The sequence below is a fragment of the Harpia harpyja genome, chromosome 2 (assembly GCF_026419915.1).
Source record: "Harpia harpyja isolate bHarHar1 chromosome 2, bHarHar1 primary haplotype, whole genome shotgun sequence".
NCBI lineage: Eukaryota > Metazoa > Chordata > Aves > Accipitriformes > Accipitridae > Harpia > Harpia harpyja.
This window is the reverse complement of record NC_068941.1, coordinates 80,842,685-80,910,102: the sequence shown is the minus strand read 5'-3', so window position 1 is coordinate 80,910,102 and position 67,418 is coordinate 80,842,685. Positions and strand designations below refer to the sequence as shown.

At 43.9% G+C, this 67,418-nt stretch overlaps 1 protein-coding gene across 7 annotated transcripts; it reads right to left on the bottom strand.

The window, feature by feature from the left end:
* Positions 1-7,700: 7,700 nt before the first annotated feature.
* On the bottom strand, positions 7,701-47,503 carry MXD4 (MAX dimerization protein 4). 7 transcript variants are annotated; one of them, XM_052780664.1, is made up of 7 exons: positions 47,314-47,497; positions 46,598-46,766; positions 37,058-37,087; positions 17,864-17,920; positions 14,694-14,808; positions 11,474-11,633; positions 7,701-10,496 (listed from the first exon to the last, which is right to left on the bottom strand). In XM_052780664.1, the coding sequence occupies exons 1-7, from the start codon at positions 47,375-47,377 to the stop codon at positions 10,348-10,350; spliced, it is 744 nt and encodes a 247-aa protein (XP_052636624.1). In that variant the 5' UTR covers positions 47,378-47,497; the 3' UTR covers positions 7,701-10,347. The 7 variants fall into 7 exon arrangements, with proteins under 7 accessions (XP_052636624.1, XP_052636627.1, XP_052636626.1 ...); XM_052780667.1 differs by having other exon boundaries at positions 46,598-46,694; XM_052780666.1 differs by having other exon boundaries at positions 46,598-46,697; positions 47,314-47,495.
* Positions 47,504-67,418: the final 19,915 nt, after the last annotated feature.

Below are 67,418 nucleotides of genomic sequence, written 5' to 3'. Positions count from 1 at the left end.
TTCCCTCAACGATTTCAGTTGCCCTCCTCTGTACCATCACCACGCCTTGCTTGAGGTGCCGAGACGAGACTGCACGCAGACCTCAAGGTTTTCTACAAAACCCTTCTTTCTAACACCTTTCCTTACAATGCTCCCCGTTTTCTTGGCTCTTCGGCTGCTGGTGCCCACGGAGCCACCAGAAAGCTCTCGGCAATGATTGCGGGACCTCTTCCGCATTGCGAGGACTGGTTCTGGGTCAAGCATCATGTAAACTTTTCACTAAGGCTTTGAGCATCCTTTATCAGCCGCTCCTCAAGTTTAGCCGTCTTCGTTTCCTGTTTACGCTTTGTGTGCCACGTTTTTCTGGGCTTCCTTACTTGCCTCCTGATAGCCTCCTTAACTTTCTCATTGAGTTGTGCAGGGGGGAGGTTTGGGCCACCATTTTCTATTTGTGCTATTTTTTTTTTTTTCTATTTTACCTGGGCTTCTAGTATGCTGTTTTTTAAGCCTTCTGGGTGTTGGTAGGCTTCTTGCTTTTGAACTGCTCATTTTAAGTTTTCGGGCATTTTTCCCCATTTTTGCATAGGTCATTTTCTTTAAACTGAGTATCCGTTTGCTTTATTTGTCTTGCTCTCTTCTTACAGTGTTAAGCTTAATTATATTGCGGTTGCCACTATGGAGCAGCTCACCCACTAATAGCTCTTGAATTAGATCCTCTGCACTGCTGAAGACTAAATTCAGAATGCCGTTTTTTTCTTGTGGTTTCTAAGGCCAGTTATTCTAGAAAGAAATCATTTATTGCATCCAGAAATGTTATCTGCACATTTCACCCTGATAAGACATTGACCCAGTCTGTATGTGGGTGGCTGAGCCCTCCTACTACATGTCCTAAATGTGCAGCTTCTCTAATCTCACTTAATGCAATTGTTGAAATGAATCAACACGGGGAAATGAGCAACCTTGCAGCTCAGCACAGCTAAGACTAACTCACATGAGGTTTTCTAGATCAAAATCAGCACATGTATGGCCTGCAAAGTGCATTATGTTGATTTCTGGTATAATGTGGTCTGTGCAAGACACTTTTAAATTAAGCCCTGACCTGGCAGTGGGTTCTCATGGGTAAAAAGAGCTGTAGTGTTGAATTCCTCCCCATCAGATTACAGCCTGATATGCAGCTGCAATTTTGGCTAGCTGAAGTTTTCAAATCGTCTTGCAGATAAAATTCATTGCGTCTTTCCGATGAGGAAGGAACAAAAGCATTCACTAGCTTATTTCATAGGACTATGCTGTTTCAGTTCAGTCAGTAACTAAAATCAACTTGTTCTACAGTAGTATTTTGGAGGCTTGTGCTTCACAGTATTGTTTTTTTCAAATTTCATAAATATCAGTGTTACTCATGTAAAAAATACCTGAGTAAAAGCAAATTTTAAACACCTAGAAAACTTCCTAAACCTCTCCCGTCCTGAGACCAATTCATCCTAGGCGAAAGAAGACACATCTGATAAAAGATTGTCTGTCTTTTGGCTATCAAATTGTCTATATCTGGATTGCTGCAACTAATGCCTTCAGTTCCCTGTGTGACCAGTTCCTCTCCCTCTTTGCAGACTCACACGCATACTATGTCCCACCTCCCTCGTGGCCTTTCACAAAACCTACATCCCCATCTGTTTAGCTGGGCAAGGAGGACTATATGCTTATCCTGTAGCTGGTTTGGAGCTACATGCGTGCTGGCCAGTAGCCACTGCTCAAAAACAGTGAAGAGCTCAACTGGACCAGCCTATGGGCATGGGCAGTGCAGGAAATAATTTATTTCTCTTTCTACTCAGACATGGAATTTTCCTGGAAGTTTTCACCACAGATTATCGTTGCAGCCTCCATCCTATCTCTGCTTTGTCAAATTTGGTGAAAATTAGCCTGAAGGTTCAAAAGTTATCAAGGAAAGGAGGAGGGGAACAGATGGACGAAAGAGGAGTTGACAGACAGTATGATCTCATAATCCCTGCTGGCATAGGAATTCAGGCTAGAATTGAAATGTTTTAGGGCAGAACATTGTGCACTTAAAACTCTCATTTTGAAAGAACAAGCCTCTAATGTGAAACAAATTTTCATTTGTTAGACCATCGATCGGCTTTTAGGGCAGAGATTAAACAACAGCCTTCCCCTACAAATGAGCTGCAAACATATCTTTGAAATTTCTTACAGCCCCTTTCCCCACCCAACTGCAGCCCCATGTGCTTCAGTGTTTGCTTTTGCAGCTCCTTATGGATCAAGATTGTTTTTCTCCGATTCATTTTTTCTTGGTTGTGTTTAGTCAAAACATAATTAAAGGCTTACCTTACCCTTTTTTTCCATTCTAGGAGCAGTTGTTTTGCATCTGTGTCTGAGAACCGGAGAGGTTGCTTAGATAGCATGTTGCCTTTACAAACCGTTTTATGGTGGATTCCAGCAGATTAAGACATGGATGTTTCTGGAAAGATGTCTGCAAGCTCTGCACTATTCCATCAATGCCATGTTGCGTTTGTTCCACTGCAAAATATGATGTTGTTGTGACTGATACCTCAGAGAGAAGCTGTCGGTTACCCATTGGCCAAGGCTGTAAAAAACAGCCAAGGCGTGCAGTTGCCACCATATAGGCATTGCAGCTGGCCAGTATAAACCCTCCCACTGGGATACATCTGCAGGTAAAAAACTCTTACAAAAATGGTTTGCTTATTACTGCTTTAGGGTTTGGTTTGGTTTTGTTTTGCTGTGTGGAAAAAAAACCCCACACAAGAAGACACAGAAATAAGTTTTTAGCTGGTGAACTGTAACTGTATAGAAGGTTTTTCATTTTGCATCATACTGCACATCTGCTAGCAGCAGCAGGATGTTAGTGGTCCCTGCTGCAGATTGCTGGAGTAGCAACCACTCTTTGGAAACACCTTGTCCTAAAAGGTAATTCATTGCTTTAAGCAAATTTATATTCTGAATTAAGCACAGCTTTTAAAGTGCCATGTGAACTTTTATTATAACTAAGTTAGAAGACAGGAATTTGGCACCAGCTTGCTTTCTCTCACAAGCACATGTATCTTCTCTCTAGAGGAACAGTAGATTTCATTCTGAGACCTTGTATTCCCAGAAAAGCAGGTCAAAGCGATTAGTTTTCTTCAGCTTTGTTGGATTCAATGCCATAAATATAAAAGAAGCGCCTACGTGTTTGGGCTAACTACTAACGTATTAAGTCACAATGATGCACAAGGTTATTTTTTTCCTAGAAAATTGTATGTCTACTCCTATGACCCTATTCTGGATTAAAACCCCGAGCGGGGCTGATCAGCCTGGCTGTCGGCAAATGGGTTTTGTTCGTAAGAAATTGAACCTTAGTGTGGGAATGTATGCTAGGACTCAGCAGGGGCCTCGGCAGGGACTGTGAAGGACCAGCCTGATCCCTCCCGCTTCCTTGCTCTGCTCCCCCTCTCCCATCAATCTCCCACCGGCTCCTCCCCAGCGGGGCAGTGGTTCCTTTGCACAGCAGTGACACAGGAGACCAACCATTCGGGGGGCTTTTACAGAGCTGCCTCCTCAGCCTGGGGAGCGTAAAATCATAGCGGGCAAAAGGAAATCGGCCTCCTACCAGCAGCAATCTCCGCTCTTCCAAACCCAGCTCTTCTGACAGCAGTAATGCCAGCCCTCCATTGCTCCGCTGTCCGCCACACCATAATCATACCTTTCTTGCCATGCCATGGTCCTTAAAAACACTGGGTAATTCATGGTTTCTAGAATAATAATAACTGAGAACTTTGCCATTGAAACCACTTTAAACTACCTCTTCTAGAGGAAGCTGATGGTTATATCATCTTGAATTTAGTTATAATTCAAGGCTCTTTTCCATTTAAATAGGCTTTGACAAAACATTTTCATCCTGATAGGCAAGGCAAGCTTCTGGAGTTCTAATATTAAATTTGAAACATCTATCATTAGCAAAATGAGGAAACTTACTTTTCTTATAAACAAATCACGACATTAAAAATGTCATAAAAGAAGCTGTACAGGTCATAAACTGTACAGGTTTTACAAAAATAGTGCTGCTGCATTTGTCATAATTCTATTACCCCATGCAATTCTTTCTTGGGCTCAGAAAAGTGGTGCTGTCCCAAAATATAGCACTGCTAAAAGTTTATTACAGCTTTTTTCCTGTTGGAGATTAATTTCTAATAAGTTAGTAATGTGCTGGATTGTATTTTATGCTTATTCTGTGATAGTAGTAATTTCAAAGAAAGCTGTGATAAAAAAAATAGTTTGTTTTGTGCATGAATATTTTTACTGATTAAGCAGCTCAGCTTATCTGAATCAAACATAAACAAATCGACAAGCTACTTGCCATGATTTCAGCTTAAAACTACTATTTCTATGTTTTTAAGGCATCGCTGTATTTAAGTGCAACACGCATGACAAACAAACAAAAAACAGTGGATGTCACACATTACAGTTGAGAGTATAACGATGCAATTTGCAAAAGCACTTCAGTTCTGTCCTTCCTCTCATCTCTCCTAGTAACAAACTAAAATGCTCATTTTTGTCTGGCTGTACATCACTTGTGATGTGACTTTCATATTCAACAAAATACACATGCAGAACTTGTAGGCTGCCTTTTAACGCTTTTTTTTTCTGTCTTGTACAGAGCTGGAATGATTTCAAGTATAATTACTTAGAACAGACACTAATGCATTTCAATTTGCACTTAGTTTTACAGGTTGGTTTGATTTGAGAAATGTAATAGTGGAAATTTATACAGCACCCATGGTTAGAGACAAATAATGTTAATGACTATTGGGGTTGCATTGGGCCAACATATATAAAAGAACTTTAGTTTAAACAGCACTCCAGCCTTCCTACCATACTATTAATTTGAATTGCTAAAATGCAGTGAGTGCCTCAAGAAATAGTCATTAAGCCTATATGTAAAGATTTGCAAAGAGAAGAAACGCTATACACACAAAACAAATGGTGAAAAGTTAAAAAAAACCTGAAAACCACAAGAAGGCATAAAAACTTGTATTTATATTATGATGAGATAATGATACAACACAATATCGTGTGCTACAGAATGTAGCGAGCACCACGTATGCGCGTACAAATGAATTGGTTCAGTAGAATACATCTCACCGACTACAAACCTTTGGCTCTGGGACCCAGTGGCTCTGGCATGGAACCCGCTCACTGACACCTTTAGGTAACAATTTGACCGGTAAGCAGCAGAAGGCTCTCTGTCAGTGCTTCACATGCACAAAAATGCCATCACTTAAAAATCCGTATTGCACAGACCCTTTCAATGACATAATTCGTGCGTAACCACATTTTACGCCTCTTGTGCAAAATGGAAGGAAGAAATTCTGAAATTGGAGCACCTTCACTCTGCTTTGCCAGCGGGCAAGTCTCTGGCTGGATATGCCTCCCCAGGAATCCTTTGCGGGGATTAATTTACTTCAGGTAGAAAGAACTGCCAAGGTGACCAAATGGTTTCTGGTCTTTTCCGTTTCATATATAGCCTTCATTTTCATTCTAGGTAGTTACGCAACACACTTGGATGTTTCTTTTGCAGCTACAGATTAATAACAGTGCGTTTAGTCAGTCACTTAAGCAAATTGGCTCATTTTCACCACTGGTGAAATTAATTTCTGATGTGTTTGCCCCATTAGTATTTGCATGGAGTACAGCTCTTCCTTAAAGAGCATCTAGAGGGATTCAATTCTCCTTCCACCGATTTTGGCAAGTGCAAGTTAGTGGATTAAATATCAACACTGTTACTGGCTCTTACCACACATGACCAATGGCCTCTAATAGTTAAAAAAAAATTAATGGCTTTCTGAAAGAGTAATCTGTTTTGCAGACATTCCTTTATCAACACCATCATAAAATGAAGTGGATAAAATTAATATTACTTGATTAAAAGCTGTGATGATGTGGTTCTTTTAAAAAATGTGTTTCTTTTCCACCGGGCTGATCTGCAAGGATGAAAAATTTCACCGCTAATTACCAGTCTGCTATAAAGTTGGTAAAATGGTGAAATAATCACTTGTCACGGTAGCAGAGACTGCTGTAAATACCTCCAAGAAAAGCAGAAGTACATCCTGTGGCTAAACAAGCCCCGGGGCTCGGAACAGGAGCAGGTCTGCAGGCAGAGCTTACACACACGCAACTTCACCTCTTTCTGTTTCCCAGCTCTCTTCTTTGGGCATTTAAGTTCACCCACTGAAATGGGTTATGCAGAGTGTACAGCCAGATGCTCAGAATACTGGTATTTGTCACAGTAATTTGTTTGTAGGTCAACAGAAGTAACTTTTGTCTTTAATACAAAATGATGTTAGGCTGTGTGTGCTACAGCTGAACCCAAGCTCATCCATGTCATGAAAAATAACACCATTTAAGGTCAGAAAAAGTCTTAATATCTTTAAGTTAGGTGCAACTTGTATTAGATTTTAATTCTTTTTTTTCCACCCCAAATCTTACACTAAGAAATTAGGATAGAAACTGATCTATGAACACCAGATGAAAAACTGACCTTCTCATGGATTTGGGGGGAGCCTTTTTATTTCTGCTTTAATCTGATAAAACTCACTCTGAACCAAGTTTGGGTTTTGCACAAGACAATACAAGATCCGGTCTCTGGGTAGCAATGTGTTGTAGAGTTTCTACTGGCCAAACCCTGCTCTTTTCAGAAGATAAATAAGTCGGCTGCAATGGGCCTGGGGGGGAGGGTACAAGTTGGGCAGAGAGAGGACAGGCATGAAGGAGGATTCATCCTCCCAGTGGAGAAACTGCAGAAAAAGCTAACAATTTTAGGCTGGTTTTTTATGCCTCACTCCTGTGATGACAGAGTACACTGACGGAGCCAGAGGAAGAGCTAACCCAGGAGCAACGAAGGGGCGTGTATCCTCCCGACACTTGTGTGCTGCAAGGGAAAGCCCTTCCTTTCTTCTCCCACCAGGAAACAGGCCAAACCTCTACGTCTCCATAAAAAGTACTTCTCGATGACTTCATCTCTCCAGAGACTTTTCCACAGAGGAAAAGACCTAGCAGCCCTGTAATCTTGCCCCTACTCCTTCTTCTCCTATATGGTAACTGCAGAGAAAGCAGATAAACTGAGCACTAGTATCTCCTCACCCGACAGAAGCACGGTCATGACACAAAACGGCAGAGCTGCCAAGGCGGCGGCAGTATTTAATCTCGCAGCAAGCAGTATGCTTTTTGCAGTCACGTTGTGCTTACAGATACAGTTCTGCGCGCGCATGGATGCATGCATGCATGCACGCTCACGAAGCACACGCAGAAATACCCAGCTTAAAAAAATTAATAAAAGTAGAACACTGCATCCCAACGTGCTATGGGCACAGGTAGCGCCGCGCTGGCTGCTCGGTAGCGGGTGAATCACATCCCTACAGGAATGCCAGAGCCCCCACCGTCACCGCGGGTCGGCGGGACAGGGCTGGACCGCAGCACTGCTCGGGGGCAGGCGGCCGCCCAAACCAGCCGCCAAACCCGACACTTGACGCCGTCGTGCCATTGCCTTCAACTGGGCTGCTCCTGTCCGAGCTGCGGGAAAGGGGGCTGTGCCTGAAAACAGCACCTTAAAATTGGGCTGCACTTGAGGGAGAATGACACAGGCAGTGTGGTGTCATTTTTCTTTACCAGCATAATAGCCCCCAGCTGTAATAACTGAAAAAGTAAAAACAAATAAACCCTTTTAATTTCCACTCAAGATTATTCGAGTAATTTTTATTGAAAATATAAGATCTACAAAGCCATGGATACCCAGCGTGGAAGAACTCATTAAGTTAGCACATTCATCTTTAAAAGGAAAATTTCAGGTCGACCTAAGGTACAATAAGGTTCAATTTAAAATCTCGTTTTTCCTTCTTTAAGTTTCAAATCTCTTTTCATTAGGAGGTTCTGTGCAAGAGCTGCTTGTCATGAAAGGAAACACTTTACAATTCATGAATGTGTTCATTATATAATAAATGAACAGCAACAATATACTAGCCTTTTTTTTTTTCCTGTTAACAGTCGTGTGTTAAAGTAAACTCTTTTTTTTTTTTTTCCATGATTTGGAAATTAGTTACATATGCACCAAAGGAGCTAGTAATTTCTGCTGCTTGTCAGCTACACACAATGAGTATATTGCTGTGTGCTTTCCCCAACAATGAGGATTTTAGTAATATGCAAGGTGTATAGAACGTAATACCAAAACCTGCATCACAGAAAAGGTTAATTGTTTTCTTATTCAGCTGCCAGAGTTTATAACCTTAGCCCCCCCCCCAGAGCCAAAGTAGGGGTGGCCGTCCATTAGGTTATGTAAATTAAACATATATGTTTTCCTTGTTGGCAAGTTCCAAGCAGTAAGCGAGAGTGCAAACAAGGATCTGTAAGCTGCCACAAAATGTATTCGTATTTCTACTCCGTGTTGTAAAAGCCAAAGGGAGGACACGTATGTCAGATGTTGAAAGAACAACTGAATCTTTGTTTTTGATCATTATGGTCAGTCTGTCATGAGGTCTTGTATCTGAATGCTAAAAATGGCACCACACTTGGACATCCCATAGCCTTACACAGTACGTTTGTGTTTCCCTAGCCACTGAGCACTGGTCTCACAGAGACCCTGACTTTATAAGCTAACAAAATATAGATTCGGGTGCTGAAGAATCCAAGGGAGGGCTTATACAAAGACAATTAACCCTCGCACCAAAACCTAATTTTATGATTTTACTTAAAGCCACACTGAATCAGTTGTGAGAGGGTGAAGATATAAATACACCTCTCTGCTTCATCCGTAAGAAGGTGGACAACTGACCATTCGAACAGAGGGTCTTGAAACAAAGCTTAGTTGTCCTTTAAACAATGAAAAGGAGAGGCATACATAAATGGTCACCAAGGCACAATATGACAAAGGTGAAGAGTCCCTGAGACTCTGGTCTGGGTCTGTACCATTCCCCTCCCTATACAAGTAAATGAGAACATTTAGGAAAATATAATACAAAATCTCTTACAGGAAATATAGACTACACTTGCTAAAATCACTTCCCTAAAAGTGTTTATAGCTTTTTTCTTTTTTTTTCTTTTTTTCTTTTTTTTTTCTTCTTTTTTTTTAAAAGACCTTCTTTAAACAGATAATGCAAAGACTGGTCCATTTTTTTCTTACCCGGCAAGCCAAGCTCTAATGACTTCACTAAGCAGAAGTTGTATTAAAATACACCTTCATAGTATTGCTACAATTTGGGTAAATATGTTCTGAACAGCTTGATGAGTACTAAATAAACTTTGCTGTTTTACAGCATACATTTTAATTTTTTTGCACTTTTTTAAGAATAGAAAATGCAATTATAGTGTGCAAAAGAAAAAAAAATTAATTATCTTCTAGCTGAATACTGTAATTTTAAGCCATGCCTTCCATAAAAAAATGTATTGACATGTGTAAATAGAAGAAAAGAAAAAAAATACAAGCAAACAGAGATTTCATTTCCTTGCAAGGAAAGATTAACTATCACAAACTGGATCACTTGTGTTCTGTATTCTTCAGACAAAGAAATGAAAAAAACAACCCAAAAAACCACTGAAATGCTTCAAATGTCATCCATTCCACGATAACAGGTTAAAATTGCAGTGTTGCTTTCTACTACTCCCATTAACATGGATAGAATGATTTGCTGCTGGTTGGATATTGAATACAAAAAAGCAAAAGAAAGTTGAGATCATCCCACATGAAGTCATTATTAGAGCTGGCTTTTCCCCCGTTTTGAAGTACAGTAGTGACTTTTAAATACGACCTTTTCTAAAGATCATCTGAGATTTGAAGATTTATCTGCCTGCTTCACCCAAACAAAGACTGCTGAAAGAATTTACTCTATAGAGCCCGCTACACAGCATTCAAAATGTTTTGGGTTTTTTTTTCATGAAAAAATACCACAAAAAGTAGTTTTAGGCTTTTGTATCTCTGAATCACTAACACATTGTAGATTCCATTTATTCCTCCATGTTTGAAAATGGTTTCTGCAAAATCAAAATAACTGTCAAACTCCCTTACGCCATGCTTCCAACAGTTTGAATTTAATACTTCTTGAATGGAATGACATAATTTATTTTCTTTAATTTGCAGTATGGCTACATCAAGCTAGCTTTAAGTCACAACTGTACCTAACCACAGTTCTCTGCAGCAAACCCATGATTTACAATATCTAATATTGTGGTTACAGTGCAGGGAACCGTGGGTAAGAAACCTCCATGTCAGAGTACTGTGGTTGGGGTTTCCCGGAAGAGTGGCAGTTGACACCTCTGGAATATTCATATATAAGTGCTTCAGTCAGATGGTCCTGAGTTGAACGGGTAACTCAGGCACTATGAGAGCCTGGCATTCAGTCTGCGGGAATGTGTGTAACCTCCGTCACTCGAACCGCTTTGCAAACTGTAGTGGTCTTCAGCATCACTGGCACTTCCAATACTGTCCATTTCACCTGGAGTAAACTCCATTCCTTCAATGTCTACTTCTAAAGAAAACATAAGAAGGCACATTTTCAGAAAGGCAGCGGTTGTAGCAAGTAATCATGGGCCAGTGTCAACCAACGTTCAGGTGAAACCTGAATCAGACTTCATTTTCTGTAATTAAAAAAAAAGAACTGGAACAGTAATTCCTGAGGAAAGGATCATCTTGTCCACCTGAGAATTAAAAGCCCTTCTGTCCTCATCCACATAAATATACTGCATGACATCAATACCAAATGGTGTCCCAGAACTGTTCCAACCTGTGCATAGACACTGATTTTAAAAAAACCCCAACCCTCAAAGGCCATAATACTGCAGCACCGTTCATGGTAATTCCAACCTATACAGGTGTCGGCTAGTAGCGACTGTGGTGTAGCCATCTGTCCACCGGTAACTGCACCGTGACCGACAACTCATCTCCCATACGCCCTGAAAAAGTCAGCCTGTGCAAGTGTTCAGGCACAGAAAAACTTCAAATGAGAAAATAAGAAATGGTGACAGGCAGCTTGAAGAGCTCTGTCTTAAATGAGAACCAAATGTAGAGAACACTTGGTGATCGTTACACAGAAAATATTTTAAAATTTCACAATAAACGATGTGGAATTAATTTATTCACACAAATGAATTAAGACCAATAAGATCTTTTTTTCCAAGAAGAAAATATTATGCCAGCCTTACCAATAATTACACTAAAAATTCAGAACATTAGATGGTAATTGTTTAAAAAACTGGCAAAAACACATGCAGTATAAATAGCTTTAAAAATACACACAGTATTAATAGCTTCAAAACTGATTAGAAAAAAAAGAATGTTTTTCAAATAATGTAAAAAAGATGCAGTAGTTTTTTCTTCTGCAAATCGCATAATGGAACAGTTTTGTCGAAAGCTTGATTTTAGTTCTAAATAATGTTTTCTTGCTTCCCTACTTCCCTTTTCCTTCCTGTTCCTCCAACTCCCTTTGGGAAGCCCTCGTTCAATTACCTTGTTCAGAGTCAGTGGATATTGTTGATCCCATACTGTCAGTGCGAATACGCTCCATGCCCTGCACGGATAGCTGCTCCAATCTGCGTTTGAGGTAGCGGTGTTCCCGCTGTAATTGTTCTTTAATATTTAGAGCTTTTCGGTCCTGTTCTTCCAATTTCTTAAACGGAGAGAAAGATAGTAAGCTGACAGTTTTTACTCATGTTAAAATATAAGTAACGTTAGATCTCCTAAACAGTAATTTTAAAGCAATTTAAATATTATAATCAATTTAAAATTAAAGTTAAATTTAAAATTTTAATTTTTTGTTACCATTCTACAGAGGTCAGTACAATTTAAGCAGGCTAGGCCAGAGCTGAATTTGTTTCACAATAAGATACATGGATATGGAGTTGGAAATCCCTCAGAGACTCTTGCCACTAGCAGACGTTCCTCAGCTAAGACCGAATTATTGTTGCCTTGGTTGTGGGGAATATTTAAATCATTTTGTCAGGCAAAACTGGCATCATCTTTGATAACTAGAGCGCAGCTCAGGTTTCAGTCAGAACGTAATGCCTCTTTAGGTGAAATAAGAGACTTATCACCATAAAGGAACCACTGCGAGCCTCCTGAATGCTACCGCAGGCCATGGAAATTTTGAGCATTTAAAAAACTTCATTAACAATAAGCAGTATTAATTATATATAGTAGGAGGAATTTACTAACAATTTTCTTTATTCTTGCATTTTTTTTCCTTGAACTTCTGCAGAGCAAATAGGATAACTCTGTGATAACCTCCTACAAAATCAGTGGTATTAATCCAAAACTTCTCAGCAAACAGCCTGTGAAAGGATCCTTCCACGCATCTACCTAAAATCTCCCCTCTGCTTGAATAAAAGAAGGTATTAGTTTGGGGAATAAAAATAATACTTCACACCTGGTAAAATGTGCAGCACTGTTGGTCCAAATGCAGTAACAGAAATAATATGTTTTAAGATTTCAACTGAACCCTTTTCCAAATCACTGATAGCCATTTAAAAGAATTGACTGTATAATTAGGGAAGAAAGCGTAACAAGTATGATGGGATCAAAAGCAGGAAGGACACACAAATCAAAACATCTTATATTATTTAAAAAAATGATCTAACTGATGAAGTAAATTACAGGTTGTAGCAGTAAAAGCACTGATAAGAAAGGCCAAATTTCTCTGTGAGCTGTGTTTACATGACCACTGAGATTTAGGAGATGTGCAGGGAGTGAATACAGCTGCTGACAACTCCTCCCTACCATCTGAATGAACCTATGCTTGGTTTGCTGAGGAGAGTGGGGTGGGACAGTGCACAGCAAACCACAAGCAAAATGATTTCAGAGCTTTTGCTGTTCCAATGCAAGCCTGAAAGCAAAAGTATTTATCTCTCAAAAAATAATTCACACTATTGAATTGGGCGGTTTCCTGGCTGAATGAAATCTAACTTCTACAGCCTCGTGTTAAGCTCCCTCCCAGGCAATACTCTACGTAGATATGCATCATACGTGGATACACAATGTTATAATAAGAAAAGGGATTGGTACATCCATGTACACAACAAACCAAATGTGCCCAAATTGATCAGATTTCCTTTTCCTGTATTTTCCTGGCTGCAATCCCAAACTCTTAACAACTATTTTAGGCATGAACTCAGTGATTCATATCCAGGAGACTCAAAACCATCCAATCTTTCAGGGCAAGTTTCAATATATTGGGGGGGGGGTGGTGTGTGAAAAGTTCAAAACTAATGACTGTATTAGAAATGGCAGACAGGCTTTGGCATGCTCTGGCAGTGCAGCGGGGAGGTAGCTGACCTGACAAAGGGGAGCAATTAAGTGGCAACCCAGTTAGGGTAGGTTCAGTTAAAATCTTAAAAAGGCAGTTAAACTTCAGTTTCAGTTTTCAGAAAATGAGTACTTGGTACCATGCATGATGGACTTGGAAAGAATCTGTTCCTCGCTTTTTTTATCAGCAGCTGAAATGGTAACTACATGGCTAATCTCTCACACTTGCCACTTGTAGAAACAGTTTTTCAATTTGTATGCATAAGCCCATGATAAGGGGGCAACCCAACACAAAAACCACATGCAGTGCCTTTCACGCATGTTAGCCTGAATTACAAACAAGAGGCCAAAATCTCAAATGGTAAAAACAGGGGTTGCCCAGCTGGAGTAAATGTGCTTGTAAGAGCTGAGGAAGTAGCTCAGTAAACTTGTTCACAAGAATGGTTTTGCTTAAATTAATCTTTAATTCTTCATATGAATTACACTGATTTCTGCAACTGCAGTGAATCTTAATGTTGTAAAACAGCAGGCTGTTCTCCAAAATATTCCAAGATTGCTGGCAGTGTTCAACCTCTCCCGACACTTTTCTTGACCTGTTTCCCTATAACACTGAAAAAATGCCAGATGAGTAATTACAGTCCTGGACACAGCAGCAGAAGCCTGTTCTTTAACTTTTACAATTGAATACCTGTTTGTCATATTTCTGCATATAACCCCATTTCCCTGAAACCTACAACAGTGAAAATGGGAGTGAAAGTGTCTTTGGAGGGAGGAAGCCTGAAGAATAATTCCCTTTGAATTACCTGTGCAAATGTATAACCTGCACTGCTGCTGGATCACAGGTGAGATTTTGTGTTGTTTTTTGTTTTAAACTTGTTACACCCATGAAACATGCAAGAAGAGCGGCAACTCACAGGAGATTGCATTTCATTTTTGGTTTCTTTTAAATGATTGTCAAATGCTCCAGGATCTGGTCATGAAGATGTGGGATGGGGATAAGGCTTACTAGTAGCTGGAAGCCCTTTGACTCCATTAGTTTTTTTGATCATGAATGCATCTGGCTTTTTACATCAAAATCAATGCAGTACAATGCTACTTTGCTCAGTCCTTAAAAATATATATATTAATCAAAGAACAGCTTTGATACATACATTTATGTTTGGGGTTTTTTTAAATACAATGTAAACCATTAGTAACTAAGCAGAAATCACAAAATCACCGTTTCATATATCTGAGACTGCAGGGTAAATTGCAAAACACAAAACCTTGATACTGTGACTGAAATCCTTGCAACTAATAAAGGCCAATACATCCAGAAGATCAGACATATGGATATGGATTTTGTGTGAAAATTAGTTTCCTCTCTATGGATACACATTCTGGAAGATTCTGCTTTAAAAGAAATAAAAATATGGATGATTTTTTTTACCTTGATATGCATCTTAGCTCTTTTCAACAGACTTAGAGTGGTGTGTCTGGTGCTGTCCGGCCCAAGAGGCACAAGCTGTTTTAGCTGTTCCAAATATAGCCGGAGTTTAGCCCGCCTGAAATTATTAAAAGTGAAGAGCTTTGTAGTAAAGTTGCACCCGAACAGCATATCCTATATGCAAACACCATCTGTTTGCAGGATCTCTGTGCAGAACTTGATTCAACGGTGGCTTCCTTTCCCCTCCCTTTGGCAAAGTTTCAGACTGAAAGGTCACTTGAAATGCAGTAACACTGCTTGGCACATTCAGATAGTAGTTTCATACCTATATTTCAAAGCAGTTTGCTCAGTCTGGGTAGTCCCATCTTAATGAAGGGGGGGTACACTCAGAGATCTGAGAAATCCAGGCATGGCTGCACACTGAAACTATGGCTGGGTAAGGAAGAAAAAACTGGGACTTCACTCCAACCCAGTGATCTTTGCAGGCAGAGGTGGAGCTGTGGGAGGGAGCAGATTCCCCTCTCCCCCATTAGCCCTGCCTGATACGATAGGACACGCTCCTGCTACACAAGGCAAGAGCACCCATGCAGCTCTGCACAGCTCAGAGCTGCTTCCAGCCATGGTTTATCAATATATTGTAACCAGGAGGTCCTGATGCCGCTTCTCCTGCCATCTACTGACCCACAGTCCCTCCGAGAAGGAGACATTCCTCCTTTCACTGTACAGCCAGGACAACCTTTACTATAAACACACAAGAGAAAATACTTCCAGCCATATTGGGTCCTGCCTTCTCTACTACTCCTTTGCAAGTATCACTACTGCTGCTCTCAACAATCTCTCCTGTACTAATGACATTAAATCTATCAGTAAAAAGAGCATAAACAAAGTGGTATTTCTACAGATACTTGGTTTCCAAACTTTGTCTGTCTTTGAGAAAGAAGCTGGCAATACAATAGTCCATGAAACAGTTACTTCAACTATCCAAAACAAGGCAGTGGCAAACCAAAGAACAGTGTGTGTGTGTTTCTACAGTTAAATCCAAAAGAAAATCTCTCCTGCTTTTAATGCACAATTCTTGAACAGGAATCCATACAGTTTTGCAGTGAGACACAAATGGATGCAGAAGCACTTACATGAGCAACATCTCTAATATTTTCCTTTCTGCCAGCCTGTTACAGATAGAACAAAGCGATGACCTGGAGCATGCCGACATCCCGCACAAAGCAGTAATAATAAGTGAAGCGGATCAGAAGTGTGAGATGAATAATCATCTTTTTCAAATCTGTTCGATGCTGCATGAAGGAAACAAACTTTGCAGGAAATTTAATGCTTCTGGTCAAGAATGAACTTTCTTTTGAATGATCAGTTCAGAACCAGAATTCAGCATCAGTGTTTGAAAAGCAGCTGAAGAGGATTTAACATCCACCAAATGACAAATTACGCAAGTGTAATTGGAATGATTAGTGTAATGTGAAAACAACCTGAGAATTAATGGGGAAAAAACCCAAAGCAAAATAAAATCTAATTAAAATACAGTACAGTAATGACTACACACTCACACATTTAGTTCTGGCTGCCTCTAAATCAGCAATGTATTAGGTAGGAAATCAAAGAGCATTTCTATAAAATTGTTAATCCTTTCTTCAAGGCACTTAGGGAAAAGGAATATTGGTGAAAATGTGATTCTCAAGAGAAAACTGATGACAGATTTTTTGGTTTGGCCTGGGGTTTGTTTTTAAATACAAGGCTCTAAACTTAACCATCTAAATGCTTTTATTTAAACAACAGCAACAAAGACTAGGGTAAGTATTCACAAAAGTAGCCCCATCAGATCGCAGAGTGCCCCTGTGGCTGCTAACTTCAACTGGGACATTGATCTTTAAAATAGTGAAATACCAGAATTAGGGACTACTGGTATTTATACAGAAAACCCTAATCGAGTAAATTTTTATTTCTGTGTCTGTAACCTCTAACAACTACCTGGCTGGTTTTGTGTTTTAAATAAAAAAACTTTCTTCAAGGACTAAACTAAAATAATCTTTTGGGTTTTTAAATGGCCTCTAAACACACATGCAATCATCTGCGTCACTCAGCACAACTTGGATGCAACTGTATTTAGACAGCTGACAAGAAAGTGGGGACTGAAGATAAAGGAGGATATAGCAAGAAAGAGGACAAAGAATAGTATCCAAGTAGTAAATAAAGAGTTAAATACATTGAAATGGAACAATCAATATACTTAAGAGTAATTAGAAGTCTGATAAGGAATACATAGCACTGTTGATCTGAAATCTGCTTAATATTAATCCTGGAAAATGTTAATGAAACCAGACTACATACTCAACTGATCTGCCTTTATTACTATTTGAAGAAAGTCTGCTTACAACAGGGAGAAAGTAAGAATTTAGTGCACTTCCTTACCATTAACTGGTGAGTTAACGGAAACATTACCAAGATCCAGAGGGCACAGCTGTGTGTCTTTCTAAAGCACTAATTCTTTTATGTTACCTGCCAACCAGGTAAAGCAGGACATTACAGAAGGGTCACGAAGAACACAGGACTGAAGCTAAGAAGAGTATTTTAACTGACCAATGAGAAGAATTAAAGAGCTAAATATTAAAAAAAATGCTTTAAGGCATTCTCAGCACTATCAATTGATGGCACTAAATGTAATATACAGACTTGTTAAAAGACCTGCTCTAACTTCACCTTTTTTTTTTTAAAAAGGGACTTTTTCTTTCATTTAATTACTCAGCACCTATGAATCCATTAAAGATTTTAAAGCATAAGCTTTACATAGATCTCTACATAAATGCAGGCATGTTTATATGGCTAATTCATATATTATAACACAACAGCATAATCAATGGCATAGATTGGGAACGTAAAAAAAAGAAAACTATCCCACCACAATTCCTGTGGTACTGGAGTAAATATCCCCATGTTTTTCATTTTGCGCATCTTAGAAAAAACTGTAAGAATGTAAGAAAACATTTCAGGCATGTTATGTTAACAGATCACACCAGCAGGAACAAGGGACTCAAACTTCACAGCAGATAAGTTGTCGCGTACAGACTCTGCCAGCACTAATTTCTCTCTTTTTCTGCAGGGATCTGACAGCTTTTGCTTTTCCTCGGCTGACTGTGACCGCCGGAGGAGGGAAAGGCACTTACAGAGGTAATCGCAGCCAGAGCTGTCTTGTGTTTTGCAGCTCATGCCTTAAATTCCACCTAGAAAAGAAGAAAAAAAAAAAAAAAAAAAAAAAAGCAGTCTGGTCTCAGAGCAACAGAGTAACGATCTCTGTGTATGAAATGTGGTTGAAGTTGGGTAGTTATGCTCTGCTCCAGCTTCGAAACCTGACTGTTACACCTTCGCCCACACAAAGCATGATGTCAGGCCAGGACACCAGTGCCTACAGAAGCAGGCACTTTTCTCACCTCATGCGGATGCACAGAAATATCCCCCTCGTCACTGGTACTGAATTTATCAGGGAAGGTAAGGATCTAAAAAAAAAACTATCCAAAATCTGAATCTTCAAGCCTGCAGCTCTCTGTTTTGGGTACAGCCCCATGCATGGAGAGAGGTACATGGGTGACCGGTCTCTGATTTACCACATTTTCCTTTGTGCCAGATAATAAAGGGGTTTCAGATGTTCAAGACTTCAGTGTTTCTCCGTAAGCGAGCTCACAACATGGTCCTATAATCTGCATTATAGCTCTTCTAATGCTTAATAAACATGAATTACCAAGCACAGTTGGTAACTGACAACACAGTCTTGGTCAGTGTTCCACAGCAGTGGCCATGTCCAGGAGCAGTTGTGTGGTTCATCACGTTCACATAAAGGAAAAAACAACTTGCTGACAATTAATGCAACAGCTACCAGCTGGAATTGCCTTGAACTGGTTTTGAATCCATGTAAGCCATGATGGGCAATATTGGCAGGTATTTCAGAACCGGTAACAAAATGAACCCTGGAGCCCCACAACTTGGAGGGACAAAGCAGCGAAACAGTGTTGTTTAGAATTTCCCTGTAGTACAAGGACATCCACCAGAAGTCATTTGAAGACCACTCACTGACTCTAGTCCTCAGAGACTCCAGTTTGCTCCAGTGCTCGGCTATGAAAAGGCAGCAGCAATGCTGGCCAGAGGAGCTATGGTTCACCACTTCTCCAGAAAAGGCTGCCATGCAAAAGTAAATTAAGATCTTTCACCCTAACCAATTTCAAAATTGTGTTAAATGAGTCTATTAAATAATGGTCAGTAAGCTTCCCCATATCTATGAAATCCCAGATGCAAATCCGTTTTATAACACCAAGAAATGGAATACTAAGATGCAGAGAAAAAAAAAAGAAACAAAAAAGCTTATTGTTCACACGTATAATCTTCATTCCAAGGAAACTGCAACAATTCCAAGATATTCCTACAACTACTTGATGGATAGTTGCAATGGGAACAAAATACTTCTCAGTAAGGCCAAATAATATAACAAGAGGCAATGGCTGTGAATTGGGAGGTTCAGGATGGACATTACAAAACAAATTTTTTACTAGGGCAGTGGTGCACAACCAGAAGGGGTTGCCCAGAAAGGCTGTAGAAGTCCAGTCCTTAGAGGTTTTTCAGTATTTACCCAGACAAAGCCACTGACATTCGGAGGTCCCTCCAATCAACATTTCTATGAATGTATAAATCAAAGATTGCTTGTAAAGCTGTAGCATTCAACTCACAGGATTGTTCCCATTCATTTAACAGCAAAACACCCCCAACTGTACGACTTAAACCTGTGCCAGTCTGATTGATATGGTACTGGTAGGTTTGTGGAGTGACCCGACCCACCTGTGGTTTTTCCACAGGGGCTCTCCAGGGCTTTTTTAGGTCCAGCACAGCAGATAGAAATGGCCTGCAGCTAGTCAGACAGCAGACAGTTGTTCAGGCAGTAGTTGCACAGTTTTTTGACAGCAGCAAAGGTGTGTTTCCTAAACCATTCAAGTATACATCTAGAGACTTTATTTGGAGGCCACTGATCTGCACAAAGCCAGCTAGAAAGGCAAAGTGCACATCCAAAACAAACTGCTTAGTCCTCAGCAGGGCATCTTAGCCAGGCCTTCGCAAAATTAAATAGCCATGGACGCTCATGATACAGGGTGACAGTGTCCTGTTCGTGTGAAATGTGTGCTTGTCAATCCTGCCATGCTGGTTGGGCAACCCATGCAGACAAAGCTGCCAGCAGCCTTCCATGCATTTATGGTAGGTACCATGGGGTAGGCATTTCCTCGAAGCTGCACCTGAAGACAAAAACAACAGTTCCCGCTGTTGACATCATGCTGCTGACTGCCAGAGATCACTTGCAGGAAGTGTCAAAGGGGCCATGCTCATCTGTTTCTCAACAATTGTGGGCAAGAGCATAAAACTCACGAGAGAGAAGTCAAATTCATGACAGTGTTCACCTTGCACATCCTCAAGGTCTCAGTCCACAGCCTCCCCAAATTAGAAGAATGACTCTCTCTCACATGTACCCATTCTCTGTTGACCCAAAGCTGGCTGTAGAAGGGAAGGAGCAACTCTATCAGAAAAGTTTGTCATCCTGTGGGAAGTCCCAGAACAGCTCTGTCTGGTCCACACCCACTCCCTCCTACCAGCAGATTGCCCAGTCGAGACATGGAGCTATCTTGGCCACACTGGGAGGCACCTTAGAGCTGCAGCATCTCCAGCTGATGGGTGGCAAGGATCTGGAAGGCTAGGAAATGGGCAAAAAGCCACTAAATGTCCATGTTCCCATACCGTATGCTCTGAATTTCCCTTCATGCTGGCTCCAGCAGAACTTGGCTGGGTTAGACAGGCTGTTGCTTCAACACCCACAGCCCTCCGTACCTCTCACACCATAGTGCATCACCAAAGCACGTATGGGCCCAAAACAATGCTTGCCTCACAAGAAGGCCTTAACTGTGCTTTCTGCAAGATCCTTTAATGCTAAAAATGCTTGCGTGGCTGAACATGTGTCTGTATTTCAGATGTCCCAAATTTAGTCTAGTAAACTAGCTCTGTGTACAGGAGGTTGACATACTCTCAAATCAACTGCTAAATATACTTGCTTGGTGATGTTCTGAAAAGAAAAGGACACTATAGATCAAACACTCAAATGACATTGAAAATGCAATCATTACAAGCTGCACTAGTGAGAACAACAGATATAACTGAAATAGATGCAAAAACTAAAAATTCGTCATTTCTGTACATTAACCGTTTCAGTCCAAAAACCAGACAGCCTCGACCCTATCACAAGGCAAATCCAGTACAAATTTAATACAAACAAAACCCCCACTTCCAAGAATATAAACGTATTTGAAATGAATCTAGAAGAAGACATATTATTACAAATTGGACAGAGTTACCGAAGCATTTCAGATTCCTTCTCTCATGTTTCACATTTTTTTCCACATTCAAACCTATCCTGGTCATGGTGCTGTGCAATGAAGTTAATACACAAAGGTTTAAATATAGAGCAGTTACTGAATTTTTCATTGTTGCATAATGACTATGTAATCTAGCTTAATAACACACATCGGATAAAGTCAGAGAAGAATCTCTGCACCAAAAATTCACTTCTGGAGTCAAATGTTCTCCAGGTACATAGTGAACCAAAGCAGTCTGGGCTGAGCCCACAACTCTGGGTCAGAGACCCCTCCGGTGAACTAATAGTTGTGTTTTCTCCCTAAAGAAAGGTGATTTTATCTCCCTACCAGGCATGAAATTCAGCATAAAATACAGAAGTGAGCTAACTGCCATTGTAAGACGCTCATGTTTTTACAGGAAGACTCTTCACAGTTTTATTTATGAAATGCAAATACCTGTGTACAGGGAGCACTCAAGTTTTACAGAGAGTCAGCAAACACAGAAGCTCAGGATCCTTTGTGACATGCACTGGTCAGGATGAACACAGACAGCATCATTATTCATAAACTTATCATTATTTCAAAGTTCTTAAGAAATGCAGATCAGCAGTAAAAACTTCCCCATTGCGACTTCAGGATTCACCCACCAGCAAGGTAAAATCAGAGAGAGAAACTCTGCCTGCCTTCTGACTCCAATATCATCCCTTTCTTACTAGAGCTTGACACAGCAAGTCAAGATCTCTTAAGGGCTTCAGCTCTTTTTATTTTGTGCACAGTCACACTCTTGAGCAATGATGGAATTTTGCTGCAAATGGCTTTAATGGTACTGAAAATTAAATGTGTTCATATTATTTTGTATATTCCTGGATATCATGGCCATACATATAATGTAGGTAAACACATAATTACATACCCCACTCTGCTTAGTAGCAGTTGCTACTCAAGCGTACTTGCCTCACTCCTCCTTAAGCTAACACTTTTCTTAAAGTAAGTGTCAGGAATGATATATTTACAGCTCTACAATACTTTTTATAAGCTACCAACGATGATTCTGTACTAATTAAAACACATTTGTTTACAAAAGCATTTAAAGAGATTATATATAAACTTCCATCTTAAGAAATCATAGAAATTCAATCATATAAAAATGGTTCTAAAGAAACCTATTTATTAATGATCCAGACAGAATTTAGCATATCTTCAGCAAAACTTTAAATACAATGGAAGATAACAACTCTCCACTGAAGTATAAAATCCTGTCTCTTCCATATTTATCTCAGTCAGAAACACTTCCAATACTTTCTACTCTACAAAGGATACCTCAAATACATCTTTTTTTCCAAAAGAGGCTCTAGCTCATACTTGAGCTGCACAATCTATTTCAACTACGCAACAAATTTGCTTTAGTGAAAAGAAAACCTCTTAGTATTAAAGCACTGTACCATAGCAAGGCACCCAGTGTGCTGATTGCTATGAGATGTGTGAAATGCTTGCTCACAGCTGAGTGCCTCAGAGTCAAAACCAGAAAATTCAGTAGCACCCTTACAGCAAACCTCTTGGCTTTTTATTATCCAAGAAAAGATGAGCCAAACACCAGTGTTCTGCAATAGATGCCTTTTTTCCCCACATTAAGAACAAAATCCTGAAGTTTGTGCTGCAGGTGAAGATTCATCCAAGGTTTGTTCCACATGGCATGTTTTGCCCGTGTCTAATACCTTATAGAGGCCTCTGCAACTAAATTCAGCAGCAAAGCCCGGGAAGGCACTGGGGCAACTAACAGGCAGAAAAAGCTTAATTGCAGTGATTGTTAGTGAATTAAATGCAACAGCCCTACAATCAGTGCAACCGCCTGCTTTATTTACTTTAGTGTTAACTAAGAGTTTCATCCTCTATATGCATTTTCAGTGTGCTGAATATTTTTGTGCATCTGTCTTGCTAAATTGAAACCAGCCAGATAGCTTTAGCAGCCAGGTAGCTGGTGGTCTTTGGGTACCTCTTAAGTATCCAAACACAAGACATCAACTGCCTACGAAGACAATGGCTGCAAGTGCATCTTAACCACCACTAGTTTTCAAAGAGTCAGTGCTGCTATGAACTTAGTCATCTGCAAGTTTTCATGTGAATACAGCTCAGAAATGCTGCTGTTCCTAACGCTAAGGAAGACAGAAGAAAACCTCTGCTGCCTGTCATACAGCTTACCATTTCAATGTTTTGTGCATTTTATCACTCTGAAAAATATCTAAGTTCTCTATTTCACTATATATAAACGTACACTGCAGCACTGACTGTGCATTTTACTTACTTTCACTCAGTGCCACTTCAGCCCACCTGCTGAGCCAAGACTGCACACTTTAACTTTGCCTTTTTACCCTCCAAAAGTTGCAGCTTGTTCATGTTTTAGAACATATGCATGAAACCAGAACTTATTCCGACATCCTTCAGCAAATGTAAGTTAAGGGAAGTACCTGCAGTGCCACAAATTATGCATTTTTGGTTAGCTAAGCCTCTTGGCAGCAGCGTGCAGAAAGCTAGCTGGGACACAAGCTGGGACAGGTGAATACTGGCTGGTCTGCGAGAGGGAAGCTGCTGACTCCCAAGAGAGGGGATGCCTGGCAGACCTTGCTGCCCATGTTGCCCTCTTCCCCTCTCTTTCCTTTCCCCATCCCTCCAGTAGCTCCCTGCTGAGTGCAATGACAGCTGCCTGTCCTAAATTATGAGCACTGGGCTACATCAACATTTCTTCATCTCTCAAAATGCCTACAAGACAACTTTGATGCTCCTTGCATTCTGGCTCCTACCAAAGGGTGAGCTGTGGTGGCCCATAGACTGCCATAAGCCAGGGGCAGCAGCTAAGATGGGCAAATGACAGCAACTCCTGAGGCTCGCTTTGGGCTGGAATGACCCTGTAAAGCAACTTGGACAACAGCAGTGTGAGAGACCTGACTGGAGCCTCAGCAGCTGGTGGCTGGCCAGACTGCCCAAGTGATGTCCCTTCAGGGGCACATCTGACAGCAGAAGCAGATAGACAGACTGATGAGGGTGCCAGAGTCACATTTGACTTTGGCCAGCAGAAGAAATAAAAGCCCTGTGGCACAGTTAGTGCCTGTTGCTGTATTGTTCCTCGACCTTCTTCCACTCCAGTTCTCCTCCTGCCTCAGAGAGTGAGCACGAGCTGTCAAGAGAGGTGTGTGAGGTGTGACACAGGCCTCTCCCCACCAGTGCCACCCCACCGCATGCTCATCCACGTGCCTAAACTGCCTGCAGACCAACCCAGCAAGACGACAAAACCAAATACAGTGGTCGGTTTCCAACCACTCCTTTTCCTTCATGAGCTTGTGGCAGGCACTCAGAGGAGCACTTGTGCAAGGCAAGGCACAGGCAGGACCACAATGAGCAAGGACTCCGGGGCAGGTAGGACACCAGCAGCTCTGACTGGTATTTGTTTTAACTGCTGGGGAACCGTAGCTTCAGGCTCCACAGTATTAAGAGCTACAGGATTGACATCTGACCACCCTCATCTCCTCTCCCTGTTTTTTTCAGGCTCCTCCCTGCAGCCAGGCTTGATCTCACAGCTTTCCCCAGGCTTCAGCCATCCCACTGTCTTAAGCTGCTCTTATTTGAAGAGCAGCTGTCAAAGGTTTAACAGCCCTTCATTGTCTCAGGTCTCAGCGGTAAGTAACAGCAACATGCAGAAATTTGAGATGTGCTTCACAGGAAATGTCAGTAGGAATTTACAAGCTATACAGGGATTCCCAAAACCATCACAAGCTGGATACCACTTGCCTTTCCTGGATGGTGATCATCTCAAATTTAAATGTATAGGATTTTCCATCCTTTGACCAGAGGCAATAAAATCTCTGACTTTGCAAGAATCTAAGGCAACAGAAATCAAACATTATGGAAACAGCTGAAATCCCCTGCAGTATGTTTTTGCCCTTGCATGGCTTGCTTTTCCTCTGCAAAAAAAAAGGCGATTCCATTGTGTATTTTAGCATTTCATCCTTCAGGCTGTGCTTATCTATGAGGAGCAGTTTTCTATATCTTAAACCTTCAAAGTCAGACAAATACAATTCTTACACCTATAGAAAAGGAATTTCTGTTTCAAGTGTCTTCTATTTTTAGCCCTGTTATCTACTGATTGCCTTTTAACATATACCTCTCAAATGATTTTAAGCAATAGCAAGAGAGGTATCACCTAGTACCACAAGCTCAGCATCACACAGTACCTACCTAATACAGGCAGATGAACAACAGTGTCTTGTGGGGAAATACACGAGTGTTGGAAATACCATTGTACACACTTGAAAACAGAGTCCACAAAAAAATAATCAGCCATGCTTTTAATAAACTTATTTGATACTTCATTCATCCAGCCTTCCACCCATTTGTTTCACACATTAAAATGCACACATTGCAACTTAGTAGTCCTCCTAAATTAGACCTCTCAAACCCATCTGTCTTACTGGCACTCAAGTTTCTTAGATTACACTGCAGGGAGACTTAAGATTTTGTCTGTTACCTCAGAATAGTGTCAGACCCAATTAGATAAGGGAAGTGCCATTGCAAGATCATGCCATTCCAGTATCAAGCAGTTTTAATTCCCACTTGAAGTTACACTGGGGTACACAGGTACTTACACATGCTCCCCACTGAAACCCCAAGAGTCGATTAGGACTCGCCACCATTTACATGAGTGTGGTAATGCTTTGGTCCTTGCCGGCAGTGGAACACCACAAAGCGAATCTGCACAGCAAATCCAAACGCACGGCATCGGTCTGCAGTTCTGCAGCAGGTGTGTTTTCATTCGCCACCTTTCATGGTACTCTTGCAAGTAATTTGTTGAGGACTGTAGAGCATAGGTCAAAGAGAATTGCATTTATTTAAACAAGGAAAAGCTGCATAACAACAACAGGTTTGCACTGGGTTTACACACAGAGGTGAACAGGATGATAATTTTCCACAAATTAACCATTCACCAAAAGGTGGTTGAAGAGGATGCAGTCAGTCTCCCCCACAAGTGGCTCCCAGGAGTGTGTATGTCCCTCTCACGTGGCGCTTAAGGCACAAGGTGCAGTGTGTCTCTGCGCACACAAGCTACACGTTTATCAACTGACAACACCCCAAAGCAAGTCACTGCTTACAAATCAGCTCATGGCTTGAAACCGGCTTTAATTATCAGACTGTTTCCCCACATCAAAATGCTAAGCAAGAACATCGTGTCTCAGGACAGCTGCCAACAGGAAGGATCTTGAAAAAAAAAAAAAGTGGGGGGAAACTACAATGCTTAGAGAAGCCTAGAGAAGTTGAGCTGTAGCACAGCACTAAGTGAAGAAAGCACACTACGAGGCCTAGTGAGCTGCTTCTGCCTAATTTTAAACCTCCCTATAGACCTAGTTATTTTATACATAGTCAAATGAGAGGAGAAATGTGTTCAAGTTTTTGGGTTTTTTTTACACCACTGTATGATGCCAAATTAAAGGAGAGGCAAGTCAAGCTGAATTATTTTAGCTAAATTAGAAACATGCATTGCCGTCACACACTGAGCGCGAGGCCTTGGGGTGGCAGACAGACGGAATTAAGCAGCCTTTTCCCGCATCAAGTTAAATGAAGAGTATGAGGCATTAATATCCGCAATACTGGATACCTGTGACTGTGGTTTTATTGTCTGTTGTACCTCTATATCCAAATGCCAAGTAAATACCAAGCGTCCAATTTAACTAGCCTGACAAATGCTGTAACGACCCATGTGCACGAGGCACCAAAAGAAACAATAGCAATTCACGCCACAGTTCTGTACCTAATCAGAGTTAAGGCAACTGTATCTCCAGTTCAGCACCTAAACAATCACATTCTCAGAGGTAGGAAGTTTTAAGCTCTGACTGTGAAATTAAGTATCAGAATGGGATGTTCAGTGCTATGTCTTACTTCCGTTTTTGCTTTTGCTAATACTTCCTTAGCACCTGTACCTACCAAAGCTTCGTGGCCATCTCAGAGGGAGTAGCTAATGGTGGCAGCTTGAGCATGCACGAATGAAGTTAATTGGCTTTTGGGGGAAAGGAGGTGGTGGGTGTTGCTGTCTTTTACTGCTGTAGATACTTGAGATGTCCTCCAACGAGACAGCTGGGGTGCCCTGGGACGACACCAGGGTGCCTGTTGCAGCCAAATGAAGGCTGGTTCAGACCCCAAGTGAGAACACCAAAGGAAAAGAAGAAAAGAAATCACCCTGAAGTAATTAAGAATACACGTCCCCAAACGTCTTGCTGTACGTCTCCAACCCCGTCATTGAAACCCTGTAATTAGATAGGTGGATAGAAAAGACAGAGTGAGGTGTATATATAAACAAATTTAGGGGAAGGATTAAATGCACTGACTGTAATTAAAGATGGTCTCTTCCAAGGCTACAATGGGTACTCTTACTTTCATATAAATTAAAAGCTGAGCAACACTTATGTAATATTTCCCTCCCCAAACAGTGACAAAATCTGGCATCATGGGACAGTGGAGAGCTGCAGATATCTGACAGTCCTGCCTCAAAGTTTAGATTTAGCCTGCCACAGCACAGATAGTGCCTTGTTTATAATTTAATTTCCGTCCTATTTCCCTTTCCATTGAACAGTACAAAGCTGGTTGTCTCTGTGCCAGATGGTGCAGTCGAGCAGAATCTGAAAGTGATCCATTTTGGGACAATAAGGTATGGAACAGCTTTCCAAACCTCTTCCCCCCTTTCCTCCTTCTTCCTTCTTCCCCACAAAACTCAGCGCAGATTTCTTAAGTGCAGTGTCCTGAGGTTATCTGGCAATGGAAGGAAGAGCCAGAAGTTTGGACCCACTTGCCATGTGAGTATGTAAAGTCAGGCAGTGGGAACCAAGACACCTGACAGTCTCTTTCAAATACCTGTTAGCATGTAGACCCAGTAACTGCTTCTAGCCAAACACACACAACAAGCTCCCAAATTTCCCTAGCAGAAATTATTTGCTCCACCCATGCTGTTCATTTCAGCAGTCAACACAACAGCACTTACCCATTGGGATTAAGTCAGCTTTCTTGGGGGAATTATAGGGTTTGCTACCTTTATGTTTTGTAAATACCAGCTAATGTGGTATGTAACACACAAGAGTGTCTGCGCAGCCAGTATTTGCAAACACTGATGGTACTCCTAACTTCAATAGGAGCTGCTGAGTTGTGGCAGCAATTACGTGCCAGGCAGGCCCCTTATTTAGCACCTTGTATCTTCACTTAGTTACCTAAATTGAAACATCAATGAAAGAAAAGCAGATAAATTTGTTAGGCATTAATCCCAAGGTGGCAGTTGGGAGGAGAGGACTCGCAAGTAGTTCTGCAACCTTTCAGAGATGTTTTACCACGTTCAGATGTAGTCTTTGACTGTTCCCTGAATCTTCTGCTTTCTTACTATAAGGTAGAATCTAATATAGGCTTTCTTAATGTAGGGCATGTAGCCTGCAACTAGAGTTACTAGTTTTCAAGTTAGAAGCATTGCAACAGATAACCTTGTGTACATACATCCAAGCCCACACCTCTTCTGTGTTGGCTATGCCAATCTCCACGGACTACACAATTAGTTATACTATCCCTTCCAACCCAAACTATTTCATGATTCTATGATAATTTGTGTAGAAAAAAAATTGCCTAACATAAACTAGAATTAAACAATAATATTAGCCACTTGACATCCTTTGAAGTCCCAAAACAACTCTCTCCTTCCAAAAATGCGGGTGGGGGGGGGGAGCAGCAAGCACGGGGGAAAGGAATACCTTATCCATTCTTGTGAATGGCACAGTTCTTTGGGACAAGAAAAGTCCATCTTAACTGGATCACATACATGGAGTTTTTGTTTGGGTTTATTTTGGTTTGTGTCTGGGTTTTGGAGGGGGGGGGTTGTTTGTTTGTTCGTTTGTTTCAAAAAAGGCCCAAATTAAACTGCTGTGAAGGAACAGCATTATGCTTTTTCACATTTGTGATCTGCTGGCTAAATGTTCATGATCAGTACAGTTTCTGGAACCTTAACTGCATCCTCTCTAGCTGCCCTGATGTGATGTGGGGTTCAGCTTGCAGGCAGGGATGCACAGCTCCTACTGATATCCCCTGAGTGGGGTGCAGAATCGGGCCCACAGCCTGCCAGATGCTAAACCACCCCGTGTACCGAGGGGAAAAAAACAGATTAAAAATTACTTGACCTGCAAAGGAATTCTCTGTAGTAAATCTAAGTACAAGTGTCCGCTGACAGAGACCACGAGGGGAAAGCAGCATGAGCTGTAACAGGAAAGTACACATTGTTCCATCCAGAGAGAGACATTTTGAGTTTGGGACCAGGCCACAGTATATCCAATACTCAAACAGGGTAAGCAGCCCATGGAAAGGAGCACTGAAAATAGAGCTAGAGATGCCAATATAGCATGGAGGCAGGGAGAGGAAGGGACAGGACAATCAACCCACAGAATATAGCCACCTCCTCCAGCCTAGGTTGATCCCTTAGTGTCTACTCCAACCAGGGACACTGGGTCATGGAAATTTTGTGCTCATGACATACTTGAGAGAAAATAATCCAGCCTCCTGCAGATTTGGTGTGAATCCTGAGTGCAGAGCCAACCTTGCCTTGAACAGCTGGAGCCACACTGCTGGCTTTCAGGTGCATTTGCCACCTCTTCAAACCATGGCAGGTACCACTTCTGTACACCCAGTTTTCATCTGTGGGCTTCCACAGACTTGACTGGTTTGGATTCAGCCAAGGATTCCCATGGCGTTACGTACGACTCGTTTCAGAGGCCAGCTTCTTAAAGCCCATTAGCTGCCTAAATACCTTTAAAAAAAAAAAAATCAAGTTCCAGCTCACTTGCCCAGATGTAGCTAAGCAAGCTTAAAAAGAAAACTTTTTTTTTTTTTTTAAATACCTAATTCAAGAAATCTTTTTCTCCTCCAATCAAGAGATCAGTCACCATCAGGCATCTCTTTCGCTATTTGCAGGGAATCAGCACCTAACTGTTGTCTGTACAGTCCTGAAAGTACCTGGAAGTCTGGCCCATCTATTTCCATTTTGTACAAGACCAGCCCACTCTTTCCACCACAGGGGATAACAATTGGCCAAGTCAATTAGCAGATGCTGAGAACATAAACCACCTTTCACATAGTCCATTAGAGGCCAACACATAACGGACTTATGTTTGGAGAGAGGGATGAACAAATTCAACTGGAAAAAATGCATGCACTTGGTTTCTCGCCCATCTGCTTTCTGCTGGCTGTTTGGCTGGCCAGGAAGCACACGGCTTTCTGGAGCCCAGACCCAAGACTGCACTTAGGCTCTGCAGTTCAAAGCCAACTTCAGCAGGAAAAAGGACATTACAATTTAGTCAAGACTGTATTTTAGTCCATTTTTCATTGCTGAATAAAAGCTTTGTCCAGAGCATGAGGATGTGTACATCTCTGACACCTGGAATATAACTTCCTGAGCAGATTAACTTCCAAGCTTCATCTGCTTAATATACCTTGCCTTTCCAAACCAGCAGTCTAGGTGGGAAGACGCTGTTGTTGGGAGTGCATAATCAGGTGAGCTGCTGTGTGCACTGAAAAGACAGCAGTTCAGTGCATGGGCATTTATAGTAGCTATTGCAGCATGCAGTACAGGACAAGCCACAGATCCGGACATTTGCAGACTGCCAAGAGGTGGGGAAAAAGTAAGGAAAGAATAGCATTTCAGCACTAAGCTTTAAACCTTCTAATTTCTTTAATTCCATGGATTCATCAGACTCAGAAACATGGGACATTTCAACAAAAGCATAGGATTAAATTTTCAGTTCTGTAGGTCCAGTTCTTTATAGACTTTGCTAAACAAGCTCCACAAAAAAACTTATTACAGCAATTTAAGACACAAATACCACCATATACTTTCCTCCTCTGTTGAAAACCTCAGGTTAAATTACAGGTAAAAGGGGGGTTGAGCTGAGACTCAGCCTTGCACTGGCTGAGGCAACACCATTCGCCTGACCACCACAGCTAGCATCCTCAGGGAGGCAGTCATAGCTGGGGGGGAGCAGATGCCTAAATCATGGTGGCTGTCAGCTCACAAAAAGCAAGTCAGACTCTTAAGACATTACCTTGCTTAAGCAGTGCAAAGGTATGTTTATTGCAATTCACTTGAATTGCAATAAACCACTTCACACCAACCAGATGGTGTAAAAAGTTCCTTAGTTGATGAGAAAACCAGAAGAAAGGAGGTTAAATTCTGCTAGTAAGACGACGTGGTTCCCACCACTAATGTAGCAGCCATATTATCTGGATGGTTTATGTACAATCTGGACACATCCTAGAAATGGCAGCAGTTTTTATAGATCCATTATAACAATGAGATCTGTACCAGGTCAGTAAGACCCATCCAGTGCAGCACTCTCCAGACAATAGTGGCCAAAACTGGATGCTTAAGAGAAATATTAAACTGACAAAGAAGTGAACTGTACTGCTCTATACTGTAAATTAATACTGTCACTCAAAGAAGCCATCCCACCCTCTCCCTGTGCTGGCACTAGGGTGTGTCTGTGACAGTGAGCTGGGTCAGGAAAATGAACTGGCTGAAGAAGCAAGCTTCTCCCCTCCCTCCTGTGCCAGCAGGAAGCAGGACCCAGCAGGAGCAGCACGCAACCGTGCTGGGTTAAAGTCCTGATGGAAGCACAGCAGCAAGACACATACTGGGGGATCTTTCCCTGGAAGTACTTTACCTCCAGCACCAGTTAGGGGGTTTCCTCAGCTAGTGGCGGCACTGTAGCCATTCAATGTGATGGATCAATGCAGTTTTATCTTTATGCTGCATAACAGCACTAACTGCAATGGTAATGTGCAATTTTGAAAAGGCAGCCCATAATAAAAATAAACATTAAGCACTGTTTTGGTACGCTATTATTTCAATGACCTTTCAGTTCTGTTTCAAAACTTCCAAGTTTATCAGCAACTGGCAATTACATGCTTTCCATTAACCCTGCAATTTAGTAACACGAAGAACCACAGAGAGAATTTCAAGACATCCATCTGTGCACTCTCTCAGCTTACAGAAACTTTAAACTCCAAGTAACTCTGGTGGGTGAAATTAATGTACTAATGAATGTAACTGTGCTCCTGGCATCTGCACTTCCTTCATAAGAAAACTGACTATCTATTAGAACTTAACTTCAGAGGCACCTACTCTATTTATTTTCTCAGCTAATGTTGTATGTCATAATGCTCCCATCAAAATATATATTTTTCATCAAAACCTACATTTATGTACAGATATCTACTTCATACACATTATGATGCAATAGAACAACCTTTTTCTGGCAAGATTTTAGGCTTAAGGACTACACAAAGCATTACCCAAACCTCAGGACAGCATTACCTTCTGCATGCATGGGAACACTTTCAGTCTCCCCCTGATCAGCGCTGTAAACAATGCATACATTAGACTCATTTGGAAAGAAGGAAAGGTTTGTTCCTCTAAAAGGTTTTGCAAGTCACTGTGTCTCATGTATTCCCCATCCTGTTCTTGCACTTCTAAAAATTCAGGGTTGTCCCACTCAACTGATCCAGGCCATCTCCACAGCAGTCTCAGCTTGCTGCAATACAAACTAGTGAGCCCTGAACAAGAAAGGACTGCTCCCTGTCCCACCTGATACCCAGTGATTGAGCTAAACACTTGTGCACTTCTCCTTCTTGGAGCAACTTCCATAGGAAAGCAGGAAAATGCCCCTAGAGCCTACCTCTCCCAACAGCAATGCTTGCTTTTTACATCCATCTGGCTCAGCTCACCGGCTTTTGTCAAACCTACGCCTGGGGACCTGGGACGGGATCTGTTGATTCCTCCAAGCAGGAGAGCAATTGCAAGTCAGATGCTGCAGTGCTAAGCACTGCCATGCTCAAGATCACCAGTCCATCCTCCCCAAAGACATTAATCAGCTCCCTCTTCTAATTATACTCCCATTGCTTGCCAGCAGTTTACTACTTTGTGGAATGCAGGCAGGACAACTTTTACCACTGCTGATCTGCCCCTTCCCCCTTCTTGATTAAAAAAAACAAGGAAAACCCCACAGAGAATAATACAAATGGTTTGACAGAGGCAGGAGGTAACCGTCCATCTAGATCAAGCTGTACCATGGTCACCCAGCCAAGGCACTTTTTCAGCTCACACGGTGCCAGTTTGGGGACAGCAGCATGTGGCTTGCCGATTTTGAGGCACACTTTTATTAATTTCCTCACTAATGCTTAAAAGCTGTTCTTTAAAATCATTCAGTTTCACAGGCTATTTTCAAAGACTTTGCCATAGAAAGGACACGATCTTGAACTTCTCCTACAGCAGAGCTCCTCATGGCCAGGCAGGAGTGAAATGACTTTGTCACCAAAGGAGCCCTGATGGGTTGGTCCCAGTATCCCTCGTCAGGGCTCCATTTGCTTCTGACAAGAAAGGATGGACCACAGCAGGGACGTGTCACTCCCTCCCCCAGTCCGGCGCAAGCTGGGGGGACAAGTCCACACATGAATAGCAGAGAGCAGATGACTCACCGCCTTCACAGAGCAGTGTGAAGATCTCAGTACAATCTTCAAGCCAATATAGCTTTTTTACATTGTAATGCACAACTAGTATAAATTGATGCAAATAAATGAGATTATGCGTGTCTTTTTAAGAAGCTTGAGTCTCTCATGGATTTTTTGGGTTTTTTACACTATGAAAGTTGAATTCCTCTCTACAGCTGTCAGGTTAGGTTGATTTAAAGACTGCCTTGCAAAAGTCTTGATTACCAATGTACTTGCTATTTACATTGCTCTGTGAAAGCCTACTGATATAATGCTCTGGCTGGAAACAGTAATAAAAAATAATATACATGAATATATATGTATATATTTGTCATTAGGAACTAGTTATATCCAAGTACCATTCTGATCGACCTGTCTGTAATTATTAAAATATCTTCTAGAACCTCATTTGTCCTTAGGATAGAAGATTTCCTGCCTTCCTACTTTTTATTTAGGGGGTTTCCTGTTTCATGGCTCTGAGATGCAAACCTTAATCACACAGGACCAAAACAGGACTGCCATTAGAGGGATGAGTCCTTACAGAGTTTCACTATAATGAACAAACACTGAAGTTCTAAGCAGTGTATTCCAGGGAGACTTAAAGCAGAGAAAAAGGAATTTTATGTATGAATTGCTGACAAACACTTTACCATAATTGTAGTCTGAATTCTATCATATACTGAGACTTCTTATTGGAATTATGTCTCTGCTTCCATTTGTCCTTCTCTGAGCATCCCCTCAAGAGCATAGAGAAAAGAGACCCAGCAGTAGAAAATGCAAATTAAAGTAGTGGTGCCAAACGGCTGAGTCTGCACACACAGAGAGATCAACCACTGCCATTCCCACTGACATCAAAACCAGAGATAAAACCTCTTATGTGCAACACCAATGCAGAACCTGAACAGCACTGTGTACCAGTACACGGCTGCTATGGCTTTCTGGTTAGTGGCAGCTCTGGCCACCCTCATCCAGGACACAAAGGCCCTGTAAATGAGGAAGCCATTGCCCTGCCCTCCAGCGCTCAGTCCAGCCCACAGACACCACATGAGGGACTGGGCAAGGAGGAGGGTATGAGTTGCCATCTCCTTTCTTCCTCCTTGACGGGCTCCTGTGAGATAACCAAGTGTGCCTCAGCCAGAAGCCTCATGGCAGTGGTGAGTCAAATGCGATGGTCCTGGAAAGAATACACCTCCAAAATCAACATCCAGTGCTTCATAGCCAGCAGGGCAGGGCTGCGCTGGGGGAAGAGGATGGGCTCTGCTGCAAGGACCAGCTGCTACAGGGACACACTATGGCTGGGAATCTTCCATCAAACTTTGCAAGATGCTTGATGGATTTTAATGCAATTTTAGTAAAACCGAGTGAAAAACAGTACAATTGGTATTATCAGCTCATACACCCACAGTGCTGGAGGAGGGGGTTGTTAAAAAAAAATTTAAATTACAAGAGTCCGCCACACCAATACATTAGGTGACTAGAATTGTATACGCCTCACCTGCTTTTGTGAACACCCATTTGCACATACAAGGATCTTGTACTAATTTGCAGGTTCTCACCAGGAATAATAAAAAGCTGGCTTCAAGTATAGTCTAACTGCAGAGGTACAGCAAGTGGCAGCAGTTACAAATATTAGTTGTATAATCACAAGACATACCTGGCAGTTTACCTATTTTGACCTTGAGATGGCAGAGAAAGAAAAGGTAGCAAGGCAAATACTATATGCTCTAGCTACTACAAAGATACAACACAGAAGTGAAAGTGAGAACAGAGATTGAACAATTAATAGATCCTTCTTCTGCCCTTGCATCTGCTGCAAATACTGCTGTACTTCATTTACCATGCTGCTTAAACATGTTAAGGCAGAGCAGAGGGAAGAAGAGGCAACTCCATGCTTGGGTTAGAAAAATGACTGGAAGAAAAAAAAAAAAAGGAATATGCAGTTTGGATGACAACAAGTCAGTAATGATGGAGCAGGGGAAAAGGAAGAAATGGAACAGGGTATCTAGAAAGAGGATGGAAAAAAAATGAGAGTGAGAAAGAAGCACAGTTGGGGCTAAAGATATTTTTCTTCTTTTAAAGAATTGTGACTGAAGGACAGAATTTTGCATCAAGTTATTTTCCTGAAGACTCTGTCAGCAGAACTTCTGCCAGCTGATTTCACTGCCTTAGCCAATGCACTGCATTCCGCAGCCCAGGCCTGTGTTTGTGAGCTTGAGCCTTCCCCAGTTCCTCTCATCTCTAGGATGGCCACGTGGCTATTAGGCAGGGCTTTAGTTTACTCATATTACAATTAAACTACAGGAAAGCATGTAGGCATGCAAGGGAAGAGATGGTCTAGCTGCTACATAACTGCGGCCACAGAACAACACACAGCCCCCCCCCCCCCCAAGTGAGTTCAGTCTTGTTGTGCCATCAACCATGTTTCAGGTATTTAGAAGCATGCAAATAGGTTTAAGTCATATTCACACATACACCCCTTGCTTTCTTTGGATGCATGAAACCCGAAAGACCACAAGCTACACAAAAAAGAACAAAAAACTACCCGAAAGAGAGTTTGTCCTGCTGCCTGAATGATAAGTGAAAGGCAGCGATCCTGCAGTGAGGGTGCCACAGCGCTGCTCAGCCGGGGAACCGAAAGCCAATGCAAAGATGGGCACCTTTTGTACTCGGCAGCTCTCTGTGTGCACCTTCCGAGCAGCGTACCCCAGGAGACTTCCTACAGCTAAGGAGCCCATCTGCAAACAAACTCTGACAAGATACAATAGACAGTAAACACCGCCTCCAAAACTGTGCAGACGTGTTCTTTAAAAATCGGGTCTTCAGGGTCTAATGAATGTCCTTTGTAAGTAAGTACAGCTTTTCACAAGAGCTGGATACACAGAACCAGGGCTGCAGCTCAGGAGTTGCTGATTTCTAGCTCACACACAGCTCTTTGGACAGGACATGTACCAGCAAGGAAGCAGACGGAGGGGAAAAACGTATCTGTAGGTACTTACATGCAAGATGAAAATTAACTGCACTTTAGGCATACTTTAAAAAAAACATAGAATAACCCTGTGTGACATATTGTTCCCTGAAAATCATCCACCTTAATCACAAAATACTTTGACTGTACTTATAGCATTTAACACCTCTAGCAAACAATTGCTGCAATCAGATTCTTTATTAGTAACAGTATGGTTAACCAGTTACAGTATTAATCAGTCCAAAGCTAATTATCAGGGGTGTTTCAAAAATAGCATACCAAACAACAGAAAAAAAACCAAATAATATTATACCTATTAGATTTTAGTTGATAAAAAAACCCCAACTTAATAAACTATTCAGTGCAGAATCAAAACAAATTAAGCAAAATATTCTTCAATAAGCATGGTAATTCTAATGTCAGCCATACACCTTTTAATTTGCTTTTTTCTCAAGACTTACCTATGTTTTTCTAATTCGTTGTGTGACGACCTATTAAAAAGAGAAAAGAAATATTAGAGAAAAGGATAAACAAACCAAAATTTAGAACATTTAAAAGCCAACACCTGCATAAGTTGCAAAAGAGCTCTCTAAAACATATATTTATATGGATTATGAAACAGCTTTGCTGTTAAAGTGCTTCACTTTTACATCCCTTAGATACTTCAAGGTATCAACTTAATTTTCATGAGCAAACTGTGGGTTTGGGGGGAATTATAATAAATTTGCATTTATTAGCATTCAATAGATTCAGAGACAGAATTGGACATAAAAAACTGAGCGGGTTAGTAATAAAAACAGCCCACAAGATTTTTATCTGTGAAGAAAAATTATGAGGGGGCAGAAAGTGTTAGAAGATCTAAATGGTAACAGGTAAGAGTAAAAAGCACCCAAAAAGCCAGCTTTCAAGCCCATGGAGAAGCAAGAAGAAATATCAGCAGCTAACCACTGCTGTTGCTGTTGCCATCTTAATGGCAAAAAAAGAGGAATCCTCTTAATTCTCAGTCTACAAACAGAAAAAAAAAAAATCACGGTGCCTGAACTGACCACATCAGTATGCTATTCTCTTCCAATCTACTAGGATTTAAGATCTATTTTTTTTCTCCCCAACCGATGCCTCAGTTTTTTTGCCATTAGAAGGCAGCCCTAACTTCTTGGAGGATTAATTGATTCAGCTGGAAATACTATTTTTATTTATACAGCTCAGATTAAAAACATTCCTAAAATGAAGTTATTGTCGCCCATTCAAAACCAGCAACTTCCCAGACTTTTAGTTTTGTCCCACTGAAAACATGTCCAGTACACAAGGATCAAAAGATACAAAGGTGGTGGCAGCTTTTACAGCTGGCAGATTACATCTAAGCAGCTCTCCTACAATGTGCTGTAACCCCTGCCTGCATCTGGGCATGATGTGCTAACCAAGACAGCTTTTTGGAGGTGTAAGCCCACAGTCCGTCGAGTAAGCAGAGACATCACAGGTCAAGAAAGTCTTCCTGCACAAACGCACGACCTGCCTGGTGGCAAGCTGTTCTGCCTCTCCCCACAAACGCGCATGCAGCTGGATGCTGCTGTGTACCTAGGTGTTACTGATGATGAAAGTATCTCTCCAGCCATAGAGAGGGGAAAATGCAAGCAAAGCTCATGCAAAGAAATATCCAATGAAAAAACCCGCAAGCAATTTATTTCAGGCTGGTGCAGCTCCTGATCCTGCAAGGAATTAAGCGAACTGCCCCTCTGCAGGTAAAGGAAAACTCAAATGCTTACAAGGTTCAGCACTAATGCTAATCCACTTTCACTGGAAAGCATTCCAGTGCTGTTACCAAGACACCAACTATGTCAACCATTACCTGGTACCTTTTTCTGAAGAGCCTATGAATTCTTTATTTATCTATTTTTTTAAAACTTGTTCCATCAAGTGAGCCACAGTTAGGTAATGTATGTATTCCTACAGTGCCATGTAAGCACTCCTGACCAATGCAGCAACACTGAAAGTGTTCTACACATATTCTGTGCTACATTAATAGGTCAAGGTGGCCTGGGTTTGTTGTGATTTACTGTCTTTGCCATTTGACCATAATAAGAGGATATTGTTTTTATTTTCTACTCCTACACACACAGAAAGAGATCAAACTTTTTCTCCACAAACATTTCTCCACACCAATGTTCACAAAAAGTGACGAACACTATGCCAAATCTGCCAACGTTTACGAAAACACATAGAAAATGTAAGTTCAGGCGGGAACCTTTCTCCCCAAACACCCCCAACGGGCCTGTCAAAGGCACAAAGACACTGTTCGCAGGGAACTTGGGAAGAGACAGGAAATACAGGCTGGTCTAGATTCATCCCTATGGCATGACCTCCCTGCCCTGATGTTTTTGGCAATTATACACAAAGATGAACACAATCACTGTAACTAGCCAAGTCTCAGCTGCCTGCTGTAGCAGAGCTCACACCCAACTCCAGTGGGCATGCATGGTGACCGCTGCACCAGCAGGAGAACCACTGGCCAATAAATTCAGCCCGCAAAGAGTATTTTGCTGGATTAAGGGAGGATGCAATGAGTAGCTGGAAGTCCTTCTGCATGCAGCACACCTACAAGGCACCTCTGGTTCATGAAGGGTGATCCTGGTGTTCACCTGGGATATGTCCTGCCAGACCAGCTCTGGAGGGGCACTGCTGCCTGCCCTGGTTATGCCAGTTACCAAACCAAATAGTGATGGATGTGTGCCTCTTTGCAGAGCTCTTTGGGACACAAAAGCCTAATTGACGCCTGCAGTGTGCAAACACGGGCACCAGCCACACATTTCAGCAGGTGTGGGGAGGCTGACTAATGCCTCAACCATCAGGCCCTATCCAGGAACCAAAACTGAGAGTTTTGACATTTACCTGACAGTTGCTCCATCTACAGAGCAAGTTCAATACCCTATTACAAGAAGGGGGGGGGGGGGGGGGGTGTTGTGTTTGTTTTCAGAAGAGATGAACCTCTCTCTAAATATTGTTTATTCTCTCCTTCACTGTCTACAGCACAGTATATTGCAAGAATATCCTTCTGCTCTTCATGCAACCTGAAGTGAAGGAAAAAACCCTAAGAACTGGTCTGCACACAAACCAGCACCCCAAGCACTACCTTTGTTTCAAAATGGAGTCTTCCGTTACTTCAGTAAAAGGCAAGATGTAGGCCAAGACTAAGAAGATATATGTATATATATATATTTATATAAAAGAGACAGATGTATGACTGTGGTTTTCAGACAAATGGTCTGTGGAGCCCTTCAAAAGCAGCTGCAAGAGAAGGAAGACTTTTGGTGTTTAGCTTAAGTTCACTATATTGGGTTCTGTATCTTCAGGCAAAACTTGGGAGAGTTGGGGGTAGCAGTGATGAAGGAAAGATGTCAATAAAAAGGTTCAGATAAAAATAAAGGGAAAAAGCCAACAATAAAAAAATTATCAGCAAAATCATAGATTCAGAAGGAGGAGGTGAGGAATGCTGCTGCTTAGACTACATTGTTGACCTGAGACAGCCCTAATACCCCTTTAGCAAATGCCGAGCAGTTCACCAGCCATGAAGTAGCAGTTACATTTTCTTTGTGAATAAATTGTCAAGATTTGAAAGAAGGGGAGGAGCCAAGTAAATGCAGATGTTTGCAAGATGCTGTGCCACTTCCAACAGCACATCCCCAGAGCTGCCCCTTCCACCACCCTCCCTCCCCTAAACAAGAATTCTAGGTATTGGATTTGAGCATTTGGTTGATGCAACATTCAAAAGACACATGTAAGCAATTTCGATGGGTGCTAATTGAGACGATAAGACTAACACAGAAAAGACAAGTCCCCCCCAAAGTCCACTTTCTACCAGTTTACAGGTGAGTCAGCAGGAACTGCCCACATAGGTACTGGGTTGACATTTCACTGTATGCACGGTGCGCTGCCTGTTTCATTATTAAGACACCTTCCCCTACTCCTCCATCCATTTGCCCCATCAGACGGTGCATCTTGTCAGCAGGAAACCAGCACAGCTCCTAACAAAAGCAGGGACTTACTGGCAACGCTGCTGAAATTTCTTCCCCAATGCTAACAGAAGCCAGGTCTAGACCGCGAGTCACCAATATGTTACCAGTTGCCAACGCATTTTAAAGCACCATAAGGAGCAAGGCAGGCTAGTTAATGAAGTGCTTAAAAGCAGTGGCAAGCACCTTGCCCGTGCCAGGGCTTTCCAGTGCAGGCAGGGCTGGCAGGGTGTTGTACAACCCATGTGCAGAGGACACAACTCCACCTAAGGTCGCATGGCACTTGGAGGGCCACATGCGAACTACATTGCCTGCACTTCACCTTTTGTCCAGGCCGAAAGACTAAGAATAAACAGAGCAAGAAGTTTTACAAGGTGCTACACATTAAGTGTCTGCATCCAGTTCCCACTCCCAAGCGTGCTGGTGCATAGGAGCACGCAGCCCATATACCCGCAGTCTTGTCTGGATGCAATTGCTACACAGCTTTTTGCTGGTAGGATCCCAATTCGATTCCAGGGAATTCCCTGTCTACATATATTACCTGCCATGGGACGCACCTGAAAATATTACAGCCCACCACCTGAATCACCAAATACGAGGAGTGCTGCAAGGCTAAACCTGAGCATAAGCGTGCATTCTGCCCAGTATTCCCTGCTCCTGAGCTGTTGGGTTTTTTCCATTTATTTTAAACTGAACACATCGCTCACAGCCTGTCAGAGAAACAGCCTGTATGGAATTAATCCACTAGAAATTACTTTTGCATTCTCCTCATAGCAAAATTTAACTGGCCCTGCAGATTCAGCTGGGATCTGGGAACCAGGCATACTGGCACAGCCTTGATGCAGAGCTCTGGCTCCCGTACCTCATTCAAGTTTGTGCTGCCACATGTTTGCGGTCGTGAGGTCCGAACATGCTTCTAATATGGTGGCAATTTGTTTTCCTCAATTGCACGAGCACTGCAACTCCCAGGCATCACAGACCTACTGCAGTTCCTCAGGAGTGACAGACCAGTTGGTGAGATCTATTATATTGGGACCAAAACACATCAGTTTTAAAAACAAGCATGGTGGTATCAACTGCTGTCCCTCTGCTGCCAGCTTTAGGAAAGCAAACCCAGAGGAATCTACTGAATTCAGAAAGCCAGGCAAAAAAGCAGAGGAGCTGCGTCTGCAGAGTCTGGTTTGCAGTGTTTTATTCTCAGCCTCCCACAAAAAAAAAAAAAAAAGGAAAAATAAAATAAAAATCAGGCTCTGATCCCTAAGCTGCTTTGTGTAGGCACAGAATAACATCTGCAGAGACCAAGGGGCTTGCTCTGCGGGCCACAGGTTGACCCTCACTGTGAGCCAACATTAACAGAGGAATTCAGACATTAAGCTGTTTTCATTTGAAACACCAAATGCAGCTTTCATCTTTTTCTAGATATAACCCTTCGCCAGAACACAGCACAAAGTACAAGTCTATTTATATAACACATGAGAAAAATATTAATTAATAGATACAGAAGATATATTTATAAACCAGCATGTATTTTGCTCCCCCTCTTTCAATAAACCAGCTCCTAAATTAACAGGCCAAACACACTGCACCACCGACGTCCAATTCCTTTCTCTGCAAGTAAATTTAACTGTGACCTCAGTAGACAGGCATCTAACACTAAGATTTTAGTCTTCATTTTACCTTATTTCTGACCCTCTCATGGCAAAGCAGCTGCCTGAGCTCCCCTGCGCACGGGCAGACATGAACCTCACACCCACACATGGCTCAAGCCACCCCACACCTGGTGAGTGTCCTTATAGCCGGGGCAGAAAAAAGCCCAGTTACCTGCAGGCTAGCGTGGTTTTCTGTCAAGGTGCCTTGCCACGTGAACAAATGTCACCGAATTTCAGATTTGCGTTGTATTCCTCCTCAGCACATTGCACATGTGTTACCTATCCATTTCCTTGGATCAAACAGCAAGCTTGGGGAGACTTTTGAATATTTGTTTTTAACATTTCCGAGGTTCAGCTGCACTAAATCCAGCTGCTTGGTTTATGCCTTTTCTTTAATTCCAACTACACATTAACAAGAATTATTAGACTGCATCGCACTGCTTTAAAAACTACAGCCACTGCTTTGTGAAGAGGAGACATTTATTATACTGTGGTCAAGTACCTGGTAAGTATTAGTGTAACAATAAGATGTGACCTAGGTTTACCTCCCCACAAAAGACAATCTTGTGCCTTTCTCCAGTCTCCTGTCCTCTTTGCAGAACAAGAATCCAGTTTCATTTGCCAGAGGATTTTGGTCAAAACTACTGGAGGGGAACAAGTCTGAATCTCAGCTGAGGACACAGTACAAACGGCAAACCGGAAAGAGAGAGAAAACAAGGCAGTTTGGTTTGTGTGATATGGGAAAGGGCACATCACATGAAACTGAGTGAGAAGAAAACACATAAAATAAGTAATTTTAATGTGGAAGTGAAAAACAACTGGCTAAAAATTGTGTCTGATGATTGCTACCAATAACCCTGAGAATACTGTTTAGCAACAAACTGCTAATGACCACTTCCAATTTTGATCCAAAGCTATCAGTGGACAAAACAAAAATGTTAAATTCCCCGCGGTAGACAGGAGTCTTAAAGATTTCCATTAATTAAGCACAATTCTGTTGGTATTTTTCCCTGCATGAATCCAAACCTGTCAAAATTACTTTTCACTTAATCGCAGTCAAGAGGGCAGCAGCCTTTAGCCCAGACCTGAGCATCCTGTCCAAAGGGTGGGCAGCCTTCCTCCCCTTTCTTTTCCTGTGGGTCTGGCCCTCGCCAGCCTTCGATGAGAGGATGGAGGTCTCAAGATACAATTTCTTACATGAACATCACCACTACCTCGGCAGAGGACGGAGGCGTCCATCAGTGCCCTCGCTGAACAACAGGGCAGCTGTAATCCATCCCTGCCCAGTCCCCCAGTCCGCAGCAGCCTGTCAGCACACCTGTACTACATGAGTATGCTCTTTCCCCCTCACAGGCAGGCAACATGGGGGAGAAAATACAGAACAAAGAAGAAGGGTACAGCACACCAGGCTTCCTCACATCTGACGGTTTTTCTCCTCCTCCCTTCTTTTCTGATTTTCCAAGAATGAGGAGGAAGATGTTTTTCATGCTTTTATATATGTATAAATCATAAAGCATAAACCCCCCCATATATATCTATCTCACTTTTTAATCTGATCAAATGCTGCAAGCAGCAGGATACAAAAATAGATAATGAAAACAACAACAAAACCCCTGCAGTTCTGAAATGTGCAGTTATCTGCTTCTTTCCTACTCCTCCAGCCTTAAGTATGTATTTTTATATGTAAGAAAAACAATGCAATAATAAGGAGTAAATTTCAGACATGTACACAGTTGTGCCTGCCTGCATCCAATGCTCCAAACCCACCACGTTTGGAAAATGGTTAAAGTGGAACAATATGGACACTTTGCCCAGTGGTTCACATCACCCACGACCACTCCAGATCCTCTGAACTTTGGCCAGTCGTCTCCCTCTGTTAATCTTTGAGTTGCTTAGGAAGATTTAACTGTATTATCAAAAATTCAGACTCTAGTCTGGGGCTTGGACCCTATAGCCTATAAGCTCCAAATAATAATAAAACAGCGATGCTAGTGTACTTCATGCATTTCAGACTGGATGTTCAAATGTAAGGATAATTTCTCCCCCTCAAGTCTAAGCTCACTGGCAGACTTGAGCAGCAATTGCTAGATGTGGGTACAGAGTCAGTGGGTACAATGCAGAGGTGCCCACAGGGCCCTGCTGCTGCACCTCTGTCCCTGAAATAGCAGGGTGCTGCATTAAAGCAATGTGCCTCTGTTTCCCACACCAGCAAGCAAGCCCAGTGCCCACGCTGAACCAGGCAAACCACCGTCCTGGTGGCAGCCACCCCTGAAAACATTTCTCGACAAGCATTATCCTGTTCTGTAACACAGACGACTCATCCCTAATCTAATCACTGCCACTAGAAGAAAAGAAAGTGTAAGTAAATGTATACATTGCATACCGCAGAATGGCATTTTTGAAGGTCGCCACTGCTACAGAGTGAGAATCAGAGCAAAAGACTGAACAGGTAAATATAAATCTACAGGCAGAAGAAAAGCAGGAAGGCAATGGCAAGCAGACGTGTATGCCTCAGCTTTAATAACGCTAGCAAATCTGTAACCAGAAATCTTTTAATTCTGCTGTATTTGATAGATTACAAATCCTCTCCTAAAAACTCCTGAAAGCAGCTTACATTTCAGACAAATAACTGTTTTGCAGCGGATGACAAGAGACCTAAGAACGGAAACGATGGAATAATAGCTCTGTAAGTAACACAGAGTTCTTGAATGCAAGAGACAGAAAAGAAGAAATCTGTGCAATTCAAGGGCCAGTTTACAGCTGGAAATCCTATGAGACCAGTTTTGGTTAACTGTGATTTTTTTTTAAAGGCAGTGAGCATACTTTATAGGAAAATAATTAAAAATCTTCAGGAGCAAAGTGTCTCAGGAAACAAGACACGCCTCCCACTCCTGATGACTTTCTTTTTTAAAATGAACTGACATCTTCTCTATGCTGCAAAATAAGACAAAGAATTCAACTAAAACCAAAGAAATGTAGGAGTACTGCAATTAATACCCCCAAAATGGTTGCCTTGCTTGGAGCAGGGGCATAAGGCAACAATTCGCTCCCCCTCAGTTATCTTCAAGACACATTGCTCGGCCGTGGTAGGCACGAGCAGGGCGCTCATCAGCTCGTGTCTTTCTCAAGGAGGGAGCTCGTCAGCTTTTGATTTCAGTTTGCACCTCCGGTGCCCCACGAGCAGCCGCTGGCCCTCTGCCCCGCACCTCCCCAGCGCCAGCAGACCCAGCTGCCCACTGCCATGCAGGATGCCCACTGGAGGAGCGAGAGTGGAGTGGGCCCGCCGAGACTCGCTGCTCGTTTGGAAAACAAGTCACGTGCAAGCCGAGTTCATTTTAGGCTATTCTACAGGAGCCACCATCCAGCACGACCGTGCAGAGCGGAGCCTGCGCTGGGGAGAGCATCGCCGCTCCAGGGCGAAGCAGGCCCAGCTGGGCACGGTCCTCGGTCCTCTCCGGCGCAGCCCTGGAAGAGCAAAGCAGAGCAAGCACAGCACAGGGCTGGAGGAGCTCCCAGGCAGGGGCCGGCACTGTCCCTGTAAGACAGCCTCCTGCACGTACACAGCCGCTGCCCGAGCAGCAAACAAAGCTGCAGAGAGCCTGCGCACAGCAGCCCTCTGCTCATGCCATCGCAGCACAGGTAGCGGCTGCGGGGAAAACAAGAAAACCACCGCTACCACGACATAAAAGTGGACGATAATCGTGATAAATAACGACCGAGTCATGCACTTTGACGGATCTGCATGCGGCGGGTGGGTGGGCGGGCTGGTGACCCAGCGGTGCAGCAGAAGCCCCGGAGAGGTCAAGTTCACTCCGGCACCTTCTCGCTTAATACCTACAGGAGAAGTTCAAGTGCACGAGTGGGTCTCCCCCCGCCGCCCCGCACGCTCCCCCTCCGAGAGCCCGGCGCTGCACTGCAACCAGAGGCTGCATCTGCTCTGGCTGCGATGGGGGAGGCAGGCGGTTCGCTGCCTGTGGTTTATAAATAAATGCCGGGGGGGGGGGGGGGGGGGAATTAGTGCCATGCAAAGAGAAGTCTGGGTGGCGATTATGGTGTTAAGATCTGCAGTAAAAGCCGCCGTCGGTGAGCGCGGAGCAGAAGGAGCAATGAGGGCGGATGGTTTAGAAGTGCAGTGAGTACTAAGGAGATGGTGTACGCGTGGCAGTGTTTATATGAGAGATCAAAACAGAGCCAAGCCCATCCAGGGAAAAAATGGCGACTACCGGGATGGGGGAAACTAAGACACTGGATTAGTTATTATTTTTAATAAATGTATGCACTGTACATAAGCTAGACACATTGGAAAAGCTGCCGATTCATTCTGAAAAAGCGGTGCGTCTATTACCTGTTATTCTGGGATTTTCTGGCCATGGTGCCTGCCTTTGTTTTCTTTCTGGAATAGTCACTATCGAAGGGTAACACTGATGCATAGCCATGTTCTGCTTCTAGGGACAAAGTCAGCATTAGTGGCAATATATTTTTTCCATGCATTTTTTTCCTCCTTTGCAGGAACGCTAGGGTAAAGAACAGAATTTTTTCCGGTTGATTTGTTTGGATTTTATTCTGGCATCTCTTAAAGAAGCGAGACAAAAAATATAACAACTCGGTAAACCAAAAAAAAAAAAAAGAGTGCCGAAATTAGGAGGATTATTTGAGTGCACATTAAAAACGAGGCGGATCATGCAAACCCTTGTCACGCTGCGCTGGGGGGGGGGGGGGGGAAGCACTGCCATACAATTAACGACTGCCACACACAGAGAAGTGTGAGGTATCCTGAGCGCTGCAACACACACACCATCCCCATCCAGAGCTTGACAAAAAAATAACCGATTTTTTTTTTTTGTTAAAAAAAAAAAAATGCAAAGAGAAGAGCACTGTTCCTCCCCCAGCGCGGAGCCTCTGGCGAAGCCCGGGTCAGTCCCGCGGCGCCCGGGCAGGTGAGGGCGCGGAGCTGGTCCCCCGGCCCGGGCCGCCCGCCGCCGCCGCCGCCACACAACAAAGGCCGAGAGCGGCTGGGAGCGCCTGCGGGTGACTGACTGACTGCCCGCCTGCGCCCAGTACCTCGGTCTCTTCTCTCCAAGTACTCGGCCGCTTCCAGGAGAATTAACAGAGAGTTCAATTCCATGGCTGCCTGTGCCGAGCCGAGCCGAGCCCCGAGCCCCCCGTCGCCCCGCGTCGCGCACCGCGCCGAGTTCACGCGCGGGGGACTTCCAAGCCCCCGGTTATAAGGCACCTCTCTCAACCTACATTTGACACACAGGCGACGGGCGGCCCGCGCCGCCAATAGGGAACGGGGATTCGGCGCGGGGGCGGGACGCGGGGCGGCAGCCGGGCCAACCGGCAGGCAGCGCACCCCCCTTTTTCCCCTGGCTGGGGCAGGGAATGTTGACAGATCCCCATCTCCCCCTCCGATTGGCTGGCCACTATAGTAACAATTTAGAAGCCGAAGCTTAGCAACAGCACGTGGTGGCCCGGCCCCCGCGCTCGCTGAGTGGCCGACTTCTTGCATGTTAAGCAGGTAGCCGCCGCCGATTGGCGTGCGGGGCGCCATGCAAATGAGGGGCGGGGAAGGGGCCAATGGGGTAGGAGACGCGTGCCGTGCGGCAGGAGGCGGGGAGGCAGGAAGGGGGGAGCCAATGGGCGGGCGGAGGCGCGGCGTTGCCGTGAGGAAGAGGCAGGCGGAGGGGCGGGGCGGGTGGAGGCTCCGCCCCCGCCCTCCCACGCCGCCGCGCGCGAGACGCTCGCCGGCCTGAGGAAGGCATTGGCCGGTGCTGGAGCAGTACTAACGTTAACTGCAAACCCACCGACGGGAGCTCGGGCTTGCTGAACTGGGGGGGGGGGGGGGGGGAGAGGAGAAAAACACGACGAAAAAGGAAAAAGGCGGGGGGGTGGAGGAGCCCGGGCGCCCCGGCACGCCGCCGCCAGGCCTGGGGAGCGCCGACTCCTGTGGAGGAAACCCGCTGCCGCCATAACCGCGCCTGCTCGGGACTCCGCTGAGCCCCTGCCCGGCCTGGCGTGCCCCCCCCCCCCCCCCGCCCCGGGCGCTGGGCACTGCCCCTCTCCTTCCTCCTCCTCCTTCTCCTCCCTCCCCATTACCGGCCCGGGTCAGACCTCCACCCCCGCGGCCTCCCCTCGCTGGGCACGACCGCTCACCAGCGACTCCCTCCCGGGACCGCCCGCCCCCTCGCCGGCGCTCTGCCAGCGCTCCCCGGCCCGGCGCTGAGGGAAGGGGAAGCTCCGCCCCTGCCCGGGAGGGCTGCGCATGCGCCGGGGGGCGGGGCGCGGGCGGGGCGGGTCCCGCTAGACCGGGAAAGCAGCGGGCGGAGGGGGCGGACGCCTCCTCGCTGGTGAGGGCCGCCGGGGAAGCGGCCCTGAGCCGTGCCAGCCGCCGAGCCTGCGGCGCAGCTCCCGTCGTCTCCTCAGCGCCGGGCAGTTCTCACACAAAAATTGTTCTTTTTTTCCCTGTAAATGCGAGCGCGCTGCTCGCTCCAGGCCTTGGGGAGGGGAGCGGGGCTCGGGGTCCCTGGTAACCCCGGAGACCCGTGCAAGGAAGGGGAGGGGAGCGGGGCAGCAGGCCATGAGGAGATGACTCCTCATGACGGCATCCAGGGAGCTTGGCAGGCATCGGGGGCAAAAAAACCAACCTCCTCCCCAGGCGTTAGCAAACGGAGGGCACCTGGGCATCACCAGGCCGTTGGGTTGGGCCCTTAATGCATCTTGCTGCAAAAAAGGGGCTCTTGGTGTGCCCACTGTGGGATTTTTCACCACCGCCAGCGCATGAGGAGTTTCCTAAAGCTAGCTGACATTTGAAGCAGAATTCCGTTCTGTTTCTCCTTACCACCAGGCCTGTAAGTCAGAATGTTGGCATATGACTGCAACCGAAGGAAAAGCTGCCTGCTCTCGTAGTGGAAAGTATGGCAAGAAATGAATCGGAATGAAAAAGACGGTGCAAATGGGATGCCAGAGGTGCTGTAAAAATGTGTCTGGCACGTAACATCTGTGACCCCTTATAGTGTGCAGGCAAGAGGAAGACAGCCGTACTGTAAAAACATGCACAGAGATTTAAAAGAATTGCTAAAGTCTACACAATTGTCTAACCTGCTGAAAAAAAAAGCAGTGGAAAGCTCTCAGAAATGCAGTCAGTTACTGCCAGCTTTCCAACCCTTGCCAGCATATTCAGCTGCCTTTCGTCATCTGGATACACAGAAGCCATCTACCAGAATAGCCTGGCTCCTGGTATACAGGCGGAACAGGAAGGAGCTCAGCACCTTTCCTGTCCACACCATCCTATTTGCGCTGTTAACTTTGCATCCTTATCTCAGATAGCTGCTGCACAGCTGTTGCCTAAAACTGGTTGGTTTTAACACGAGCAAGTAGTTTTAAAATAGGCACATTTTAAGCTGTGCTGTGATCACACGTTGGTACATCTTCAGGCCAAAAGTGCTGAAGCCTGTAATCAGTCCTCCTGCAGAATAGCACTTATGCACACAAGTGGTCCCATTGATTTTAATTGAACTATTTGAGTGAGAGCTATTCAGCATATAGGAGGGTTGCAGAATATTGTTCTGTGTGTTTATTCCTTGGCAAAAGATGTCAGCTACAGTTTCCTTTTAAGAGGATAATAGCGATTCACATTAAAATAAGGATTATGCTTTACTCTTTTTACAGGATTGTGGTAGAACTACATATACATTACACCTGATAATTTATTAGTCTGTATCTTGTTGTCTCAGATACGCAAGGGTAATGTGGTTCTTGAACACTGCTGAAACACAGATCACATTTTACTGCCATTTGGTCCAGGCATCAGGGATAAGACAAAAGACAAGGCTGAATTTTATATCTGGTTGGAAAAAGTCCAACTCCATGAATTACAAGGCAAAAAAGAATTTGGTGCATAGATTGCAATGGTAAAAAAATTGCTGTAACATTTTCCACTTGTTGCTTGAACTGTTGAAATTCTGCTGCATGTGGGTGAGACAGTACAGTTTTCACTGTAAACCCATTGAAATTTATGGCAGTTTTGCTGTTGACTTAACTGGAAGTAGGTTTAGACACTAATGCTTTCTATTACGAAATAGCATGAAACCATATATGCATAGGTCTGTGTTGTCTACACAGGAAAGAAAGTTCCCTTTGCCTGACCATGTGCGGAGGGCATGTAGTAAAGAAAATGCAAAGATGTACAGATAAGGCACTGTTGTTCTCTAGTGTAGCCACAGCGATCTAGCAGTACCTCAGATTTTCAGAGCACCTATGTTTCTTTGTATATGTGTCTAAATGTATCTTAAACTGTTTCGTACACATGCTTTGGAATCAATCATATGTCCAGAAAGGAAGATGAACGTGCTAGGTATATAAATGCACCTGGGTGAAAGTGGGATACACTTGTACAAAAGGCCAGGATTCAGGTATGGATTTACCGAGGCTCTGAAGGCCTGAAGCTTCTCCCGCTCCCCCCCACCATACTATGAACACACACCGTTTGTCTCTAGAAACACAGGAGTCCAAACAAGCATAGCACTGCATGAGGGCAGAGCTTCAGGAGGGTGCATAGCCTGTGCTGCGCACCCCACCAAGCACTGTCCTCACCAGACGCTCCTCTGTGCGAGCTGACTGCTGGGTCTCGCTCCATGATGGCTTCAGCCCTCGCCCTCCCCTGCACCCCCTGGACCCAAACCCAGCAACCTAACCTCTCCTGGGGTACAAACCATCAGACTCAATGTGATTGCTCTTTCTGCTTTTAAATGTGGACAAAAGTATTTTGAAGACAGGTGTTTTAAGGTCGTCAAATGCAATTTCACATTGGTATTGGCACTTTCCAGGGCCCTGTGCTCCCACCCTTCCCTGCACAGAAGGGGTGCTTTGGGAAAAGGGGCTACTGAAGCCACCTGGACTATGTGTGTGAGTAAGCCTTGTGCGGTGCTGTTAAGGCCTGCAAAATAGGGACCAGTGCAGTCACAAAGGCCAGCAGATTTCTGTTCATGGTGGCTCTCAGCTCAGGAGTCATAAACTGTATTAGTCTGCTTGAACTATAAGTATGTGTGTAAATCCAGCTCCCCCCCTGGAAATCCAGAGTAAACCCACATGCATTTAGGAAGGACAGTGTATGGGTTGGCTCATACCAAACAAGTGCTGACACACGTTTACCTGTAGTTGCATCGAAGGAGCTTTATGTACAGTGTGCAACAATATGTTAGAGTGCCGAGTAGTTTTACCAAGATTATTTCTCCTAGAGTGAATCCAACTGAGTCCTTTTCAGGAGGCACCATAAAAAAGCTTTTAAAAATACCTAGAATGAATCGTTCTGGATCTTTTTTTATTTGTGCCAGTGAACCAGGACTAGCTTTGGTGGTGCCAGCGTGGGTACAGAGGTGTAAAATGGGTGTGAAAGAAGATCAACCGAATTACTTTAAGAACTGAAGGACAGGCTCTAAGATATACATGTGCTCAAAGGCTTTGCAGATTTGCGTCTCTAAATAGCTTTTTTCCATTTCTACGAGCAAGCAGCAGGAACAGCTGAGTGCTAAAGAAACAGCTGGCCTTCAGTGATAAGGGGTAGCTGTCACTTCACGATGAAGTTTGAAAAACTTTATATTTAGAAGCAGAAGGGAGAGCCATCAGCAGCCACACCCCAAAACCTGAACTGTTTGCAGTTTCTTCGCTGCCTGCACTTTGTGATTGCAGTGGTAGTATTTACATTTTTAAATGTTACAACGCCTTTCTATTCCAAAATCCGTCCTGTGGCGTGACATGGCATGTGAGATCAGTGACATCAGAACTGCTGACTGCCCTGAGCTGTGATGAGGGCAGAGCTCTGAAGTTAAGGATCTGTAATTCAGGAAACTTCATTCACTATTCCCCACATATGGCCTTAAAGAAATAATTAGGCCTTCCATGCTTTTCAGATTTGGCTTATTGCAGCTACTGCATGTTTCTTTCTTCCATCTTTTAAAATTCCTTACTGTGTGTTATCCCTATGTCCAGAAATAACCTCCTTCACTGTGCCTTGGCGTCCATCCCCCTGTTTCCTTGGGTGTTGCAAGGCTTAGGTAGTGAGCAAAGAGTTAGTTGTCTTCCCACACAGGAAGGGATCTGCACTCAGAGCTGGCACTGGCAAGTTTTAGCTCCCTGTCTCAGCATCTCAAATCCCATTTAATCTCTCATCTCACCTGTGATTCAGATCATTAACTCTGTTTCCTAGATGCAGAAACCAAAACACCTGAAAGTTGAATAGAAGTTTCAGAAGTAACAATTTTGTCAGTGCCCAAGCCCAATTTGAGACACTCTGATTATGTCTACCCTGCCAAATAAAGCAGGGCCAAAGACTGTTCTCCATCCCTGATCTCAGATGGCAGATATCACTGCAGCCGCTTGGCCCTGCATCTCCTCTGGGCTGCTACTGGTACACATGTGGCTTTTAGTCATCACTTTATTTTTTGTGTGGTTTCCTTTTAGTTTGGGGTGGGTTTTTTAAGTTCAAAGTGCCTGAAGATATGTGGCAGCCCATCAGAGACCTGCTTTCAGAGCTTAAAGCTGAGGTTATGTCTCATGAAGGTATGTGGGGTATCGGGTTAATGAGTCGCTGCTACAGTGTTGAGGGACTGTGTAGTGTGGAGGAATCATGTCTGTGCAATCTCATCCAATGTGCCTTCTGGACTGGTGCTCGACCTGTCCTGCCCCTTGAACTGTACCCAGGTGTTGGCTTGGAGAGTAGCTTGGTGTGCTGGTTTTGGCTGGGGTAGGGTTAATTTTCTTCATAGTGGCTAGTATGGGCTACATTTTGGATTTGTGCTGAAAACGGTATTGATAATCCAGAGATGTTTTCGTTACTGCTGAGCAGTGCTTACCCAGAGTCAAGGCCTTTTCTGCTCCTCACCCCACCCCACCAGCGAGCAGGTTGGGGGGGGGTGCACAAGAATTTGGGAGGTGACACAGCTGGGACAGCTGACCGCAGCTGACCAAAAGGATATTCCAGACCATAGGACGTCATGCTTAGCTTATAAAGCTGGGGGAAGAAGAAGGAAAGGGGGGACATTTGGAGTGATGGTGTTTGTCTTCCCAAGTCACCGTTACTTAGCGTGATGGAGCCCTGCTTTTCTGGAGATGGCTGAACACCTGCCTGCCATGGGAAGTGGTGAATGAATCCCTTGTGTTGCTTTGCTTGCATGCGCAGCTTTTGCTTTACTTATTAAACTGTCTTTATCTCAACCCACAAGTTTTCTTTCTCACTTTTACTCTTCTGATTCTCTCCCCCATCCCACCGGGGAGGAGTGAGCGAGCGGTTGTGTGGGGCTGAGTTGCCAGCTGGGGTTAAACCACAACACTTGGTCCAAGGACCATGACAACAAATAAACAGTATAGATACTGTGGGGTCCTTTGGACCTGAGTGACTCCCACACATTTGGGTTGGTGGGCTCTCTATGTGATGCTCGCTAGCCCAGCTTGCTGCCTGCTCTTGACCAGTTGTTTGCTGTACTGTTTGAATCACTGCCTTTCCCAAAACAATTGCATTTTTCCTGGTTTTGTTTGGAATTTAGTGAGGGTTTATGAAATGCTATGGAACAGACATGTTTGAAAGTCAAATCTGAAAAAAACAGTATCTTCAAACCAAATGCCAGTCCCTTGTAACATTCATTTCTTGTTAATTGCTGTATTGTGAAAGACAACATTTGTATCTTAGCGTCCTTGAGGGTTTGGCTGTAGGGACCTTGAATGCCCCTCCCCGCCAGCACTCCCCGACCAGTGAGACATGCAGTACCCTGCCGCCAGGCCCTGCAGCCATTTCTGTGATCAGGCATGAAATTATTCTTAACTGATTGAGGTGAGGCATAGATTGAAAAGCTTGAGAGACACTGATTTACTCCATCATTCTGCTCCGCCTCAACTCTATTTCACCTAAACCATGCCTGGCAATTTTGGATAGCATCATCTTAAAAGTCTTCACTGATGCTGCCGTGCTCGAAGCACTTTACAAAAGGAAAGTAACACTGCTTTCATTTTGAAAGACAGAAAAGGAACAAGACATAGGCAAAACAACTGGTCAGTGTCAGTCAGCAAAAGCAGGGGAAGAGCTGGGAGGATGACTAGGTGTCCCAGTCCCCAGTCCGGCATGTTCAGTGTTATGATACACTGCAGAGGAAGGATTTGTTATACGATTTCAGATCTGAATCTCAGACATGTCATGGCCTTATTACATTCCCTTGGTGTAGGAAAGGAGCCTTATGTACATTTGTATTGCATTAAGCTTCCACAAAATATATAGACTAGTGCAGTGCAAAGAGGCTTTGAAGAAACCATAACTCAGACCCACTTTGTGTTAGAGTGCTTTTGGGGTCATGGGCATCTGCCTGAGGTCACTGCTTGAACAAGCTGATAAATTAAACATTCCTCCTTTATTTGATGAAATTTGCAGTCAGGCCTTTTCTTGTTAGGTAACTTTGATATGAGCACATCATATAGCAATAAAAGCATGTTCTACCTCGCTGTGATCTAAGCTGCCTTGATGCTTACCCCTGTTGCAGTCCAGGACAGAGAGAGAAACAGAGCATGGTTGTGCAAACATGCTAGCAAACAGAGCTGAAACCAGTCTGCCTTTGGCAAAGAGAATGTCCACTTTAAGAGGACAGGGAGGCAACTGTGGGCTTTATGAATAAAATCAGTCAGTGGTAACAGTCTCAATGGCATCTACCCTCTGAACATAAAAAAATAACATTTTCTTATGCAAGGTACTTGCTTCCTGTATATCTGTGAATCATGTCTGCTGAGTTTATAGGAAGAAGCTCCAAAGAAATGATATTGCTCTTTGGTCTGAAAATCCATCTAGATATGGAAAAATGAGTTCATGCGTCCTATGGAGACCAACAAAGTAGTTAGTGGCCATTAGTTTATAGAATATTTATTACAGTTGAGGAATCAAGAAAGAAAAATTTATATTTACAAATTTAAGCATGGAGATTGCTCACCTGGGTGTTTGGACATCCAAAATCAACTGAGATGTAAGCTGAGTAAATCAGATTTTGATATGAGAAGGAAATTAGAGGTGGACTCCTGATGTCTTTTCATACAGCCATTCTCCAGGAGCCAAGCTATGTGCATACATATATGGGAGAAGAGATTTTTGTTTATCAAAAAATGGGTATCTGTAACATATTTATAGGCCTGCAGTAAGTATGTAAGCAAATTGTTGAGTTCTATTCCCAGTAGGGAAAAAATTAATGCCTAATGTGGCTGATGCAAATCTACTACTAGCCATAAGATCCTGTCACTTACTTGTATTAGCCATGATGGATCCAAGTGAATCTGTGACGGGAAGATCGCAGGTGCATCCTATATTGTACAGTAGTGATAATACTGTGCATTTCTGTAGCATATTGAACTCGCTCATTTTAGACTGCTTAGTCAAGATTTGCCAGTTCAGGCCCTTAATAGATATTAGTAATTAGGTAAATAAAATGCTGTTCAGCTGAATGAGGGAGGAATCAGTATTGATCCTGAACCTCATACTGCTAGTATAGCTGGACCAGTATTATCGTGCTAGAGAGAAGAGAGCTCATACATCAATACACACATTCAAGAGAAGATCACAACAGCCCAGGTGGTAAATAACCTGGACAATTGCCTGCAGGACCTAAAATTAGCGATCAGCACAAAGACTTGGCAGGTGAATAGTCAGCAGATGCTGTCTTATCTCTCTATTTGCTTTGGAAGATTGGGTCCGACCCAAAACATGTTGAAATCAATTTGTGTCGTCTTTATTTTGATAGGCTATGCACCAGGCTCTAATCAGTTGTGGGCCTAATTAAATGATTTTCCTCATTGCAAGCTAATTACTCCTTTGGAGAAATGAAGCTGAATCTTAAATGAGCACTCTATATGAACTGTATTTGTAACGTATGGTTTAGAATAAAAAATTCTGGGCTTGATTTCACACTGCCTTACACAGTCTCTTCTTCCACATAAAGCAAGTACAATTTCTCACTTTCTTTGATCGGTATAAGTAGAGAAACCGAGTGAAGAGTCAGGCAGAATGACTGTAACAAGCTCCCTTCCTTATGCAAAAAAAAGCTAGTGCAAGCAGGAGATCATCAGCTTTCAACATCCAAGAGAGGAAGAAGTGATTCCTTTAAATTGCAGCAAGGAGGCTGGATATGAGCAAAATGTTCTGACAGTGAGGACAGAGAGGCACTGGGCTGGGTTACCCGGGGAGCCTTTGGTACCTCCAGCATGAGAAGCCGGTGGGGCTCCAGCCTCAGGCAGGGATGGAGCACCCAGAGACCTCCTGGACTGCTCTTGCTGGTGCCTGGTTGGAGTTTTGCACCAGCTTGGGGAAAAATGCAAGGTACAGGACAAAGACAAATTCAGTGCCGTCACCTTGTGGTGATGGGCCATTTGCTGTTCTTGAACAAATGGCAAAGCAGGTAATGTCAAAATGTGAAACCTGCAGTAATTAATTAGATAAGGGGAAATCAATCATGCTAATGAGTACGTAAGTGTTGGCAGACTCTATCACTGTGTGGATGGAATTGATTTAGTGAATACTTTTTTCAGAGATTGCGGGTGGGAGGCCGTTTAGATGTCGTGGTTTAACCCCAGCCAGCAGCTCAGCCCCACACAACCGCTCGCTCACTCCTCCCCGGTGGGATGGGGGAGAGAATTGGAAGAGTGGAAGTGAGAAAGAAAACTTGCGGGTTGAGATAAAGACAGTTTAATAAGTAAAGCAAAAGCTGCGCATGCAAGCAAAGCAACACAAAGAATTCATTCACCACTTCCCATGGCAGGCAGGTGTTCAGCCATCTCCAGGAAAGCAGGGCTCCATCACGCTAAGTAACGGTGACTTGGGAAGACAAACACCATCACTCCAAACGTCCCCCCTTTCCTTTTTCTTCCCCCAGCTTTATATACTGATCATGACATCCTATGGTCTGGAATATCCTTTTGGTCAGCTGCCATCAGCTGTCCCAGCTGTGTCCCCTCCCAACTTCTTGTGCCCCCCCAGCCTACTCGCTGGTGGGGTGGGGTGAGGAGCAGAAAAGGCCTTGACTCTGTGTAAGGACTGCTCAGCAATAATGAAAACATCTCTATTACCAACACTGTTTTCAGCACAAATCCAAAACATAGCCACGTACTAGCTACTATGAAGAAAATTAACTCTATCCCAGCCAAAACCAGCAGAGTAGGTCTGGCCAGCAGTGATCGTCTGTGGTACTTCCCTGTAATACTTCTCAGCTAAACCTTCAAGCTGAGTGTTGGTTTTGGTGCTTTGCTTGAGGCATTGAATTCTGGCAAAGGGAAGATGTTTGCTCAACAACCCTAAAACACTTTTGTGACGGCGTGGAGGGGAAAAGGAATGGCCTCCAAAAGGCACAACTTGCTGAAAGCAACCTTGCATGCAAAAAAAATATCGTTTATGCTGCTCTGTCTGTTTGGGGACCAGAATCTAAGATGCTGTAGCATATAGTGGTTAGGACCCAGCCTTATGGGACCCACACAGCACTGTGTCTGCTAAATGCGGTGTCTGCTAAATGTGGTGTCTGCAAAATGCAAAAATTACAGAGAGCAATCTCCATCCTCAGGCAGATGTTTACCATGCAAGTGTCATGTGGGGTGCCACGTCCTTTGTGTTGATGCACGGATTTTAGCATTGGGAGAAAATTTCAGCAGCAAGGTGCAAGTGAGATGGAAGAAACTGGGGGGTGGGATGAAGAATTTAACTTACTTGGTTTATTTGTTTTCCTTCCAGCTTTCCACAGGTCTATTTTTTTGCCTTGTACTTGGCTCTGTGTCTCCGATCCCGTCTGTCCTGTTTTTGTTCGCCTTCCTTTGTTGCCGATGGTTTCATGCTGTTTCCATTCCTCTCCTTTCGTGTGACACAGATTATCCTCCTGAGCCACGTCCAAGGTGTTGGACTCCCTGCAGTTACGGCACAGAGACTCGATGCCGAGGACACAACTTCCTGCTTTGCTGACAGTGTCTGCATTGGGTAAGTAAGCGTATGTTTTACCGGCCCACAGAAAAGAAGTTTCAGGGCATCACTTCATGGATTCTCCTTTTTCTAACTTGTCAGGACACTGTCAGCCCTTCACCTCTTCTTCATTGTTGCTGGTCTCTTGGTATCTACAGGAGACCAAGGTCACACTAGTCTAGATGATCTACAGTGAAAGCTTTTTTTAATGTGAAGACCTTACAGTCAACATGGAGAACACAGACAAAGGTGTGAGAATGCTGTCATGAATAAATCTTCCCTACGCAGAGGGAAGTAGAAACACAGAGAAATCCCTGGATCTCCTTACTAGAGGTAAGGAGATAGCTGTAGTAACTTGGATACCTCGAGTCCATTTCAGGGCTTTCACCACAAAAATGGTCCTCCTTCTCTTCACAGGGACCAGTGTAACACAGGGATGGATTTTCACTTTTGCCTCTCATTCAGATGTGCTAAGGATTCTGGAAGGTGGACCCGTATCAGACGACTGCCAGGACAGCACTAGGGCAGGGCATTTCACCACTCACTCACTCACTCACATGGGCAAGTCTAAGTCATGCCAAGTCACTCTGTCACCTCTCTGGTTTTGAAAAATGATGAGGGTTGTTTAAAAGTGTTATGTATATTGGCAGTTATCCCAGGGGGTGAGAAGATTAGTGGAAGTATATTCCTGTATATAAAAAGATACCTGTAATATTCAGAGGTGCACGGATGAGACTTAAAGCTTTAACTTCTTATGAGCATCTATCTGGAGTTTGGAGGCACCCCTCATCTACAGCTATAAGGGATTGTAATTAACATCCAAACTCCTGTGAACTCAGTCCCTGAAGGCAGGTAAACTCTGATTGCTGAGCAATAGTACTGCTCACTTCTGAAATGCTATCATAAACTACTCTATAAATATTAATGAACAAAGGCTGGCACAACCCATACAAAATGGTAGCTTTCATCGAGACTGAGGTAGCTGGGACTGGTGCCACAGGAGCCTGGGGCAGGACCTTGTCGTGGCCTTGTGTGAAGTAACACAGATCTTGCACCCAAAAGGAAAGAGTCAGTGCTGGGCTACGTTGGCCCTACTGTGTGGGTCAATGGTGGGGGAATAGGTTGTGCCTGGTGGGGGACAAAACCCCTGGGAGATGGCAGGTTTTTGGTCCACCTCAACTTATTCCACTGTGACTGGCCAAGGACCACACTATAAGTCTGTCTTGACATCAGGTAGAAAACCCCTATCTTAGGACTCATTCCTCTGTTCACAGGCTTGCCTTTGCTTCCCAAATTAAGATATACACTTTACGCTAGGCAGGCAGTATGATGGCTTAATGAAGAAGAGGTCAGAAGTAATACCTCAGCGTGACCTCTGCTTTCATTGTCTGTACCTTTGACATCTAATCAAACACATTAAACTACCCAAAATGCACACATCTGGGCTCTGTTTAGAGTATGTTTGGTTTATATTTTTAAAGCTTTGCTTACCTGTGGAGTCTACTATTTATTGTATGATGCTTTTTGCCACTTAGGCACTATGCTTAATCAGATTTGTAAATTAATTCTCTCCTGGGGTTTCTCTTTGTGTGTTCAGAAAACATAAAAAGTGTTCGTGACACGCTTCAAAACACACACTGGTTACATTAGTCATCCTCTCAGCATAATAGTTTTATGGAGAACACTTTAGGTTAAAAAAACCCACATTTCCTTTAATCCCGTTTCTTTCCTCCACTTTTGATCTGTAGAGTTATGTTACATGTTAGTAAATAGCTACGTGACACGCAAAGGCTGTAATTGTGATTTTTTTTTTTGCTGGAGGAAAAAAGCTACTGTTTACATCTTGAAATATCTATTATTACTTTTTATGATATATTCAACTGAAAACATTTTCATACAAGAACTTAGCCGCCTTCTGGCAGCTGGAAAGCTGGTTGCAAAAATGAGCACTGCTGAGTCATGGTGTGCCTTCTGCCTGTTTGCCATTTCCCCAGCTCGGCAGTCCCAGCCCAGTGGTGGGGCCGAGGCCAGATGGGAAAGGGCAGCGTTGATGGGGAGCACCAGACTCTCCATCAGTGCTGCCCACATCTTCATGGACAGACCATCCCTGACACCCACCGTGCCCCTTCCTTGTCACAGTCGTTTGAACTGCCTCCTAGTCAACAAGACGCTTCTGTGGCAAACATGGCAATGTAGGAAAGGATTTGAACAGCAGAAAATGTCGCTGGTGTTGGTGAGGAAGAGAGGGTGCTCGTCAAGCACTGCGGTGCCCATTGGCAAGAGAGGAGGACTGCCATGGCCGTTGAACCACAGCCTGAGAGCTACAGTGACAACAAGCTGCAGAACATGACCTTGGGTGTGACAGGTACTTTCCCAACAGAAGTCACAGACAAATGTGGCTGCAGTCTTCTCTTCACACCAGTTGGACCCAGGGAAAATTTCTCCTCATGATACTGCACACTCACCCTTGCACTCTCTAGGCAGCTTTATCTACCCCCCTGCCCCTTGCACCCCCCCCCCCCCCCCACACACATACACCCCTCTAATCTCTCAGGCCCTTTGTATTTCACAGGAAACAAGTAGATAAACCACAGCTCTGAATTTCCTAACTGTGAAAAAAAGTAGAAACTCCTAAACCTTCAGAAGCTAAAAAATGCTGAAGTGGTTGCAAGAAAAGGCAAAGAGAAGACCTGAAACCAAATGGGGATTTCACACCACGGATGTTGGCATCTCACAGACATCGCAAAGACGCGTGGTGCTCTCCCAGCACACTTACTCTTGTGTGTGTTTGCTAGAAGAGGACAGCAGTGCATGGTAGAGAGAGCCCCATCTTTGAAGAAGGACACAGTAGCAGGAAAAATCTTTTGTTTGACAGAGCAATCCATGATCCTGCGCTGACTTGCTGCAGAGAGGAACTTGCACAGCTCAGTGGGGGGGAGCCTGGCTCTAGCACTGCTCTCCAGTGGGACCCTGGGGATTTCTAGGCACGTTTTTGCCCAGGCCATTCCTTCTCTCTCAGCCTCCCTCATCCCCTGGATCTGTGCCTGCCTCAGAGCTGTGGGATAACCAGACCCCCCAGGACTTCATCCAGTCTGCACCAGTGCAGGCACATCATGCGACTGCAATAAATGCGTACGGTGGAGCCCCAGCAAGAAGCTGAAGGGCAGCTATGCCTGTGCTGTTCCTGCCCCAGTTCTGAGTGCCGCAGTCACTACCCGTCCCGCTGCCTTTGCCGTGGCTGGCAGGGCACATGTTTGTGTTCCTGGGACACCTGGAGGGGCTGAGCTCATCCCATCGGAGCAGCTGCTCCTTCCCCTTCTCCCTGGTTTCACACGTTTGCTTTCAAATCTTCTCCTTCTTGCCAGTTGGTTCACAGCACGTGATTTAACCCCTTCCAAATGTTCCTGCATTCAGAAACAATTTCAAGAGATGGGAAGGTCATCCAAAGAAATGCACCTGCAGGGTGGAGTGGGCTGGTAGCAAGTGGAGCCTGTCAGAGGGTCCCTCTCCCCACTGCTGCTAGCAGGCAATGCTGCAGCTCATGGTACCGGTACCGACGGAGCCCATTTTTTTTCCCACTTCCCGTATCACAACAGCCTGTACGTGTCTGTAGCTTCTCTCTTGCTCTCTCCCCAGTCACACATCTGTATTTTTTCCTTTCCCTTGGGAGACAGTGGAGTCACGTGGAGTAAGGAGGATTCCCTGATTCTGGTGAGTTCTGGGAATGAGTGCCACAATTTTCAGCCAGATGCCAAGAAACCCATATCATTCACAGGCACAGCTTGCATTCATTTCCTTAGCAGCTCCTTTATTCACTGGCACATCATCAAGGTCACAGGGAGAGGGGAGGTTCATCAGGCGCTGTTGGCCGGTATTGCAGGCAGCTTTGAATTTTAGGACCAAATAATGAACCGTGGAGGATTGACTCTGGCAGCAGAGCACAGGCAGAACTTTCTCTTTACAGCCTGTGCTGCTGCCTTCACATCAAACCACTCATGTCCTGTAGGTTGATATTGTTTCCATCTCATATGTGGGAAGACTGTGCTAAAATACCAGTTTGAAAGGCGGGACCGTTGGTGAGGACCTGAGCACCTTCTGAGAAGCGTCCTTGACCCATGAAAGCCCAGTGGGCTGGAGCAGCTGCAGGTCCAGCAGGGCTGCACTGTCTGCAGGGCAGCTGCACCAGTTTGTCCTGGGTGAGGACCTGCTGCCCATCCCATCCCAGCTCTGCCCCAGCCTCCCTCTCTGTTCCCACGCAGGGAGCAGAACGTGCGGGTGGTGTCTGTGGCTTTCCAGTCCCTGCTTTATCCAAGAGGATGTTTGTTTCCTGCAAAGGAAAGCACAGTTGGATGTCACGCTAGAGGAAAATAAAACAGATATACGAGGGGCCAAACGGGTATCTTTTACAATTCTACGTAGAGATTTCATCAGAGCTTAACTTGGCTCATCAAACCAAACTCTAATTTTGTCCATCACTAGTGGACAAGCTCAGGGGACTAACGCAGGGACAGGAAAATGCTCAGTTTATTCATGACGTTGTGTGTCACATGAGGCAGTCCCAGTCAGAGTGAGCGTTGGTTACCCTGTATTGAAAATGGAGTGCTGACACTGGCCACCCTGTATTGAAAATGGAGTGCTGACACTGGCCACACAGAGCTCTGGGGATGGAAAAATGTGATATGAATGCTAGGGATGCTGCACACTCCTAGTGATCTGCTATTGAATGGTGCCACATGGCATCACTGCGTGATGCTCGTCCGGCACATTTGTCGCTCCAATGAAACTTCGTTCCTCCAACACACCACATATGCTGAAGTGGTACAGGTTGTCCCGTATGACTGTGAGAATCGGAAATTCATGGTACTGTTAGCTGGATCAGGAAGATGGGCTTTTTAGGTGGGGAGGGACTTTACCATCCCCTCCCACCGGTGGCCTTGGGAGTGATTTGGAGAATCACGTAGCAAAGCATCTTGACTCCACTGGGTTCCTGAATCTTCCTGTTGTCACTTGCAATTGTTTTATCTGTATCTATTGTGGAATGGCTGATAGTGCCCATTTCAGCCTGAGATTGTCCTGTTTCCTTTTCGTTTCCCCTTACGATATTACATGTAGGAAACATTTTTGGCCACGTACATTTTATTTTTTTTAAATTGAGGTATTTCTCGTAACAAAAAGCTTTCTAAGTCTGGTTACTGTTTTCCCTTATTGGGAATATTCATTCAGCAATTACCTTTGCCAAAGATGATGTAGTGCAAGCAGGTGTTACAGCCTTACTTGCAGCCGTATGGAAAATACATTTCATTTCTGACAGCGATCCTGCTGTTTCAGTTGAAGGCTACCCCATGCGGAGATAGGCTGGTTAGATCAAACTGTACTAATTGCTGAGTGATTTGGAAATCTGTTCCACTTGCAAACAGAATGAATCTAACACTTTGTAACATTGATTTAACAAAGGTCACATTTCATAAATATTACAGAGCAATTTTCATAGATAATGCAGCAGACTAGTTAATGATTAGAGCAGTAAACTCCTGACGTAAATCTGTGATGAATAAGGGACATATTTTTACAGCTTCTGTTATTATTGCCTCAGGAATCTTAAGCAAAGGCAGCAGAAGTTATTATGGTCCAACATACCTTTAAAATCTAGCCCATCAAACTATATCTGGTCTTCCCAATGGCTTTTGGATTAGAAACTAGAAAATTTAAGGTATTTTAGAATATCAGTCAGATTCTTGATGGGAAAATAATCATGTTGGTTTCAATCCAGTTCTACTGGATTCTGCAATTAAAAAACCCAGCCTCAATAACTGGTGGGAATTGGCAGAGCTCAGGCTAAGCAGGGATGCAGTTCTCCCTCTTGCTCCAGCTGCTGGAGTGGCTAGGTCAGGGCAGAAAATTTTAGTAAAGATCTAGTTCTGCTCCTAGGACTGACCCCAGAGACTGGCACCTCTCATGGGACTGGGTCCAGCACCGTTTCTTAGATGGAAAGGTACTTGAGCTACCTGAGCAGTAATCTTGCTGAAGTCTGTGGGATTAGCTCTGTAGGGAGGCAGTATTGTACATATTATATGTAAGAGAAGGCAGTGGAACGAATCCTGGGATTACTCAAAGGCATAAAACCAGAAATCTTGGGCCCATGTACAAACAGAGGACTTAAAACCAAGGAATGTAATTTTCCAGGATTTAATTAGGCATGTTTTATATCCAATAGCTGCGCACACACAGACAATCCATATTTCTCAGTAGGGTTTTATCTACTGAGCCATTCGTGTCTGAATTTGATGGGCTAGAAAATCTTGGTATAAAACTGTGGGACAACTGTCATCCAACAGGGCTTAAGGGTGGAGGGCTTGGGAATCAGCAAAAGTCCAGCAGGCATTTTATATTTCCTTCATCCAGAAGAAACCCCCAGGGGACAGAAAGTGGCTAGTGTCACTCTGTAATGCATTACTGAGAGAAATTAAATGTAAAGCCCATTGTGGAACATGCAGTGGTGTCCAGGCACTTGGATGAAGAGGTGGAACCAGTTACATCTCCATTTGGGAAAGCTGTTTGACAAGAGGAAATGTGAATTGTCCATGCAGTGACGATTGCCGTTTGGACATTTTAGGTTTTAATTTTCAATTTTTAGATGCTCATGCTTTGAGGCCATTCAGAACCTAAACTTAAAATATAATTCCTTGAAAATCTAGTGCAATTCAAGTGAAAAAAACCCCCACAACCAAACACACCCCCCCCAATATTCATGTAGGTAGCAGCTCAGCTAAACATAAAACAACTCGAATTGTGAAAACCAGCCCAAAGCGGCATCAACACCAGAGTCAGAAGAAACCTAAAAGGCTTTTCCCACAGCCAGACATGGGGGACCCCGACAGGCAGAGGTTCACAGGGTCGCTGGTCCCTGGAGGGCTCACCCTGCCTGCAGCCAGCACTTTCTCCAGCCCTGCCTCCATCCCAGCTGGAATGGGCTGAAAAATAACTGGAAGTTTCTTGTCAGAGCAGATGCACAGCACAGCCAGCTCTTCCACTGACAAACGAGCAAAAGAAAACAAAATATCACACTGTCATTTAAAAATAGCTTCAGTAAAAATACCGCGGAGAGTGCTTTCACCGAGCAGAGATTGGCGACTGATTAGGGAGGGTTATCAGCATACTTGGTGCTGGATAAAACCTGATCCCGCTGCAAGGCATTCTCACTCAATCGGACAAATTGTGGGTCTGCAATGAATGCCTGAGAAACTTTAGAAGTTTTCTGATAACGCAGGAGTTTGAAACAAGGGTTTTCTACTCCTCACCTGCAATGCAACTTTAGAAAAGCTCTGTGTGGTCTCATGCTGCAAAGTGGCATTCTTGGAGTTTGGTGAGACAGGGCAACTGGGAGGCAGCAGAGCAGGGTGTAGATGTTATTCCTCTCCCATACCCATTCCCTGTTCATGCCAAATGCAAGCTGACTTGGTCCACTGCCAAAGTGGGGTGAGCAACCCTGTGCAAGGGTGATCCCATCCTGTAAGTTAGAAGTGAAAGCATTCATGAAGGCTGGGCACCATTGTAAAGTTCAGCCTAGGTTTGGAGAGTTCCACAGGTGACGTCTGTGCCTTGTAGCCACGCTCTGAAGTGATATATTTTGATCACAGGCTTTACCATGTAATTTTGGGAAGTTGATCCATTGAGCATTCTTGCAAGGTCATCAGTGTCATTTTTAAACCACCGCATATATGTGCAACAGTTTTTCAATGGCAGAGCTCAAATTGCATGACCCAGAATTTAGGGTCATTGCAACTTTTAACATTCCTTCTGGTCTTCAGCCTCTTGATTCTGCTTATACAATGAATTCAGGTGTTAAAATGAATGTATTTTTCTTGCTGTTTATTATAAAGTACTTAGAGCATCATTTAATTTGCAACTGTTATTTGGATCTATTTACATTATTCCGATTATTTCACCCAATAGGGGAATTAATGTTCACTAGCTGAAGAAAATTGAGCAATGAACCAAAACCCACCAATTTGTTTAAGGGACTCTTGAATTTATTTCAAGACAAAAGAAGAAATGGATGGAAAGAGAGCAAGAGCAAGTCCTGAGCTCTTCTGGGATGGTGTCATTTGTTAGTTCACTGCAGTCCTCTCAAGACCTACCTTGACCCATCACTTGTCTAAAACTTCATAGCTGGAGACACTGCTGAAATCCAGAGGCTTGAAGCACTGTCGGTACTGAAGAAAAAACAAGTACGTTAGAAGTAAAGCAACTGGAGAAGTAGCTTTGCTAGGTCAAGTGTCATTCTCATGACCCTAAGATTAAAGATCTTTCCTGTTTTTATGTAGTATATCCTGACTGCTTTTTACACGTGACTCCATTAGCAAAGCACATCACAATGAAAATATGTGCAAAAAACATAAAAAGAGACAAATCAGGTAACACAGTGACGTACCCCAAAGCAGGGAAACCCCAGGCTGGGGCTGCCCTCGCAGCCAGCAGCTACCCACAACTGAATGTGTCCTCTGACACTCGGATCATATCACGTGCAGCGCGGTTGGGAGGGCAGAGTCCCTGCCTCTGTGCTCGGGATTCAGGACACGGGATCTGCTGGCTTGCCAAAGCTTCACAAAGTGGCCACTTCACTGGGCAACACCCCAAGAGCACGGCAGTGCCCGGGGTCAGCGCGGCCCTCCCCTGCTCCTGGGGTACAGCTGCGTACAGTCATGTCATGCAGCAAGTAGCCCTGTTTTGGGACTCCTTTGCAGGGGTGCACATCCGCATGGGGTCATCTTGCACCTCTCCTTTCCCCTCCCTTCACCCTATCCCCAGGATCTCACCCACGCAGATTTCCCACCGCTCGTGCTCTTCTAGGCTTTCTTCAAAATGCTGAAAGATTCTGAAATCTCCTGAGGGAGCTGCGTTCCAGAGATTTCCTTTCCTGCGCAATGTCCATTCCCTGGTGGGATCCACGTGGGTCATTTCTGAGGACAGTGGCAGATCCATCACACCACTGGGTTTCCTGCTGTCCCATCCTGAGGCCAATTTAATAATAGGGGGTTATTTGGGACTGGTTCTTTACCAAAGCAATGAATACTGTTCTTCAAGCTGAGGGGACAGCAAGTGACACCAAAGACCTTTCACTCCCAGACCTGTTGCTGCTGCTTCAGGTATTGCCTGGAAGGGAAACCGGCTGCCCCCAGCTTACCTAGTAAACCATGAACAA

Excerpts from the sequence above, each read along its gene's own strand:
- MXD4 (XM_052780664.1), bottom strand. The coding sequence starts at position 47,377 with ATGGAATTGAACTCTCTGTTAATTCTCCTGGAAGCGGCCGAGTACTTG. Across the intron at positions 37,088-46,597 it reads AGAAAATCCCAGAATAACAG|GTCGTCACACAACGAATTAG; the intron begins GTAATAGACGCA and ends TCTTTTTAATAG. Across the intron at positions 17,921-37,057 it reads AACGAATTAGAAAAACATAG|GTGGAATTTAAGGCATGAGC; the intron begins GTAAGTCTTGAG and ends CTTCTTTTCTAG.